This window comes from Gymnoscopelus braueri (genome assembly GCF_963280865.1).
Source record: "Gymnoscopelus braueri genome assembly, chromosome: 4".
In the NCBI taxonomy this organism is placed as follows: Eukaryota; Metazoa; Chordata; class Actinopteri; order Myctophiformes; family Myctophidae; genus Gymnoscopelus; species Gymnoscopelus braueri.
Genome location: NC_137605.1, coordinates 7,381,128 through 7,453,216, shown reverse-complemented (window position 1 = coordinate 7,453,216; position 72,089 = coordinate 7,381,128). Strand labels below are relative to the sequence as shown.

The window sequence follows — 72,089 nt, the reverse complement described above, 5'->3', positions numbered from 1 at the left end:
AATAATAATAATAATAATAATCATACTCTCTGAAGCAACATGTGAATGTGACCTACTGTCTACCACTGCCACTGTATATAATAGCCTACCATATGGATATACAGTAATAGGTATTAAATGACATCATTTGACATTTTCGTATTTTTATTGAGACAAAAAGGTATAAAACATCTCAGTAGGAAGAGTAATTCCCCATATTCCAAAAGGAGCTGAATTAAGTTTCCGGGTGAAGGTATATGGACATAAGCACCCACGTAGGCTGGATTAACATTTAGGGTGAGCAAAATGTTGGGCAAAAAGGCAAAATCTTAATCAGGGTGCTAATTAAACAAGTGTATGTGCTAGAAAGTAACAGGATAGTATAGGTAGATATCAAACGTACTGTACATCTGTGGCAAAAAAAAATATGAAAAAAAACAACAGATCAATGAATGTCTAGCACTTACAAACTACCTAATTTCTCTAAATGTGTTTGCAAATGCAGAGTTAACATTAACAAATGCAGAGCGGTAGAAGTACACAAATTCCTCACTCAAGAAAAAGTGACAACACTCAGTAATTAAGTATAAAAGTAAACATAGTCTGACACAAGAATGGTTTCTGACCCGCAAGACTAGAGAGTATTCAACTTGGACAATTCCAACTATCTAAATACAATCAATAGATACAAATAAGAATTTAACCTGAGACTGAGAGAGCAGCCAGCCAGCTTCTAGAGAACATTCACTATTTGCTTCCATTATTCTCTCACTGCACTAAATGGCAGCCTATTTAAGAGGCCAGGATGCCTTCACATTCACCTTCATTCTGTATGTCGACGTCGTGTATGCTGCCTGTGGGCTGTGGAATGGTTAACTTGACGTGAGTGAAAATAAAGTAACTACTTTCCGCCTCTAATCCCCTGAGTAATATATTGTTTCCCTCTGAATCCTAGTATATAAGAATACAAAAATCAGTATTGCTGTTCCCAAATGCAAGTTTACTTTGATGAATCCTACCCAGCATTGTGTGTAGATGCAAGCTTGTATATCTAAAATTGGAGTTAAAAGTTTTGGTTCCACTAGTACCACTTAGCAAGAGTATTCAATTAAGAAGAAAACTAAAAAGAAAGATTTCAGATATAAGACACCAAAGCTACAAAAATAGTTGGTCACATCTGATCTCAGACACCTTAAGTTGTGGCTAAATAGGACGGAAGACAAGCAGCCGTCTCAGAGTGTTCATGGAATCTGGAGTCTGTTTGAAAAGTTCCCCGTCCAGTTCTCCCTCCAATTTGCACACTTCATCAGTGACACAAGTGAGGATTCTGTGGATGTCGTACCCCCTGGAAGCAAAACACAGAAATGAATAAATGTTAATGGGGTTGAGGAAAACAGCTCAAGAACATGTGCTCACAAGAACACACCATATTAACCAGACCTCTCTATCTCAGCAGACTCATCACTACACATTTTAACTGCAGTGCATAAAACCCCAACAAATGTCCATACTCAGGCATGTCACATACTCCTTCCTCACATGTTACCCCAATTAATAAAAATAATCTGAATTGACAGTATTTAGTTATAACAAATGTATTGAGACTTTACCGGGTGCATCCATATTCCAGTTGATTGCAGAGTGTCTTTATGTACCAGGTCCCATCATCTTCCCTGGCCGCGGCATACTTGTTGATGGTGGAAAAGCCAATAAGGTAATCACAATATACTGGAAGGGAATGCGTTGGAATGGGTTGGATGTTTATTTTCTCCAAGGCTCTATCAGTGTTGACGTCACGTTTCTGACCCCCACTCCCCCGACAGGCTTGAATGAAGAACAGTTTGGGCTTGTTATGGAGAGCAGGACAGTTGCTGCTGTTGAATGGATCGATGATGTCCCTGGTGGGAATGGTCTCTCCGTCAGTTCCACAAACACCCTCAGATTTTCCATGACTCAGAATGCAGCAAACGAAGGCATCTCCATGATGTGGAAGATCGTTAAGGTCAGTGTACCAGTCTGTGCCAGACCACTTCTTAACATTGGATTTCTGCAGCTCGGGGAGGCTTTTCAAAGAAGAGAAGCTTCCCAGTATATTCAGCATTTGGTTCTTTGTTTTGTCTTTACACATCAACACCTTGAAGCCCAGCCAGGTGAAGGTATGTGCCAACTTATCTGCAGGGGAAGAAAAAAAACATTTGTTTCCATTTACAATGTATACAATACAGTACATATCGGTAAAAGCTCCAGTAGCAGCAAAAGGTACATTTACAGAATGGTGGGGGCGGGGTGCAGAGGATGCCACAACCAAGGGGCTCCTTCCATGGAGCTAGCTTTTGTTTGACTATCTGGGGCAAGTTGGTAGGGGACAGAAATCTAAGTCCAAGGTCAGCCATGTTATTAGGTTAGTTTTAAGTGTGGATAGGCAGTCGAGATCTTTAATGGCTGTTGGTAGGCCACTCCACATTTTGTTGGCATCATAGCAGAATGCATTTGTTCCCATATTTGAGCCGGATTTGGGGGGAACGAGGAAATGTTTACATTTAAGGCTGCTGTGATATTGTTTTATTAAAGCAAAAAGGTTTTTGTTAAGAAGTTCTGATTGAATACTTTATTAGTCAGAAATGTAAACAGCACGTGATACAGTCAGACATTAATAGTCTTGGGAACTTGTTTCCATTGTGGCCGTATATTTTAAAGCTCTATATTCCGATAGTAACAGGGGTCACCCCATCTCTCAAGTTCTTTAGTAAACAGAATGAAAGATTTCTGGCTTGGTTTCAACATCCAATCAGGAGAAAGAACCCATTTATCAGCTTCAATTTGCCTGAAAGGCAGAGGCATCATTTCATAAAAACTAAGGGGTAGCAAAACCTCTTAAGCCTGAATGCAAGAACACATGCGTTGTGATCTTGTAGATCAGCTATTTCTACTATTTCTGAAAAAATAAAGAAGAAAATTGCTTGTAATGACATGCCCAAAATAGGGAGCACAGTTTTAAAGTGATTAATGAATGTATGGTTGCAGAAAGAAAACAAGTGTCTATAAGTGTAATTTGCAAAAAGCTTTCAATGGTGGAGGATGCTGCCTCTGATGCTGCCTTGCCTGTAGCGACTCCAAAGGTGGGCAGTATACAGTGATGTACAAAAGGATCTAAAGAGAGAGATCTTCACAGGTACTGAGCAAATGCTAAATTTGCGACACAGCATGTTTGCATGGGCATACAGCTTACTAGCCTGACACTCAGCCTGAATTTTCATTTTGTTTCATTTCATTATTCAGTCTGAAAGCCCTCTCAGTGCAGATGTTTTCTGAGGTGGGGGCGTGGCCAAAGTTGGACTCTTTGGCGATTGGTTCATACTGGATTATCCCGATCCCGATTCGTCGTACAGATTTTCAACCGAGAAACCCCCGCCTTCGACACCGTCACCAGACCCTGAATGCGAGGCAAGCGATTCAGGGGGTGGAGCCAGGCTAACAGCTTATGCCGCTGCCTATAGATGTCCTTATCATCTGAAAGGTCACTGGAGATAATATGTCCCAAATAAGTAATCTCATTGCACACACTAAGGGCAGTGCCAGCCAGATAGAAGTCAGGAAAGGTAGATTGTCTAAGGGCATATTTAAAATTAGCATTAGTGCGTTTTTTATGCTCAAACAGAGGGCCATGTCTACTTTTGTCAGACTCAGCCCATCTTTTAAAAGCCATTATAGCCTCTGCATGAAGCTCTTGGACGTGATCATTCCACCCTGGCTTAGCATTACATGCTTTTGACCTATGTTTGAGGAGAGGCCTGCTGGAAATACAGAGTGACTCTACAATAGACTCATACAAGGTAGATAACTCATTACAGTGTTGAACATTCCTGCAGTTCATGTCGCGACACAATAGAGCATCTTTTGGCACCTTAATATTACCTAGCAAGGCATCCGAACTATTTACATATTTATCAAGATCTCTCTTGGTCAGTTTAGCTCAGTCAATTTCCCCTGCACTTACAGTAAGCTGTTATCCACAGGCAACAACATTGGTAAATTGCTTGTATTTAACACCACACAAAATGGTATGTGGTCGGAGGTAGCCATATCATAGACAATCTCCATTTTATCAATAAGTCATGTGCAGCTACTTTACAGAGGCAATGATCAAGCCAGGAAGTGGTGTGCCAAGCCTCGCTAATATAAGTATAGCTCTTCTCAGGCAGAAGTACTTTGCTAGACAAAATCAAACCACTGTCTACACAAAATTGCATTAACTCACCAAATAAGGAGTTAGCATCAGACACATCAGCAATCATGTCACCAACAACTCATATTCAGGTAGAATGATTATCCTGAATGAATTATAAATACCATTCTGCTGAGATATTCATCCTCATTATGATGGCATTCGTATGGTGTATAAACATTCAAAATGATTAACCTTTTGTCGCTACAACACAGCTCAATCCCAATGGCCCGGTCAACTCCTAATCTAATGACATTAACCAACTGGTCATATTTTTTATTCCACAGAGTGGCAACTCCCCCTGGTATCCTCCCTCTTACCACTTTAGTACACAGGTCGGTGGTGGATCCCCCCGCACCGTGAAAGTCCTTATGGATAGAGTTAAGACCTTCCAGGTCTTGTTTAGCCAGGAAGGTCTCCTGGACACACAAAATGTCACATCCCTCTAACAGACTGTCCACAACAATACGGCGTGATTTATCAGATTCACTGTGGCCAACACGCAGCCCTCGCGCATTGTAAGATACAACACAGATGTTCTTGTTCATAGAGAGATAAGTTCATGTTCCTCACAGAGACTATGCAGTCTCAGACTGGCTCACAAGCAGAGCTACAGGTGTAGCTAGGCACTTCAGCTCACCCTCCCCCCCCCGCTGCCAGTAGCCTTGGGCCCACGAGCCTCATAATAGCGGCGTACATATGTCCCAGCGGCCCACAGTGTGGGATCGAACATGTCCTCAACATTTTTACATTCAGTAGTAACGTGAAATGAGCCGAATCTGACGTGGGGCGACTCGATTTTACGACACGTCACAGATGTATTACTCAGTTTCACTGATAAATAATCCTGCAGTGTATTCGCATCCAGATTAGGGGAAAAACGAGTAGCAAACACACACACCAAGTGGAGCTTACTATGCAACCGTGCTCGGGTTGTGTGTGTGTGTGTGTGTCTGTGTCTCTGTGTGCAGCTTCTGTGTGCAGCCGCGCTCTCATTGGCTCGCGCCCCCATGTGACTCATGTGCGTGCACTGCCTGTGCGCAGCCGCCAGAGTGCGCCAGAGTGCAGGAATTTAGACAATGCTCTGATTAAAATGCACAACAGCCTGCAAAACACACACACACACACACATTCACACACAAACACACACACACACACACACAATGTCAATGTTCTCTCTCCATCACGGTGAAATAACACGGATTACAAGTCCGTAAATACACAATATTTTCGAGCTGCGTTCGCTTCCAGCGTTCGCGCGTCTTACTTGTAGTTACACCTACATCCAACTCCTCTTGTTGTGCGGAACCCGCCAGCCCCTGCACCCCCTCTCGTGAGGTACTGGCGATCCCGGAATCCAAACCCAGGCCTCGGAGCCTCCCAGCGGAAGACATTGTTAGTTCCTGTTGACAAACAGGGCCTGTTAGCCCCTGCCACGGCTCTGGCCCCCGCAGCGCCTCCCGTGCGGTGTCTGCAGTCCCAGGATCGCGGCCCGGAACACGCTGTTTCTCTACAGCTGTCACCCAGCCTTCCACGGCCGCAACAATAGCACCCAGGTTCACACTCACATCTGTCTGTGATTCCAGTGACCTCCTCAGACCAGACACTTCTTGGCTCAGCTGCTCCATTCTGCTCAGCAGCGCCGAAGCGTCCATGTTGCCGAACCCAACCGGTGGCAGTTCATCCAGATAGTGTGAGACAAATCTGGGAATATTTTCTCCGAGCTCAACTTTTACAAGCTTATGGAAAGCAGTCTTTTTGCAAACACCAAAAATCTGAGAAGTTATCAATTGCACACCCCATGAAGCCTTGAATACATGGATATATTTTGGTTTTTGTCGCAATAATTTGATGCCCGGGCGTATTACTGTCGATAGTGTGAGACAAATCTGGGAATATTTTCTCCGAGCTCATTAAAAACTTTTAAGCAGGCCTTGACGTTATTAACATCTTTCTGTGCGCCATTTGTGCGTTACATTCCGTACAGTGGTATTCGGGCATAGTTCAAACAGCAGCCGCTTTGACTCCTCAATCCATTCAGATGAAAAATTGTTTGTTGACAACATCACAATTTCATCCTGGCTTAGTGTCTTCATTTTTACCACAATAAAGTTTAAAAGCTTTCACCTTCCCATCCTCCGTTTTGTAGGTATCAGGTTTTAAGCGAGGGCAAGCAGAGCCACCACCAGCACACACCCCCGCCGCCATCCTGTCCTCCTCTGTCGCACAAAAACAGGCCGTGGACTGGAAAATGCCAGTAACAACACTCACCCGCTCGATCGCTGTAGTGACATTCCCTGTGTGCATTTGATCTATTGTCATATGAAAGCACCTGTTTAGGATTTTTAAGGCTGCTTAAATATTGTTTGGGTACTAGCAATGGTGGCTTAACCTGTACATTGCTGTTGACATAATGGTTTGAATGAGCTTTTCTGCAAACCCTTGATTATTTTAAGTGACTGCACTGCCTTATGTTTCTGATTAACTTCTTTTATTTGAAATCGAACTGTTTGTTACCACTTCCTAAACTGCCTGTTGATTGTGGTGTCTATGGGATTCTGTATTGTCGAGCCCCTCCTCTGTGACACTTACACCCCCTTTAAGTAATCGAGAGCTTATGAGTGAGAACCAAACAAACTATACAACATAGAATATTATGACAAAAAGCAGTAAAGAGTATGTGTGCATTATTTATACCTGCATCTGCGTCTGTTCCTTTTCTAGGTGGATTGTTTTGACCAAAGTCCTCGTTGTTTATGATCACACAGAGACCTGTGGTTTTGCTGGTAAACTTATACCGGGCATCTGTACCAACTGGGTGAGGAAAGACAAATGCAATAATATAGCTGCAAGCAGCGATACAGGGGCCAAGGAATAAAAGGCAATATAGAATAATAGCACAATAAGAAGTGAAACTGAATAATTAAACTTGAGACAAAGCAGCCCATTCTATCAACACATGAGCATTCTGAACAGCTGAGCAGAGGGCTGAGGATTGTGGATATTGTAATCTATCTCTGTATTGTGTTTCTTATAATGCAGATTTCAAACTCATGTCACAAATTCTGTTATCATGACAACATTTATTTTACTTCATCTTTCTAGACAACCCAGATGGATTGTAAGTATTCTAATCAGACTCATACATTTTGTCACCATAGCGACAATATGTGGTAAGTCGGCTTCATATTCCGACAGTGGATATCGGGGGTGCCCTTCTGCCACTGTAAGAAGTTAACTTTAAACCTAAAATATAAAATAAGAAGCTATGTAGCGCCGGCACTTTATATTCAAAGGTCAATATTGGAGGTCATGGTGCTATAATAATAATGATTATAATAATAATAATAATTAAAGCTGCAAGCAGCGATGACCGGGCCCTCGACGTTCTGTCTACGATACAAGCCTGTATGGCAATCAGCTGAAAAGTTAGGCTACATAGCTTAAGCGATTACAGCTTGTCCCTGTTGGCCTTGTAAGTGTACCTAGGAAGTTTTGTAGGTATTTGATGCTGGGAACCGGAGTTATGGCTGTTTAAAGCCCAGCCAATAGGAAGACAGAGGGGGTGGGGCTTAAGAATTTACAGTGGTGGTCTTAGTCCAAAAAAGTAATTTGGACTTGTGAGCATGCTCGTAGATTTTAAAGGAATACTTTTACTTTACTATTATACATTAACCACCTCAGCCCGATGTACATTCCGGCCATTTGAAAATAGCCGGAATATATATCACCAACTGCTCCGTTAAGGTGGTGATATATATTATCATATTATTAGAGTATGTGTGTTAAATTTTAACACACATACAGCAGAAGCACTTGATAAAGGTGCTATATGAATGCAGCATTTACTGTACTATTTATTTGAATTTCCGGGTAAAGTTCGCGTGTGTGGTGCATGCTATTGACATACAGTAGTGCGCCTGACTTATAGGGTGCGTTCGGAAATGGGCACCAGGAGGGCACTCACGTATTAGTTTGTATAGATGGGTTTCCGCGCGACGTCATCACAGAGCAGAGTGCGCGATCTGCGCATGCGGGAGGTAGAACGACCCGGAAGTGCCATTCACTCTATTGTTATTTTCGGGATTTAGATAGGCATAATGCTGCTATTATAGGCATAATAGGCATAATGCTGCTATTATATACCGACAGATCCAACTTCCGACAAATCATTTTTATTGAGTAAAGAAGATATTACAAACTGCATCATTTAATCTACTTTCATTAAACCCGGTGAAGACCATTTATTTTATCAATGTACATTGGCCAGAGCTGCTGCGGGTAATAGCGCCCTCTACAGGCTCTTCCCTCCACTGCGCGCGCATCATCCTCTCATGTTTACCAACGGGAAACCCATCTATTGGCCAGTGCGCTCATCAGTGATGGGGATCATCAGTTTACAGGGCAGAGCCACTGGAGTCATGGAGTGTTGATACAGCAATGCCGATAGACAATCTGCACACACACACACACACACACACACACACACACACACACACACACACACACACACACACACACACACACACACACACACACACACACACAAGAAGAGTTATAGGCTATTTTCGATATTTTTGGAAAATGTTGTAAATGTATAATTTGGGTACATTTATGGAACACCAGTGTAAAGTTATGTGAACTCACCAAAGTAGGGTGCATTGCGGTCGCCCTTCAGGCGAAAACCTTTGGCACTGTTCTCAATCAGGAAATGCCTCACCAATAAGTCAGTGATGTCAGGAACTGGAACAGGAAGCGAGGACATTAAAGCTGCTTATCAACTGATATATGTATAGTTTATTTGCTAATCACATCTTTTGATGGATCCTCTGATATTTCAACAGAATGTATATTTACTAAACTGAATTGACTGGATAAAATTGACTGAATGAATTTATTTATCTTACACATTTTTAGTCTCAGAAAGCAAGTGACATGCATGCTTTCCAAGCTACAAGAGCATCCAGAAAGATGAATCAAGTTGCACTTAAATTCCAACATCTATTATCCATGGTTGGAACATCAAACGGGTGGTATTTACCTTTCTTGTTCTGTTGGGCGGTGGGAGGAGGGCAGGCAACCTTCATAGCCAGACCGTATGCCCCGGGCAAGGAAAGACTGTCCCTGATGATGAACGCCCCGGGCTCCCTGTCTTTCAACACATTATTGGCTGAACGGGAGGAGGGGGAGAGGGAGGGAGAGGAGGAGCGGGAGGGAAGGAGACGGACGGGAGAACAATGGAAAGCAGAGGAGAGCCGTCAGACATTGAAGGGGAGAAAGGTTGGATGGAGGTGTAGATAAGAGTAGAGTGGCATATAAAGCCTGATATATATTTGGTTGCACATTGTGTTGCGCAATGAAAATAGCTCATCTACAAGCTCAATCTACTTGTGACGCGTTGTGAGCTTGTAGATCTGCTATGTGCGTGACACGAGTATAAATCAGACGGAAGATTCAGGCAAAATTATATGGTATGTTTCTGAAAATATATCAGCTACGATGGTTATTGTGTGTTGAAACCTATGAGATCATTAAAGCAGCATCCATTACTTATTACAATGACTGCAACTGTATTTTAACCAATTTGTATGGTAGAGTATGTTGATACAATGGCCCGGACTCACTAAGCTGGTCGTAAATAAGGTGTAAATAAAGTTCCTAAAGGAAGGTGTATTTTCTGTATGCTAAAACTGACGTGCAATTCACAAAGGGGTGTGTATATTCCTCGAACGTGCGGATCACAGGTGTATGTCATGATGAATCTGGACGGCTGCCAGCTGGTCGTAAAACGTCAAGCGCGTTCCCGAGAAGTTCATTCGCATTGTTCCACTCCCTTTTTCGCACCATAAAAGGCAACAGGAAATGAAATATCCAACTTCAACTTCACCGTACTGAACAGTGTTGCCATATCCGCTTATTATAAGCAAATTTTCTGTGAAGTTGCTTGTAAATATTGGTAGTTGCAGGGTGCAGTTTTTTGGGCTTGTTTCTAAAATGTAGTTGCTTATTTGGGCATTTTTTAAATTATTATAACCGGTGGTTCTCAAATACTTTCATGTCATGGACCCCCAAATTAATATGTAGGCTAATTTGTCCCTATAACCCCCATTTGAAAATGTTTTGTGCCAGCTGGAGCCCCCGTACCAGATTTGTGTTGATAGATCGGCTATTTTCAATGTAAACGGTATCTAATTTCAATGTATACAGTATATAGGTTTAATTAAAGTGCTCATAATGGCTTAGTGCCATAGTTGCTTCTTTTGGGCTTGTTCTCCTATATCTGATTGCTTATTTCTCTCACAAAATCTGGCAACACTGGTGCGGAGAAGTTCAACATCGTCTCTCGTCAAAAAAAACTAAACAGATGTCGGCGTCACATCGCCTTGACAGATAACTTGTACATCTGCTCTGTCTGGAAGCGGGGATCAGCTCCATGTAATGCTCTCATGTGTAATGAGATTTTAAATAATAATATATAAATAATATACTATAAACATGGAAAGGATATTATATAAGCCCTTTCTACTGAACATACAGAGCATACAAGTGGAACGCTGCAATCCGATTATGGACCAGAGCTTATTGATTTCTTATTGATAAAATGTGTTAATTTTGGATTAATAAATCACTGTCCTACGTCGGAATGGGGAATGGATCTATTCTATCTGGACACAGCTTTCATCCACTAGTTTCCTCATCAGATGGTAAGACTTATTAGGCGTTCATGTGATCAATATACAGTAGCCTACAGTATTACAAATTAATACTGGAGGTGCGTCTGAGCCTCCGCAGTGACATTAAGGCATCATCATAGCCTATTTTCATTATTACGTGACACTTTCGCTGAGATGGCCCGCTTGGCCGACACTGGCAAACACACTGAGGGACCTAATAATTCAGCTCTAAATGCAACTGATAGCCTAGAAAAGAAAAAAAAAGCGGTGGAACCTGCATCATGTCTATATTATGCATAGGCTACAAGCAATACATCGTTTGACATATTTTTTGTTTTTTATATATATGTGTTGACAAATGTTGGGCACATATTATATTATTTGAGGTTTGAAACTGTTGTAATTGATTTTGCATGTAAAATAAAGCATTCTAATGACATACGCAAGCTTTGCTCCCTGGTAAGACAGCCTCGGATCTGACTTGAAACGCTCACGCTCAAATCACCTACAAAAAAACATTAATGAATCTGACTACCAGTGTAGTGCCGTTACGATGAAAATATGGTCGTAAATTCCTTAGTGAATCCGGGCCAATATAACTAGCACATCTGCAGTGGTTGGAGGTGGTCGCTCATAATGTAATATCTCCCTTGGCCAAGTGGGGATTCCATCTTATATGAGCGGTAGCTGTTTGGCCACCCACGCGGGAGGCCCGGGTTCGAATCTCGGGTAGGACATAAAATGCACAGCTTTAACTTTACTTGGTGAAAGGCTGCAGGCAGGGCCGGCCGCTGCCATAAGCAATATAAGCGGTCGCTTAGGGACACAACCACTAGGGGGCCACAAAAAAAAATATATATATATATTTTTTTTTTAACTTTCATATTGTAATGATGTCATGTATCTCCTATCCAACAACTAGCGTTATTATTTTAGTATGCAATAAAAAAATGACATAATGATTTTATAATGGGGGTGTTTGGGGGGGGCAACCCAAGAAAATCTTGCCTAGGGCCACGAAATTCCTAGGGCCGGCCCTGGCTGCAGGTCTCACCTTGCTCCTTGGTGATGTCAGGCTTGTACCAGTACTTGGAAGTGTCCTGGACAAACTTGACGTTCATTTTGATGTCTGGATAGCCATCTGTTATGGAGGAAGATGAGATCAGACGAGACGAGATTTGTGTTTGCCATACATTCAGTTTAATTTTAATTTGTTTTTAAGCGGATATACATATTTTAATATAATAATATCAAATATTATGGGTTATTTTCCAGGGGTGAGATTATATAAGGTGTAATAAAAAGTCAACAAAACATCATAAAATATAATGTACATTCAGTTAAAACTGGCAAAGAAAAAAACGAATTGGTACATTTCAAAAACCATTTATTGGGCCGACATCCCAGAGTTAGGTTTTTTTTAGATGTCAAACTCCAAAAGATGGCATATCTGACGGAGTTGACATCTGACAGAGTTGACAAAATGTGGATACCAGACCAAAACATTGTATAATGTTTTGGTTTTGGTATTTAAATTTAAAATAATTAGTGTGTTAATAAATAATAATTTAAAATGCTTTGGTAGGACTAGATTTGTCCGAATTCTCAAGAATGGGTATATATATATATATATATATATATATATATATATATATATATATATATATATATATATATATATATGTGTGTGTGTGTGTGTGTGTGTGTGTGTGTGTGTGTGTGTGTGTGTGTGTGTGTTTACAATGTCATTGTAAACTGATTGATGACTGGGTCACTGTATGATTATGTCATTGTAAACTGATTGAATCATCAGATTAAGGTGTGTCTATAAGTGTCATTAGAATACAGTATGTTAATTAATTAATTAATTATGTATTTAATGAATTATAAATTCATTAATTGCCCCATACAAAACACGCTTGGTAAAACAATACATTGCATAATGGAAATTAAAACACGTATATTCTCACTGTTGGATGGAAACCTCATGTCAAAACTATGACTTTTCTACTGTAAGTATATTTTGATTCCAATACTTTTGTACGTTTACTCAAGTAAAACATTTACTGCAGGACTTTTGCTTTTAGCATCACATTAGATTGCAGTATTGCTAATATTTAATATAATTATAATTATTGTATTTGTACGATAAATGTACCCTCTGTATGATCAATAATGCTAAAAACATCCAGTTCGATAATTTCACCATTTCTCAAAAAAGGTGCACAAATTTACCAAATTCCCTGTCTGCTGATTTCCCTTTACACAATACGGATTGGGGAAAAAAACATAATCTGACCCTAGATCTATACTTGAAGGCCTTGTATTAGAGTGAGGTCCAGAAATGTGTGATGTCTCAAACAAGCAATATTTGTGAAATTACATATTGTGATTTATCTTTCTTTCTTATTTCTTCTTCATTCTTCTTTTTTTTTTAACTACGTGATCGTTTTCTTTAAAATAGGATAATTGTAACGCTTCAGTCAGATTATTTAACATTTCCTATCTGGCAACATTGAACACAATACAATGCTTGTTTGGTTTCCTGCTAATTCAATTCCATTCAATTCAATGTGATCGTGTCTACAGTCCTTACCTGCTACAAGTCCTGATGTCTGTAGAAGTGTAAATGTAATTGCAACGTTGAATGTCTTGTAGTTGCAGTCAGTCACACAGTATCAGGCTTGATACTAAAATGTGTTTCTATTACCTGCTGGGCAGAGATACATTGTTAGAGAGATACAAACAAACTAATGAAGCTCCTCCCACAGTCTGTGAGTGTGTGTATGTGTTCAGTATGCATTTTCAGTGTGCTTTATAGCACTTGCAAGTCTCAGCATGGCAGCAAAGCCAATCAAATCCAGTGATTGGATCCTTGGATCATGAGTTGTGTCATTGTCATTGTAAAATGATTGATGTGTGTGTGTGTGTGTGTGTGTGTGTGTGTGTGTGTGTGTGTGTGTGTGTGTGTGTGTGTGTGTGTGTGTGCGTGCGTGCGTGCGTGCGTGCGTGCGTGCGTGCGTGCGTGCGTGCGTGCGTGCGTGTGTGTGTGTGCACTTTTTTAAACGTTTGGTATAAGTATATTTTGATGCCAATACTTTGTTACTTTTACGGGAGTATAATTTTTAATACAGACCTAACAGAGTATTTCTACATTGTGGTATTGCTACTTTTATTTCAACATTGTGGTATTGCTACTTTTACAGAAGTAAACATAAACAATATACGAGCCTAGCAGGAATTTTAAGTTTGTATCTTTTCATAGCATTTGGCTCTTTAAAAAAAGGCGTTTGGTTACCATAATGGTATTGCTACTAAAAAAGTAGCAATACCACGATGTAGCAATACCACAATGTAGAAATATTAAATACTGGGTAAAAGTAAAAAAGTATTGGCATCAAAATGTACTTAAAGTACGAAAAGTAAAATAATTTTGTAGTTTTCACTATTGGTCAAACTTTCTCAAAAGTTGCAGATCTACAAGCTCACAATGTGTCACATCACAAGGCGTCATTGTGGCATCATTGTGAGCTTGAAGATCTGTAATAATAAATCTCAATCTAAAAAGTTACTTTTAATGAAAGTTTTCGAATAAGTGGAGTGGAGTAAAAAAGTACAATATTGCCAAAGGCATGAAACAAGAGACCCGTCTATTGTAGCAACAATGTTTAGTTCGTATTTCATAGAAAACAATCTGAAGCAAAGCCTACAGTGAATTTTTACATTTACTTACATTAAATAACTACTGAAATAAATACAAGTTAACTGAGCATGCAGCCTTTATCAGTAGGATAACGAGTTAAGGAAAAGTTGACAGAGCGGTTTAACTAGCATACCATTGCCATTCATCATTTACTACATTGTAACACAAGGTGTATTATATATGTATATATATATATATATATATATATATATATATATATATATATATATATATATATATATATATATATATATATATAACAATTCACTCAAAAGGAAAAACCCAGGACAATTCTTCTTACTTACTTGACTTATCTTGAGTAGGATATCCAACAACAGCTGGGTAGAAGAAACTAACAGCTTCTCAAAAGTAAGTTTTGTAGTAATTATAACAGCCCACCCGTTCGGTCAAGTCCTCAAGCCTCAATGTCTGAACTGAGGTTCATGATGTGCCATTTATACAGTATGTGCTGCCCTCTCTTTCTCTCTGATTCAATCCTTCACAGTTTCTTTGATATACAGCCTGATCAAAAACCTTTTCAGCTGATACTGTCATTGTCAGTTCCCTGACAATCAGCTTGATCAAAGGGTTCTCTCTCTCTCTAAAAGGGAATAAAGAAATGTGTAAACAGAGCTGTGTTACATTGCATCTTATAGAAAATTAACTTACAAAATCATACAAATTGTGCATGTGCTGTCAGAAAAAAGTTTTACATCCAGTTAGCTTTGGAAAAACTTTTGAAACAAATGTCATTTTTTTGAAACAAATCAATATTTCAATGTTTTGCATTCACTGCTCTTTGTATAAAACCTTTGGGACCAATCGCAGCAAAGTTTTCATAATGTAAAACAGTAGTTGCTCTGTTTGTATTTACAGTATTTCTATATACCGAGATCACTTGGTGCAGACAGGGCAGAAATACATTCCATTAGTGCTTGCACATTGTTGTACTTCACCCAGCTGATATGGGAGTTTTTGTTGTTGTCATCAATCATGTTTTCAAACTCTCCTTTGGTAATTGTAATCTGTGGAAAGTATTTGTCTGTCACATCTTGGTACAGCGGGCAAGTGGTTAGGAAGTGTAGCTCTGTGTCTACCTCGATCGTTTGTATGTCTACCCCCTTTTCGGTACATAGTCAAAGCTTGTCTTTGTTTTGGGTCGGTCAGTGCTTAATTCATGCCGGAGCTGACCTCCTGCGCTCCGGTACCGCTAGAAGGCGTTCCGTCACCTCAAATGCACACACAATACAATACGTTTTTATTTAAGCTATTTATTATTAATTCAGCTTTCACATTTTGTCTTATAATTTGGTCTCTCTCTTTCTCTCTCTCATGCACATGTGACGTTGAAATGTGATTCTGGTTGTTGCAGTCATATTCAGTTGGCAGGACTAGAATATTATTTGTTTCTACTTCTAAACATGAATTACCATTCATATTTTGAAATAAATAATGCTTTCAAGTTACAAACTGAGCTGGCCCTTTTTGCCTAGGACTATAAAATTGTACACCAACATAATAAGACACAGTAAAGTGATATTTTTTCTTTTCTTTTTAAAAGCTATATTCCCATAGTAATCATTGTTTGTTCAGTACGGGGTATCTCCAGCTAAACAGAAAATACTGTTTAGTTGAGGATAACAATTCTGAACAGACACTCTATATCAATGATTATCAGAATATAGATGTTTTACTTTTTAACAGAATATAGTTTAAACCTTTTAACAAACTTTTTTTTAACCTACAAATATCACCTTATTTTACATCTTTAAAATGTTCCTTTATAATATTCACCAAATGACTTCATAATGTTATTTAGATCTCAGCCAAACATTGATTTTAATTGCATGCTTAAAGCACACACATCACTTAAGAGCAGCTCTGCTACAGTCCACAGTGGCCACATACTATACTGTATATGTATTGTAGACTGTATGTGATGTATATTTATTCCGACCAGGGCCCTATTCCACGAAAGGTGAATTAAATAAGCCTGGCCTTAAGTTAAATCCAGGCTTGACAAAGTCGGGTCCGTATAGCCTGGTTTATTCCGTTCCATGAACGCCAAGCCAGGCTGAAAAGGAGCGACTTTGTCGAGCTAGGCCTTGTCAAGCCAGGCTGTGTCGAGCCAGGATAATGAAGCCAGGCTTCGCGTATTCCTGTAAAAGACCATGAAAGTCGATAGCAGAATCCTTGAACTTGACCAATCATGGAGTCCAAAACCAGAGCGGGGTTCTTCTCTGTGGCTGAACAGCAGCACTGCAGCAGCTCATGAAATCATACAAGGAAGTAAAATGTATAATTAGCAAGAAAGGAAACGCGACCGCAATAAATAGATCCAGGGAGAAAGCGTGGCAAAGTATTGCAAGCACACACAGAGTGTGTGTGTGTGTGTGTGTGTGTGTGTGTGTGTGTGTGTGTGTGTGGGCGACGGGGGCCGCGACGGGACTGGCGACGGGACGCACGGAGAGGGGGCGGAGTTGACGCGCAATAACCCCACATTTGCAAGACCACTTTGGTAGAGGTTTGGGTTGTGTAGTTACCTTGCCATCATGATGTAACTCCAAAGGCGGACAAGAAATAAAAAATGATTTCTCCATTGACTAGAAATTGATAATTTAAAATATGCTCCTCATTGACTTACATTCAGTGAAGAGGCTATTTTAAACCCGTAACTAATCATTTGTATATATATATATATATATATATATATATATATATATATATATATATATATATATATATATATATATATATATATATATATATATATATATATATATATATGTGTGTGTCAGCCATTTTTTATAATATTAAAAAAAATCTGTAATATATTATCAAACATCTAACAACAATATGAACTATAGTGTTAACAGAGTGACAATGACATATCACATGAGTCATTGTGAAACAATTATGATTCATGGTCACACACTATTTCAGTAATATAATTAATTTGATTATATCTTATTGTATTTATTTCATTTTATTTGAATGCAGGGTCATTAAAATGAGTCCATATACAAACACATGTGTTGAATTAACAGTGGAAAAACTTGAAGAACAAGGCACTGGATTAAGTAAGCGTGGCTGTTAGCCTGCTCCTGACCAGGCTAACTTCACAGCTAAATTGCCATGGTAACTAAGGTAGGCTTGCTTCAATTCTCTTTCGTGGAATCGAGTCATGGCTAAACTTAGCCAGGGTGAACTGGCTAAACTAATCTTCAAGATAATTCAGCTTTCATGGAACCGATTCATCCCTAATCCTGGCTAAATTAAGCCACGATAGGTGTTAAAGCCAGACTTTAGCTCTAATTCACCTTTCGTGGAATAGGGCCCTGGCCAGAGGTCAGTTTTTTGCCCACGTTAGTGTGTAATTCCTAATTAGACCAATCATTAGACCAACCAGTGCCAAACCTTTTGTGCACGCTTCCAATAGGCAATACCAATCAAGTTCAGTGAACTATATCAATGCAGTCCTGCCACACACACGCACATGCACACGCACACACGCACACGCACACGCACACGCAACACGCACACGCACACGCACACGCACACGCACACGCATGGTTTGTAGTTCTCACCAAAAATCTTATGGGGGTCCCTGGCACAAAATATTTTTAAATACGGGGTCTGTGTTTGAGAACCACTGCTTTATGGTACTTGTTCCCTTAAAATCTGAAAAGAGTTTGTGGCAGGGACCCCCAGAACAGAAGATTAAATGATACACAGGGTGACAGTGCTGGCACATTGGCTATTTTTTTTATTTGAATTGCTATCTACTGTATCTGTCCGTCTGTCTGTCTGTCTGTCTGTCTGTCTGTCTGTCTGTCTGTCTGTCTGTCTGTCCATCTATCTATCAATCCATCATTTGTCCGTCCGTCCGTGTGTGTGTATATATACGGACGGACGGACGGACGGACAAATGATGGATTGATAGATAGATCTAGATAGATAGATATAGACTCAAATTTTGAGTTATTTTTTACTTTACTTGAGTATTTACAATTTTCAATACTTTTACTTCTACTCTACTACATCTCAAAGGCAAATATTGCACTTTTACTCCACTACAATTATTTCAAAACTTTAGTTACTTACTTTTTAGATTTGGATTATTATTACAAAGCATACATTAGCCCTATACATTTCGGCCATTTGAAAATAGACGATCTACAAGCTCACAATGCGTTGCGACGCATTTTGAGCTGCTATTTTCAAAGGATTTCTATGAATATTATTATTATTATTTATTTGAAAACTGTTGAAATGGGACTTTCTGCGAAACGAGTACTTTTACTTTTGATACTTTAAGTACATTTTGATACCAATACTTTTGTACTTTTACTGAAGTAAATTTTGTCTTCTGAACGTTTACTTGTAACAGAGTATTTCTACATTGCAGTATTGGTACTTTTACTTAAGTAAAATACTTGAGTACTTTTTCCACCACTGGTGACATGACAACAATACCCTCTCTTTCATAGAGCACAAAGGTCTGATTCACAGTCCTTTGACAATGCAGCCTGATCAAAGGCTTTTCAGTTGATTACATCTGGCTGTTGGTAAACCTGAGCTAGACAGATAGCAGTATGCAAAAATAACAATGTCCTTAATTAACTTGAGTAATTGAATAATTATTTGATACTTATTTGTCTCACAATACACTGTTTGCGTGTGTGCGTGTGTGTGCGTGCATATATATATATATATATATATATATATATATATATATATATATATATATATATATAACTCGCTTATTTATTACTCATCAAATATACAGCAATATATATATATACAGTATATATATATATATATATATATATATATATATATATACACAGTATATATATACAGTATATATATATATATATATATATATATATATATATATATGCACGCACACACACGCACCTTTTTCCATGGCCAATAACCCCCATCTGAAGATATTTTGTAAGGTTTGTGTTGTTAAAATATTTAAAAAAAATATTCTAATAGCCTATTTTTCAATGTTTTTTCTAGATGTTTTGAAAATAGCAGATCTACAAGCTAATGTAAACTGATTTTGATACTATTTTAACAAATGTTGCTGCTGTGGTGTGGACAACCCATAAGATTCATGTATGAAAAATGAACATAAGGTTCAATCTATGTATATCAGGGGTTCCCAAACTTTTTAGTTCAAAACCTAAAAGATAAACTAGTGAAAATGGCAGATCTACAAGCTCGCGATGCAACGCGTTGTTAGCTTGTAGATTGGCTATTTTCACTACTTCTTAAACATTTTGTTTTGTACTTTATGAAATTTCTTTGATTTTTATTTGTTTTATTTAAATCCTTTTGAAGAATCATTGAATTTGTTTCTTCATGGAAAATGTTGCTTTTTTTATGTTTTGAAATAATTGGGGGGAAAAAATGTAGGAAACAACAAAATAAAGGGATATTTATTTACTTGTGACCCATAAAAATGTGTCTACGACCCACTATTGGGTCCCGACCCACTGTTTGGGAAACAGTGATCTACATCACCCTAAGCTGGTAGTGGTTGAGGGGGACTCCCCAGCCTGGGACTCCCCAGCCTGTGTCTGGAACACAGGACCAAGCACAGGATCAAGCTCCAAAGGTATTTTTCATTTAGATTACCACCCGTGTGGTAATTTGGATGTTCATTTACTTGTTTGTCTGTCACACAACCATCAATATGAAATAACATAACTCGCTTATTTATTACTCATCAAATATACAGCAATCTCATGTACTGAAAGAATTCAGGGGAGCAATTAATTCAGTCAATTTCTTATATACATGCTAGTTTCATCCCTCTTAAAAGAAAAGGAGAAAAACTAAAGTCTCCCCCTCCATTCTAGCAAACGTAGTGTAACGTTACATATATTTTCCAGTTAAAACACCTCAAAAGAGACAAACCAGGGGAGTTCTGAAGAGGCAATGTTCAGACATTTAGGATCAAGTGGTTTTCATGTCCATTCATGTAAAAGTTAAAGCAAGCAAAACCTGTCATCATATATTGATTAATATGAGCAAAATAAAGGAAAGAGAACATGTTTTAAACATAAGGATATTAAATACTGCCCTAATATGGTCTTAGTGTTTCTCCTCATGAAGCATGATGCCTCACTTCCATATCGGTGCTTACCATTATTTACCGTTATGTTAAGTGCCCTCCTGTATGCCCTCGTTTCTCCTCAGTAACAAATAAAGGCACCAAATGATGACAGAAATAGAACCGAAAACAAGTACAATTTATTTATAAAAGGCTCCAATTAAAGGATAGTTTCAAGTTGATCGGCTTAAAAATGAAATCTGCACATGCCAACATTTTTTATTATTATTAAATCATTCAGATCAGCAAATACTGTGATTAGATTTCCCCCCACTAAAAGGATGAGGCAGGACATGAATATGAGCATATAAACTTCTGGATCATACAACATACCTGCCTAATATATGCGCCATAACATTAAAACAGACCTGATCGACTGCATCCTGAGCTGTATCAGCAATGTATTTACTCATAATTAAGTATGGTAAAAGTAAATGTAACCCTCTAAAAATGGTTGGTGTCTGCACCTCAAATCATGTGTTGATTTCGTCGACTAAAACTATGACGAAAAATGTTTATCGACTACCTTTTTTCACTGACGAAAACAAAATAAAAACTAAGCTATGATGACTAAGACTAAATATATTGACAATTTCGTCAACAAATAAAAACTAGACTTACAAATAAAAACTTTGGGAGGGACTAGTGGAGAAGAGATCCAGTAGAACTAAAAGACAATTCATTTTATGTCTGGTTGCGCTCGGGTGTTGCGATCTGAAAATAGCCGATCTACAAGCTCTAAAGAGCTAAGCTTCACAAGCTCACAACGAGCTTGTAGATCGGCTATTTTCAGCATGCAACCAAGTGTAAAATCAGCCATTACAACGCCATCAAGGCACAGCCAAAATACATTTTAGTTGACTAAATCAACTGTAGATTTAGTAGACTATAACCTTATGATATTTAGTTGACTAAAACTAGACAAAAACTAAAACATTTCAGATGACTAAAATATGACAAAAACAAATGGGATTTTATTCAAAAGACTGTGACTAAAACTAAATAAGAATTTGTTGTCAAAATCAACACTGGTTTGAAGTCTATTCAGTGATGAAAATTCAATCTAGATACAAAATATGATTTACCTGAGACAACACTCTTTTACCCAAATCTCCTCTGTGCAACTTTGTTCTAGCCAGCTTCTACAGAACATCATTGCACAGCCAGGTTCACTTTGTCGCTTAAGACAGGGGTTTCCAAACCGTTCAGCTCGAGACCCAAAAGATTTCTCCACCCAATGTTTGGATGTAGGTATCCAATCATGGGTGAAAGGTAGAAATGTGCAATTACTATATCATATACAACTGCCCTTCTGTTCTGTAGTTATATCTGTTAGGGTTTACATTAATTACCAGAATTTGGTCACCTGCCTGGAAGGAAGCTGACTGATGCAGGAAAAGAAATCTCTGCATCAACTCTTTTCCCCCAATGAATTGCAATGAGTCTGTATTGAAAATGTATAAGTAGAAAATAGATTTTTCTATTGAAATGTAAAAAAAAGATTACAAAAGTATTAAAATAGAAAAAGAAAAAAATATAACTCAGCTCAACTCATAAGACCTATGGAGTAGGTTGTGTCTCAATATGACGGAAGGTAAGCAGCCGTCTCAGAGTGTTCATGGAGTCTGGAGACTGTTTGAACTGCCTTCCCCCTCCCAGCTTTCCTTCTTTTTTGCACACTTCATCAGTGACACGGGTGAGGATTCTGAGGATGTCGTACCCCCTGGAAGCAAAACACAAAACACAGAGTAAATGTCAATGGGGTTGAGGAAAACGGCTCAAGAACGTGCTCACAAGACAAGAACAGATCATTAACAAGAACTCCCCAATCTCATTAATAAGACTCATCAATAAACATTTTAACGGCAGTGCGTAAAACCCCAGCATATTATGTCCATACTCTAGGCATAATTATGTCACAGAATCTTTACCTCATATGTTAACCCATAAACGACAACATTATCTGACTTGATGTTCAGTAGATATCGCAACAGTATTTTGTTATAACAAATGTATTGAGGCTTTACCGGTCGCATCCATATTCCAGTTGTCTGCTGAGTATCTGCATGTACCAGGTCCCATCCTTCTCCCTGGCCGAGGCATACTGGTCGATGGTGGAAAAGGCAATGAGGAAATCAGCGTATTCTGGAAGATAAGAGGTTTGGTCGTCTAAATCCTCCCCATCTCCATCGGTGTTGACAGGCACAGCTTGCTGAACCCCACCCCCCCGACAGGCTTGAATGAAGAACAGCTTGGGCTTGGTATGGAGAGCAGGACAGTTGCTGCTGCTGAATGGACTGATGATGTCCCTGGTGGGAATGGTCTCGCCGTCAGTTCCACAAACACCCTCGGATTTTCCGTGAGTCAGAATGCAGCAAACGAAGGCACCTCCGTGATGTGGAAGGTCGTTAAGGTCAGTGAACTCCTGGCCAGGGTCAGACCACTCCTTAACATTGGATTCCTTCGCCTCGGTGAGGCTCTTCAAAGAAGAGAAGCTTTTCAGTGTCTTCTCCATTTGGTCCTTCTTTTGGTCTTCACACATCAACACCCTGAAGCCCAGCCGGGTGAAGGTTCGCGCCAGCTCACCTGCAGGGGAGGAAAACAAGCAGGCCTTGAATCTTTGAGCTTCATCACCAAAGAAACACTACGATTACCTTTACATTTCATGTCTACATCTTAGAAATCGAGATCCACTTATCACAAGTGCTAGAATGGTTTGTAGATAAACATTACAAAACACGCCTGGTGTTCAACCTCCCTAAGTGTCCAATGTCCACGTCTCCCGCATTTTCCGTCCACTGCCCACACCCAGTGCAAAACACAACCCCTCCCACTCACTCAGATCAGCTAACACAGGAAAGCTGTCGAGCCTTCCCAAAAAACACCCTGGACAACGCTCCACACGTCCCAGACTCTCCCTCCTGGCTCCCAAACTGTGGAACAAACTCCCCATTGCAGTCAGAACTGCAGACTCACTCACTCCCTATTTTCCATCATATTCTGAAAACTCACCTCTTCAGACTCCACCTCACTCCCTAGCACTCCTCTCTCCTTGTATCCATTCATGTCACCTTTTTTCAATAGATGCTAGTTTACTATGCTGATATATGCATCTTGGTTACTTGTTCTTATATTTTTGTCACTTATATCTTTTTTCATGACCACAAATGTTAATGTGATTTAAATATCATGTTGTTTAGAGGCACCCGCCCTACACTGTTCTCTCTGCACTCTACTTATGTGACAATTTACGATTTAAGAGGGTGAGTGCCAAGACATTTATACCTGCATCGTTCTCTGTTCCATTTCTACGCAAGAGTTTCTCAAAGTTCTTGTTGTTTATGATCAAACAGAGGCCTACAGGTGTGCTGGTCAACTGGTACTGGTCATCCTAAAAAACAGAAGATACAGGTTTTAGAACACAATGGTACTCTACGATGATATTTGCAGTGTAATACAGTATTACTATGAGCACAGAGCAGGGATAGAAGCTAAATAAGTAATATCTACTTTCTGTATGCGAGGAGAGTTTTAAAATAGCATTTTCACTTCTCGAAATATTTGTGTGGATGCTTCAATCTTTACTACTAATAGACTATCAGTATCTACTACTTACTACTAGTAGAGTATCTACTATTTACTACTAGTAGAGTATAATTACTTTATTTACTTTTATTGAAAAGTACTTCTAACTAAACGTTTTAACTCCATTGTTAAAACTGTCGTTCAAACCACCTAACTCCAACTTTGGAGATTGTTTTTTCCACCATAAATACATCTAGCATTAATGGTGAAAAACCTCCTAACTCCACCTGAGCTGTAATTGGGTAATGTGATGATAATATAAGGACACAATCAAGTATCTGACAATATATGAAGTCACCATACCGACTTTAATGAGGCAGTGTTGTGTTGTTCTAAAACTTTTTTTTTCTTCCTGAAAAGTTAATATTTTGGACATAGCTGGTTTCTGCCCAACAGCAGAAATATACTACTAACTACTAGCAGAGTATCTACTACTTACTATGTCAGTAGTATCTGTCAGGTCCTCCTTCTTACTTTTGCTGTTGACAGGACCATCTGGATGAAAAATACAAAATAGACAAAATTACATTTGATAAAACAAATGAAAAAGGGTTTTGATGTCATTTTGTATAAAAGGTCTAGACGTGTAAACTTTGTGACCAAGAATTTGCATCAGGACTAATTAGCTGGATAGCAAGCAGTCCAGTTCTGTATGCTTCTGTGTGTTCTCTTGTACCGTTATCTGTCTTACACTGTGCACTAGCATTGCCGAGGGTCTAGCAGGGGTGATGCAACTTTGATGATGGAGAGGGACACTATATTTCCACGCTCACTCTAGGGGGCCACATTGCATATTGTTGCTGTCGGGCAGAAACCTCTTATCAACGTGTTTTGAGCTTGTAGATCTGCTATTTTTGCTATTTAGGAATGGACCCTTCGCTAAACCCCACCCCAAAAGCGATTGTCCAATGCCAGCTTAGCAACCGTTGTTAGCCTGGCATAGGTCTGGCAAGCTTTCGTCACCTGCCATAGCTGTCAATGTTATTTCGCCCGCACACACACAATCATTTGCAACATAATAGCAAGAATAGGAATACCACGATAACGCGATGGTGACTATGAACCACGTACCCAAACCCGTTGGAGGCTGCTTTTCCCAAGAAATCTGCACTTAAACTGCAAGGCTGAATGGCTGTGTTGTTGAACACATACACAGCTTAACGTCAGGAAAGTTACACGACACGACTCACTCGCCCAGGTGGTGTCAATAATAGGCTACTAATCACCGTAATCGTAACAAAATTCAGAATCACAGCGCTGCCTGTTTCGGATTCCGCACGTTAAAGTATATTAATTCATTTGTTCGTCTATTTATTAACTGCTACTGCAGTCTTACCCTGCGGTACATGAAAACTCCTGTTACAGTCATGGATCAACTTTAACCTGGTGTTTGCACTTTCTCCATTTACGGTCCGTACATCTATATAAACGTTCAGATTTCAAATATAAAGTGCTTACCCCATGGCCATGGATGTTAAAATTATGAACGGGACTCTCAAAAGTACCCGTATATTCTGTATTGTTCAATAAAAAAGCATTTTAATCCGAACAGTGGCCATTTTCTCAGAGTGCAATACACCTACAAACCGATAGGGTCGCTGAGTTGAAAGCGCATGGAGAAAATGGCCACCGATCAGATTAAAATGCTTTTTATTGAACAATACGGATGATACGGGTACTTCTGAGAGCCCGTACATAAATGTAACATCCGTGGCCATGGGATAAGCACTTTATATTTGAAATATGAACGTTTATGTAGATGTACGGGCCATAAATGGAGAAAGTGCAAACACCAGGTTGAAGTTCATCCATGACGTCGTGACAGTCGACCGTCGTGTATCCATGGCTATTACTCCCTCTAACATTTCCCATGTTTTTAGTTTATTGAAATAATGTCATGCACATTTGTCCAGTGCATAGCCTACTGCAGGCCTTGTTGACTAGATTTAGAAGAGATTTTGAAGCTCTTGCTCCTGAAATGATCGATTATTTTTAATGGGAAAAGCCATCATTTAACATGCAAGTCAATGGGTGAGAAGCAAAGCTTGCCAGGCACTGCCAGGCCTGGGTGTGACTAACTTCGCACCACCAGTCACAGAGTGGAGTGGGTGGGGCTTAGCGAAGGGTCCATTGGAGTCCTGAATCATTTTTTGGGTTGTTTTTTATTTAATTTCAAATGCATTTAGTTATACTTAAGTTAACTTTATGAACTTAAATACAAATACATTGGACATAAAAAAGTAAAAACTAATAGACTGAATTAATTAAAGTGGATCATGATTGCATCTTTGGAATTGTAACAGCTGAAATCAATAATATATCAGTATTCCGCATGTGGCCCCCGGGCCGCCAGTTGCCCATTATATATATATATATATATATATATATATATATATATATATATATATGTATATATATATATATATATATATATATATATATATATATATATATATATATATATATATATATATATATATATATATATAATATTTAGTCAAGTCTAGTCAGCAGGCATATGAACTGTAAAAAAGGGATGGACCTTCCATAGGCTAAGGAAGGGACTGCACACTCCAGAGAACAGAGATGTACAACTTACTGCATTAAGTGATTTTATCAATGCAGCCTACCTAGACTGAGATCATTTAGGGCACGTTTCCTTGAAGAACACTTGTCGTTCCACTGTATATCCTCCAGTCTAGGGAAAGTATCGGTGATGTCAGAGTCAGTTTGTAGTAGCTTGATGAAGGCGTTACAGTATTTTCCTCCTTTATTGTAAATCGTGTCCTGAAGACTGCTAAGGCGACCCTCCACATTCTCCTTGTTGTTGATGTCCGTCAGAATTCTGTACTCTCGCATGGTTATGAGACCCTTCTCAAGAACTTTGTTGAAGATTAAGTTGGGGTCTGAACCCAGAATGTCCAGTAGGAGGGTTTTATTACGCTTGAGTGCTAGAAGTGCTTCTTTATCTTCCATGCTGAACCTGAAGAGAGGAACGGAGAGTAAAAATAATGAGGCACTAGGCAGAAAAATGAGAAACGTATTCTGAAAGTAAGGTTCATCAGTCAACCACCATGACTGTTGGTTGAAAACATTACATTTACTGCATTGCTCCATTCCCTTGGGGAATAGGCTCAAACATGCACTATACCAGTGGTTCTCAAAGTGGGGTCCGGTGACCCCCATGGGTCCTTGAAGGGGTTCCAGGGGGTCCCCGGCAAAATGAGGAACAGTTAAACGACTTCAACCGTATTTTATACTTTGGCTATTCAAAAATAGCCGATCTACAAGCTCACAACCCGCTTGTAGATGTGCTTGTTTTGAGATATTTTTTAAAAATCTAGAATATTTTGCTAGGCCTGTCACAATTATTACAAAATGGTCGCAATTATTTTTTCATAATCGTCATAATCGTTTCCATGTTGAATGTAAAAAAAAGCGGAAATAGCAGATCTACAAGCTTACAACGCGTGACGCGTTGTAAGCTTGTAGATCTGCTATATCTGCTGTAGCTATTTCTGCTATTTTTACATGTATAGAATTATTAAATATGTCAATAATTTCTTTGTATGTGCACAGGGCAGATATGTTCATATCTGCCCTGTGCAATGTGTGATTACGAAGCCTAAAAGGCAAACAGAAATTAAATTGTTATTCATATGTTCCAATGTTCAATGCCCCACACACACAATTAAATGATTAATCGCAATTATTTGAGTGACAATTCATCGTCAACTTAAATTTGTAATCGTGACGGCCCTAGAGTCCGTGGCCAAATACATATCAATATGTTTGAGAACCACTGGACTATACTGTAGTACCTACTGTACGAGAGTAAAAAGAGGGGATCCTCCTATTTACTAGCCTGGGTAAACCCCTCCCTCCGGAAAACTCATTTTCATTTTAACTCATTTTCATTTAAATGAAAATGAGTTTTCCGGAGGGAGGGGTGCTCATGCCCAGTCTAGAGCCCACCTACTGTACCCAGTCATTTGAATACATACATACTGTACATACGCACACAGACCATGTCTGTATCCACTGACTCAAGACCGTTTCTGCAACCAGCAAAGAGAATTGATCTCTTTCTGGCATTACATAACACCAGAAGGAGATCAACTGACCTTGTTCCCCCAAAATTCAGCTCAAAAGAATCCCTGTCCAGACTCAAAACTAACCTAAAGGAATTCCTTGAACACCTTGACAGTAGAATCCTCTGACCACATCATACTGTAGTACTGTCTATTATATGCATTACTGATGAATTGAGAACTGTATTGTTAATAAGCATGTTAGTATTATCAATGAGATCCCAGCCCAATGGAGGGGTAGGTACTAGTGTGTGCATTTAGATTTTTGTCCTTTATGAAAATAAAATTGTGTTTTATTAACTATTACATGGTGATGTTGTACTTGTTAACATTAGACACATTACACACACTACACACACACACACACACACACACACACACACACACACACACACACACACACACACACACACACACACACACTCTATTATTTTGACCAGTAGACTTGCACATTGACATTGAACTAGCGAGTCAACTCTAGGAGAAAACTTCAGTTACTTATCTAGGCTGCATAGATCAGAGTATGAGTCGATGTCTCTCTCAGTTATTGGTAAGATCCATGCAAGGACAAAGTTCCTAGCTAGGATAGCCAAATGCCTAGATAAAACCATGAGGACACTGGCCTCAGCATTAGTTCAATGCCATTTTGACTACACTTGGCATAGTGGCATCTAAAACAACAAAAAGATAAACTACAGACGGCCCAAAATAAACTAATGAGGGTAGTCCTTTACCTCTCCCCAAGAAGCCACATTGGCCATAACCGTTTTAAAGAACTAAAGTGGCTCCCCGTGGAAGGTATACAACAACTGAGACTTGTTATGGTCTATAACATTTTAAAAGACCAATGCCCCAAATACTGGTTATTTCCAGAATGTTAGTGACTACCACAGCGTGAACACAAGGGCTAGTGTAGCCGATCTTAAACCACCAAACCTAAAAAACATGGTAGGTAGAAGCTCATTCCAATACACAGGGGGGGAGGAGCGGGACAAAATCCCACATGAAATTAAATTTGCCCAGTCATTGAACTGTTTTAAAAAGCTGTTGAACAATTAGAATAGAGTCAGGGGCGCCCTGATTGGTTTGCATTGGACCTTGTTGGTATCAATGGCTGTTAATGGGCGCTTTAAATGTAATGTTCTATTTATGTATCTGTCTCTTGTGCACTGGTTTTATGACTGTCTGTGTTGTTGAACGCTATTATTACAATGATTTGTTTTAGTTATAATAGAATAACACGTGTGTTATCAGTTAGATACTATGTTGCTATTATTTATTTTGGGACCACACTTTTTGTGCCATCCTGATAACTCTACTGTACTATGCACCTCTGTGAATTGTATCATGAATTTATCAAATAAATCAAATCAAAATCTAACTAAAAGTCAAACTCGATCAATTACATCCACGATAGTCTTGATCCAAGGCTAACATTTAACCATCCTCCAACTCAAACGTATTTAGTGCAACAACGTGACCCCAAGGCGTTGGTCACTTTAAAGACACACTGATTGCCATCCATGTAAAATAAAAGGCATTTTAATTTTTGAAAAACCCCTGTTCTGATCGGATGTTTTTGAATGAAACTTTTTTTTCATTGCAGAACTTGATCCTGAAATAGACGCAACTGTATATTGGCATCAACTTGACTTCAAACTGATAATGAATGAATGAATGAATGAATGAATGAATGAATGAATGAATGAATGAACTTACTGTGATCAGTGATCCTCGTCGTAAAGATTGATGTACTGGACTACTGGTTAAAGTAAAATGGCGGATCCAGTTGTTTACCAGATCAAAGAGATCTCTTTGACCAGATTGTTGAATTACTTTCTCCTTTGAAAGGTAAACTCGGCACCAGATCAGAAGAATCTACTTTCAAGTCACACTCTCGACGATTCTATATTCACGAAACATTGGTATATACTTGATACATTAACACAGTTTCAAATATAAACGTGTTGTTGCCACTGATCTAGAATAGAGATCACTGATCTCTATTCTAATCTCTAGTCTACATGCAGCTTGAGAGAGTCGTGGTTTAAATTCCCCGCCGATATGCAAAGTAGTCAGAATTGCCAGATTCTGCGAGAGAAATAAGCAACCAGGACTATGAAAACAAGACCAAAAGAAGAAACTGCTAGGGCACTAGGCCATTATGAGCACTTTAAACCATTGAAAATAGCCGACCTACAAGCTCACAGCGCGTTGCGATGCGAAGCATTGTGAGCTTGTAGATCTGCTACTTTCAAAAAAATCTTGAAATAAAATGTGGAATATTTGGAACATTTTTCTTTTAACATTATAACAACACAAATCTAGTACGGGGTTCCCTGGCAGGAAACATTTTCAGTTGGGGGGTTATAGGGACAAATACATGTTAATTTGGGGGTCCATGACACCATGAAAATATTTGAGGCCCACTGGTTAAAATCCTTGAAAAAATGTGAAGCAAGGCCAAACAAGCGCCCCCCAACAAACGCAGATTCGCTTATAATAAGCGGACATGGCAACACTGAAAGTAGTCTCATAGAACATGGGGGGGGGGGGGGGGGGTTACCAGGCTAGGGTCCGGGACCCCCAGGGGTCCTGAAGGGAGTCCCAGGGTAGTCCCCAGGCAGCTAAATGATAGATAGTTAGGGAACCAAAAAAAAAAGGTCTGTTACTCTGAGAGTGTACAACTCATGGGTACACTCTCAGCGTTACATTAACATTGATTTCACAATATAAATTGGGGTCCCAGAGATAGAAATGCCATTAAATGGGGGTCCGTAGCCTAATGCATGTCAAACTGGGGGTCCTTCAATTAAAATGGTTGGGAATCACTGCTAGAGCAGTACAAAATCTTCTCTTATGGGGGACCCCTGGCATATCTTTTCAAATGGGGGTCTGCGGGCTAATAAGTGTGAAGTTGGGGGTCCTTGACATGAAAAAGTTTGAGAACCACAGACAACACTGTTAAGAGCTCATCTAAAGCTAATGACACACATAATACAAACCAATATGGTTTAAATGTCATCTTTCTGAGTTATCTATTGATCCAAACCACATGAGAGTTTTATTGTGAATTTAACCCAGTGATAGAGAGAAAGAAGATGAGCTCTAAAGTATATTATGCTACTTGTGGTGGAAAGTAACTAAGTAAATTTACTGAAGTACTGTACTTAAGTACGATCTGCTATTTTTATACATTTGAAAACTATCTGCATAATGAGTACTGTCTACTTTTGGTATGTTAAGTACATTTTTATACTAATACTTTTGTACTTTTACTAAAAAAAATCTACATTGCAGTATTGATACTTTTACTTTTTTTTGTGTACTTGTGTTTGAGTACTTTTTCCACCACTGGCTACTAGCACTTGACCACCAGTCACCACACGGTGTCGCCAGACTATCAAACAAAACCCTACAGAGTGTGACTTCCTATGCTGCTTTAACATTATAGACAGAGAAGTTATTGTACTTATATTGTACTTCCTCAGAGTGGATAAATAATACACATAGTATAAGATAGTAAAGGCAAAATAATAGTTATGGGAAAAAGGAATAAACCAAAATAGTCTATATAATACGCACATAGCTTTGTATATAAATAGCCCTGTCGGTAACAGGATAGGTGGGCACCTCAGTGTTAAATTGGCTATTTTTTCCAAAATGTTAGAAATAAAACATTTTGGAAAATGTTGCAGTGAAGTATACATGATTAGAACGTGCATTCGACAATTACAATAGCTACAAAACCTTTATATCCACATTATCCAGTCATTTTGGGGCATAAACAAGAAGTTTAAGGATAAAATTAAGTCTGATAATGTCACCTGTCTGTAAATAGGACTACAGTCCTATTTACTGTAATTAACATCCTGTAATTAACATTCTAAAATGCTATACAATACTGAAAAATAGCAGTACATATCGAAGGTGGTGCCTTCTACGGTATGTGTCGGTTATTGTGCTTATCATTTAGTTAGTTATAACTAAAACCCATCGGTCATTAGAGTACATACAGGTAGGTTACATAACATATTCCATAAAGAAGACTCACATCATTATTAAATAACATAACTCATTTATTTATTACTCATAAAATATACAGCAATCTCATGTACTGAAAGAATTCAGGGAGCAATGAATTCACAGTCAATTTCTTATGTACATGCTAGTTTCATCCCTCTTAAAAGAAAAGGAGAAAAACTAAAAGTCTCCCCCTCCATTCTAGCAAACGTATTGTAACGTTACATATATTTTCCAGTTAAAACGTGTCAAAAGAGACAAACCAGGGGAGTTCTGAAGAGGCAATGTTCAGACATATAGGATCAAGTGGTTTTCATGTCCATTCATGTAAAAGCTAAAGCAAGCAAAACCTGTCATCATATATTGATTAATATGAGCAAAATAAAGGAACGAGAACATGTTTCAAACATAAGGAAATCAAATGCTGCCCTATTGGTCTTACAGTGTTTCTCCTCATGAAGCATGAAGCCTCACTTCCATTTCAGTGCTTACCATAAAACCATTTGTTTTTTTTACCGTTATGTTAAGTGCCCTCCTGTATGCCCTCGTCTCTCCTCAGTAACAAATGAAGGCACCAAACGATGACAGAAATAGAACCGAAAACAAGTACAATTTATTTATGAAAGCCTAAACCTCAAAAGGATAGTTCCAAGTTGATCGGCTTAAAAATAAAATCTGCAGATAACAAATAGTTTTTTTTTTCTTAAATCATTCAGGTCAGCAATTACTGTGATTTGATTTTTTTCCCCCCACTAAAAGGATGAGGCGTTTAAGACATTATGAGCATATTAAAATTTCCGGATCATAAAAAATAAATGATTTCCCCTCCCTGCCTCCCATATGGATTACAGACTTGGGAGGATAATGCCTAATTTATGCTTCGTCTTACGGTGGTGTGGCACGGCGGAAATAGCTGATCTGCAGGCGCACGACACATTGCCGCCGCAGCGCTTGTAAATCGGCCATTTCTGGCACGCGACACCGCCGTAAAACGAAGCATAAATCGTGCGTAAGTGCGTTTCTGACCGTTGTGTGTGTAGTGTGCGATTATCAGCCGGACTCCACTTGAGACTTGAGGTGCGTTCGGATATATAGGCTCTGAGAGCACCAGTGCGCACCCCGGGTGCTCTCGGTTTGTTCGGAAATTCTGAGCGGCCGGAGTGTTGCCGCTTCGCAGTGGTGTAAAGTAAGTACATTTACTCAAGTACTGTCCTTAAGTGCAATTTTGAGGAACTTTTACTTTACTGGAGTATTTCACATTTTCAGTACTTTTACTTCTACACCACAACATCTCATCGAGGCAAATATTGTACTTTTACTCCACTACAATTATTTGAAAACTTTAGTTACTAGTTACTTTGTAGATTTGATTATTATTACAAAACATATTAACCCCTTCAGCGCTAAATACATTTGGGCCATTTGAAAATAGCCGATCTACAAGCTCATTGTGAGCTTGTAGATCTGCTATTTTCAAAGGACTTTCATACATTTCTAAACTTGTGAAATGGGTCATTCTGGAAAATGAGAACTTTCTACTTTTGTTCTTTGATACCGACACTTTTGCACTTTTACTCAAGTACATTTTGATTACCAGACTTTTACTTGTAACAGAGTATTGTATTATATATATACTACATTGCAGTATTGATACTTTTACTTGAGTAAAAAATTTGAGTACTTTTTCCACCACTGCCGTTTAGAAAACTCAAAGTGTTGCTCTCTGGGAGCAGTCAGAGTGGGAAAAGCCGGGTTTGTCCCAAGTGCCTGAACATTGGAGGAGGAAGTAATTGCAAAATGCAATGTTTGCAGCTTGTTTGGTGCTCTAGATTTCTGATACTTCTCAAACCGTTTTAACGTCAAGGACCCCATAACTCTGAGTTCCGGGTCCATTTGGTTCCATTTGCACACTCTCAGAGTTACTGACCTGTAAGGGTCCATTTGGAACCTCCTCAAAAAAACCCTCAGGGTCCTTGAACCACACTTGGAGAACCACTGCTCTAGACAGTACTCAACACGCGGCCGTGTACCAAAACAGGTAATAATCACAATCATAAAAATGGGATGAGTTTTAAAAGATGAAACTGGCAACGTTAGTTAATGAGTATCTACTCTGACCGTTTGTAAATTGACCGATATCGGAGCGCTCTATGACGTCAACACCAGAGCCCTCTGAAATCAGAGCAGATCCTCAGAGCGTATTTCCGAACGCACCCATTATGACACAATTGCTCCACTCCGCAAATCAATTAACAATCAATTACACCTCCGTTAAAAAAAAAAAAGGTAAAAGAAAGAGCTAAATTCAATCCACTTCTACAGTTTTAAAACAGGCTGAAAATGTCTCGGCCTCCTTCGTTTTGGTCCCTGTCTGCTTTGCTCTGAGTGAAGTGCTACTCCCTCGCCGATCGTGTTTTATTGCCGTAAAAGAAAGGAACGGGATCCCCGACTGCCCGGTACAGTTTCTACCGCAGCCAGAGGACCGCTGGGCTCGGTAGCAGTGTTGATTTTGACAGCAAATTCTTATTTAGTTTTAGTCACAGTCTTTTGGATAAAATTCCATTTATTTGAGTCATTTGAAATGTTTTAGTTTTTGTCTAGTTTTAGTCGACTGAATATCACAAGATTATAGTCGACTAAATCTACAGTTGATTTAGTCGACTAAAATGTATGTTGGCGGTGCCTTGATGGCGTCGTAATGGCTGATTTTACACTTGGTTGCATGCTGAAAATAGCTAATCTACAAGCTCACAACGCGTCGCAGCGCAACGCGTTGTGAGCTTGTAGATCGGCTATTTTCAGAGCGCAACACCCGAGCACAACCAAACATAAAATGAATCGTCTTTTAGTTCTACTGGATCTCTTCTCCACTCGTCCCTCCATAACATTTTTGTCTAGTTTTTATTTGTTGACGAAATTGTCAATATATTTAGTTTTAGTTTTAGTCATCATAGCTTAGTTTTGATTTAGTTTTCGTCAGTGAAAAAAGGTAGTCGACGAACATTTTTCGTCATAGCTGTAGTCGACGAAAATCAACACTGCTCGGTAGGGATGATGTACCGGTAGGGTTTCTACCGTAGCCAGAGGACCTCTGGGTTGGGTAGGGGTGATGCAGCAGCAGCAGCGGGCGGCGGGGGGCCCAGGGGGGGTCCAGTAGCTGCTGGAAGAAGGACAACATGGTGATGATGAGGTTCTCCTCGACTCTCCTACGTCTCAAGTTGTTTGGGGGGGGGGGGATTCTTTAAGGCTCCTTTTGTGGGCTCGTCTCCTATCCTGCCCCCTTCCCAAGCTGGCGGCGGTGATTTTTAAGACACTGTGCGTGTGTGTGTGTGTGTGTGTGTGTGTGTGTGTGTGTGTGTGTGTGTGTGTGTGTGTGCGTGTGTACTTGTATTGCTATACTTCTGAGGGCCAAATGTCTCCACTAATGTAGTAGAATGTGCTAAATGTTCCCAGTCCTCACAAGGAAAAAAACAACATTTTTACAGTTAGGTTTACAATTAGGAAAAGATTCAGATTGGGTTAGGGTTAGGACTAGACATTTAGGGGTTAGGTAGAGTTATGCCCCATTTATACTTTGTGTAATAAGGGAGGTTCACTTCAAGAACTATAACTATAATGAAAATAACGTCACCACTGTTTTTGTTGTAGTTGTGGTGTGGCCATTCACAGAGTTAGAACGTTTTTTTAAACTACATCTTTATAGTTAAGAGTGCTTGTTGTGAACGGCCCTCAACCACTTGAACTCCAACATGCCTATTCTGGGGGGGAACGTTCGCCCCCAAAAAAATGCAGATCTACCAGCTCAAAACGTGTTGCGTTGTGACACATTTTGAGCTTGTAGATCTGCTGTTTTTGGCAATGAGATTTGGCGTAGACGGACAAAAAAAGTGGTCCAAGGACAGTTGTAACTGTTAATAGGCTCTATGCACAGCAGCCATATTGGAAATAAATTGGGCCTCTTCCTTATAGCCTTCACAGGTGTTACCAATGAAGGCTTTGTTCCATTTCATGCACAGTGGTTCTCAAACCCTTTCATTTTCAAGGACGCCCATAACTCTGAGAGTGTACAAATGGAACCGTAAGGGTCCATTTGATTCCATTTGTCCACTCTCAAGAGTTACACACCTTTTAAGGGGCCATTTGGAACCTCCTCAAGGAACCATGAGGGGTCCCTGGTCCACACTTTGAGACCCACTGGTGTAGCAGAGTGTTTCCAGTGAGTCAACATGACACAATATCAGCACCATGACTTCTGTTTAGACCAGAATGGAACAGAGCCTTCATTAGTATCATTGGTAACAACCTGTGAAGGAGGTAAGAAGAGGCTCAATTTCTTTCCAATATGGCTGCTTAGTGCACAGAGCCTGTTCAGGCTTTGAGGTTAGGGTTACAAATGTGCATGTCCCCACAAGTGTAGTAATACAAACACGTGCGCGCGCATGTGTGTGTGTGTGTGTGTGTGTGTGTGTGTGTGTGTGTGTGGAGGGCCCCCCGGGGGTCCCTCCTCAGTAGGTCTCTGAGTCGGAGTCGTTGAGCTCCTCGTCCTTGTAGTAGGTGTGGTGCTGGTGGCTGATGTTGTTGAAGCTGCAGTAGGAGGTGTGGTGGCTGCGCAGGGCGGGCAGGCCCTTGGAGGGGCTGCTGCCGCTGCTGCTGCTGGTGGTGGTGGTGGTGGTGCTGGTGGTGGTGTTGGTGGTGTAGTGGTTGATGGCACTGAAGGAGGAGGGGGGACAGGGGGACACGGGCATCATGGTGGCCAGGATGAGGGCCAGGCAGTCGGCCACGTCCTTGTTGGGCGCGCACGCCAATGCCGGTGTGTAGCCTGAGAGGGGACAGTGGTGGCCGTAATGCAAGGTTAGTATTTTGTTTTGACTTTTTTAATAGTTTACCTTTTTTTTTTATATGGAGGTTTTAGTCAGGTGAGACTCAAAAGGTCAGAAATACCATACAAAATATTATAATTTAAAAGGGACAGTTCACCCCCAAAATGACTTTTTTTCTATCGATTAGTCACCCCATGGAGACTTGAATTCATTTTTTTGTTTTTGTCTCATTCCTAAGACAATAATTTGATGACCGGCAGCGGTTCCGGTAGGAGACACAAAGAGTCTCCTTTGTGTCGCCTATCGGTCCGCGACACAAAGGAGGTCAAAGGTCAATTGGCTTAGGAATGCGACAAAAACATATATATTTTTTTGGTGAATTATCCCTTTAAAGGAGACATCCGGACATTTTAAGTGTTATCTTTGATGTGTCGCAGAACCTGGCAACTCGGTGTTGCCAGGGAGAGAAACAAGCAACCAGCGTTAGCTCGTTCTGCATTAGCGTTAGCTCGTCGGGGACTTTCAGTGCCTGTTAGGGTATCATGAGACTCCACAATGAGTACTAGGAGAAAAAAAACAGACTTTGCATTTGTTAAAATAGGCGAATTTCAGCTTTCCACGGGCTCCCATTATGCCAACGGAGGGGGTCGTTAGACGGGACGAAGGGGACTCTCTGGGAATAACTCAACGACCCTTTCAATGTTGGTGAGTGATTAGCGACACATCAAAGATAACACTTAAAATGTCCGGATGTCTCCTTTAAGTTTAATTCTACTTCTTGTTATTTTTACTAGTTTTAGTTAAAGGACGACTTCACCCATTTTCAATCTATCTACCTACTCGGTCTGTGTCTCAGAGGAGGGCTGTGGACAGTTCAGAAACCCGCCTACCAATGACGTCATTGTTGGGCTATTATTCTATTCTATTAGCTTAGATTCCCCATCAGTGATGTCACTGGTAGGTGGGTTTCTGAACGGTCCACAGCCCTCCTCTGAGACAGAGTAGAAAAAAACGGTACCATATCATAATGAGCATTAGTGAGGACCAATTATATGAACATAGGTTGAAAATGGGCAAAGTCGTCCTTTAACTATAATAACGTTGTTAAAAAGCCGGAGTTACACTTAGTTGCCGCTAGTTGTGCTCTACAAGCTCACAACACGTCGCACTGCAACATGTTGTGGGCTTGTAGATCGGCTAATTTCCAAACAATTGAACAGAAAGGTGTGGTTATGTGGTTAACCTCACCGTTCTCATCAACAGCTAATACACTGGCTCCCTTTGCCAGCAGTTCTTGTACAACCACAGTGAGGCCATTTCTGGCAGCAACATGGAGAGGCCTGGAGGGAAGAGAACAAACACCATTATGTCTCACAGGACGTCCTACATTCCTCTGTGCCTGTTACTTACTAGCAGGCCCTAGAGGTTGTGCTGCTTTTTATACAAGCTCACAACCTGCCGCAGTGCAACGTGTCGTGTGAACTTGTAGATCGACTATATTGTCACCATTTGAAGTACGTATGTATGGGCTTAACTCATTCACTGCCAAGGTCGACTTCTGGCGAGACGTCGTCCAAACGCCCACGCTGCCAAGGTCGACGTATGACAACTTTTAGATGTTTTGGGGGGTGGGGGGGGGGGGGCGCTGTGAATGATCCAAGCACCACCGAAGAAGAGTACAATCAGAGATCACGTCTTGATCACAACAAAAAAAATCTAGGCATCTTCCATGTTAACACTCTCACCGCCGGGCCCGTAGCCTACGGGCCGATAAATCCAACTGTACAGCGCCGATCCCGTAGCCTACGGGCTGTGGTGCTTTTTCCTTTTTTTCGAAAAAAAAAAAAACGTTTTTCAATTTTCTAGTACGGCACATTTCATCGTAACACCACCGGAAATGGAATTATTCCGGATCACGTTTTGCAGATCCCGTAGGCCTCCATTCTAAAGCGCACACTGAAACGCCATTTTCTTCGATTGTAGTTTTTCTCCTTCGCTGATCACTGTTTAACATAAACCGTTCTAACTACAACATGGCGGCTCCGTTTGACACGTGGTTTGGACTGGTACACGCAGGGAGATCTCCGCGATGTTTACAAACAGTGCACAGCTCAATCCTAAGGATTTTAACGAGGTCTATGGCGACGTGAAAAAAACAAAAAACAACAATAAAACGTTGGCACTGGTGAGTACATTATGAGATTAACCTCTGGCGGTCAATGTGTTAAAGGATTTATAAAAGTCAAATTTTCTCTGATTTCTGTTGTTTTCTAAGTGTTTTTCAAAAAACAAGCCACATTCAAACGGCCATCCCCCCCCCCCCCCCCCCCATTCTGCCGGACCCCCGTGCGTGTAATGAGCCGATCTCCGTGAGGACGGCGGTCACGGAGAATATTCCACGATTTTTTGAAAGGTATCAGTAAAATCTATGACGTTTTCGCTGGCAAGGGGACGGTAGGCGATGTTTTAACTCTGGCAGTGCATGAGTTAAGTGGTTAATTGTGTAGTGGGTCCCGTCAATAACGGTAAACCATTGGTTCTCAAAGTGAGGCCCAGGGACCCTCAGGGTTCCCTTGAGGGGGTTCCCAAATGGACCCTTAGAGGACTAACTCTGAGAGTGTACAAATGGAACCAAATGGACCCTCACGGGTCCATTTGGTTCCATTTGTACACTCTCAGAGCCATGGGGGTCCTTGAAATCAAATAAAAACCACTGATGAAACAGGAAACCCAGCGTTGACGTGGTCCATACGTACGTTTGTAAGGCTGCGTTAGTAGCGTTGATGAGGTTCCTGTCTGTGATCTTCTCTAAGATCAACAAGGCACTGGTTTCATGTCCCTGTGAACAATAACAAAAACAAAAGAAAACAGTCAGCAGCACATACTGTAGACTGTAGACCTACCAAACAGGTTAATGCATTACATCATAAATCAGACAGCAGAAAACAACCCCCCCCCCCCCCCCCCCCCGCCCAAAGAATAAAGCTAAATCAAATGCAGCATTATGTTACTGGATTACGAGGTAAATTAATTTAACTTCATTCCAATTAATGGTAATTACTGTATTATTTGCCATGGACTGTAACCTTGCAAATACAACTGCAAATGAGTCGACGTATTGTAACAGAAATCCTCCGTGTTGTTACAGAAGGACCCTGGCAAACAGCCTATTGTAAAGCATTCCTCCATGTCTACCGAATTCATGTTCATAGTTTTTAAGTTTCAATTTAAAAAATCCCGCTCAACCCTGTCCTAAAATCATACTGTAGACCCATACTGTATCACCCGATGGATACAGGTGGAAATATCAGATGCTGTAGAGCAGTGGTTCCCCACGCGTTGTGAGCTTGTAGATCTGCTATTTTCTCTGGAAAACTTTTCCAGAGAAATGTCTATTTAATTTCTGAACATGTTAGATGTTTCTTATTTTGGAAAAAATGCTATTATTTGTTTTAAATGTTTTGAAATAACATTTTTTTTGTCGTAAAAGATAATGAAAAAGGATATTTACTGGGTCCCAAACCCACTGTTTGGGAGACAGTGCTGTAGAGTGTGTAGACAGAGCAAACAGCGCCACCATAATGTAAATCCATACCTTACTGCAGGCCAGGTGAAGTGCAGTGTTCTTGGCTGCATCCTGCAGTGTGAGATCTGCTTTCGCACTGCTGACCAACAGCTCTGAGACACAGACAGACAGACAGAGATGGTGATTCATTTACCAACATACCAAAAACACAAGAGCCACAGGCTCTGCCAGAGAATCAACCAGGTTGATGTGTAACATTGTGTATAGTCTAAGTGCTGATTGGCTGCAGGGTCTGAAATCAACATCCGCCACCCGCCGGCCAAGGTCGGGGGAAGGTTTTGGTAAGGATAAGGATAATTCCTTTTAACAGGTCGTTCATGAAAGTCCTTGCGGGCTTGTTTCCAATGAGAACCTGTGAGCAATTGGGGTTAAGAGTCTTGCTCAGGGACAAATTTCATATCATCGGCACATATGCTGGGAGAGCCTGGAATCGAACCTGGGGCAACCAGGGCCTCTGGTTCCCTAGGCGGGCTCACTAACCACTCAGCTATGGCCGCCCCCTAATGTTTGAAAGAATTATATACTATATGCAAACGTTAACCAGATCATATATCTCTGCAAAAACCAAACAAAAAATGGAGTTAGGAGGTTTTGTTCATCATTGATAAGACCAGCTGAATGGACCTCCAAGCTCACAATGAGGTTGGAGGTCAAAAGGGGGTGGAGCCTGGAGTCAGCAAAACCAGCTAACTCCACCCCCCTTTGGTGGAGTTGGCTGTTTTAGCAGAAAGTTTGAGCATCCAATGGAAGTTAGCTTGTTTTGTCAGAAGCGCTTTTTAATACTTTATTGGTTCAACTTTGTTTTACCAACACACAGACCAATAGCACTGATTTATGGGAAAAAATGCAAAAGGGTCAAAATGGAGTTAGCTGGTTTCTGCCCGACAGAAACGATATATGGAAGGCCATGAGGGGCAAGAGGAAAAAAGAAACCTTGTTCAATATGTATCGACATAAAACTCACTCAAAACCTAAAACTTCATTCTGTGCTTGATCATGGCAGAGCTATACATTGACAGCACATAAACGGTAAAACAGGGTGGTGTGTGGAGTATTTAACCCATTAAAACCGGGAAAGCATTTGCGTAGCGTGGCACCGAGTGAGCTTGTAGATCTGCATTTTAAAAAAATCGTTAAATTGGTGCAAATCTTTGAATATATATATATTTTTAACATCTTGTAAGTATAACTAAAGACAAATTCGACCCCTGTCAGTTTGCTTATAAGAAAGGTTGCGGTACAGAGGATGCGGTCGTCACACTGGTCCACTTCATTACAAAACACCTAGATAAGTCTAATAAGAATCATGCAAGGGTGCTGTTCTTAGACTTCTCTTCAGCTTTCAATACAATACAGTCTGTTATTCTGCTGTCAAAGATGGTACGGTTGGAACTGAATCCATACTTAATTCACTGGTATGCTTCCTTCCTTACTAACAGAGTACAGAGGGTGAAAGTGAACAGAACCCTCTCCGCAGCATTAACTACTAATGTTGGTGCTCCCCAGGGTTGTGTAAGCTCAGCTGTACTTTTCACCCTTTATACTGACAGCTGTCGTACTGAGGAATGTCTGTCTGAATGTCGCACTGACAAACCAGACCAATACATTCTAAAGTACTCTGATGATACAGTTTTGATTTCTCTTTTGGATAGTTCCAGTGATCCTGGACTGCACCAACACAGAGTAAATAAGGTGGTGGAGTGGAGTGATAACAACGCTCTTATCATTAACACAAAAAAGACAGAGGAGATTGTTTTTGGTGCCCCACTAGAGATACACAGATCCCCCATTACTATTCATAGTGAACAGATCAACCAGGTATGTACGTATACATACCTAGGAGTAGTAATTGACCACCTTCTGTCATGGAAAGACCAGATTGAATCAGTGGGTAAGAAGGCAAAGCAAAGAGTCTATTTCCTTCGCCGCCTGAGATCTTTTGGTGCTAGTAGACAGATTCTTCTTTTGTTTTTCACTTCTGTTATTATGAGTGTTCTTTAGTACTGTAGTACCACCTGGTATGGATGTCTGTCTGTAGCCTTAAAGTCACAACTGCTGCAGCAACTGAACATTTGTTCAAAGATTGTTGGACAACCACTTCAGAGGCTCTATACATCTACGTATAATGACAGTATGATAAGGTTGGCAAGGAATATCACTTCAAACACAAGCCATGCTTTGTATGGAGAATATAGGTTGCTGCCTTCAGGAAGGAGATACAGTGTTCCTACATACAATAAGGTCAAACTGAAGAGGTCCTTTGTCCATCAGACGACACTGAGGCTTAATCAGGAGTTATAGGCCAGGGGTAGGCTGAGAGGTAGACATTGCTCTTGTCTTTGTATGTCTTTATGTATGTATTTTGTTTTGTTTTCTTGTGTCATGTCAAATGTGTGTACTGTTTATTGTTGCATACATGGCTGCTGGGTCGCAAGACAAATTTCAGTGTGAACTGACAATAAAGTATTATCGTATCGTATCGTATTAAAGCGAACATTTTTTACTCAAATCTTTGCTTCTGGGGGGTCCCTGGAAGTAAATATTTTCAGATGGGGGGGGGGGTCCGAGGACAAATACATAATTTTGGGGGTCGTTCACATGAAAAATGTAAGAACCACTGATATATAGCAACATGAAAAAGTTAGGATTTAGAAGACATTTGTATAATCCCCAGAAGCAAAGATTTGAGTTACAAATGTTATATTATATATATATATTCAAGGATTTGCAAAAATGTTCATGCTTTTTCAAAAATAACAGATCTACAAGCTCATAGCGCGGAGCTTGTATATCTGCTATTTTTGACTAGCCAAAGACATCTAAAAAAAAAACACAGATGCGTTCCCGGATTGAATGGGTTAAGTTGATGTGCCCTCATCCTCAATGCCTTCAATATAATTTTCACGAGTCAAAACATGTGGTAGAAAATAGTTTCTTGGTTCTCACCGACGGCGTTGGTCTGTCCGTTCTCGGCTGCCATCATCAGAGGGGTTTTCCCCGTGGCGTCCACGCTGTTGACCTGGGCGTTGTGACCGAGCAGCAGCTGCAGACATTCCACGTGGTCGGTGAAGGCGGCCGCGTGCAGCGGCGTCCTGCAAGGGACACAATCAGATAAAACACTCATTTTATGGCACTGTAGGGCAGTAGCTCTCAAAACGTCTTTCGTGCCCAGGACCCTCAAATTGATATGTATTTGGCTGCGGACCCCCACCCCCCCCCCCCCCAACTGTAAATGTTGTGCTAGGGACCCCTTCCCCCACCCCCAGAAGAGAAGATTTTTGTTAAAAAAAAGCAAAATTATTAAAAAGTCTCCAAACATTTTTGATATTTAAATTTTTTTAATCATAAATAGCAGATGTACAAGCTCGCGGCATGGCACAAAGTGACGCGCTGCGACCTTGCAGCAGAGGTCACGTTAGTCCGATTATTGCCGTTTTTGACCAATTTTCCATGACAAAGACCGGAAAAAATAAATCTCTCCGGACATCCTGACCGGTTGATAATGACACGTAGGGATGGGCAATATTATCGATATCACGATATATCGCGATATTTTATTTCGCGATACTGTATCGATACTCCAGTATCAATATCGCGATCAAAAAAAATAAAAAAATACAGGCTTTATGAAAAACATTCAAAGAACCTATCACAGATCTGCAGCTACTCAATATGTAGTGTATATATAAACAATATGTAGTTGTGATATATGTATATATCGCAATATATCACAATATATCGCAATATATCGCAATATATCGCAATATATCCCAATATCGTGATACGACCCAAGTATCGTGATGCGTATCGCAATATAATCGTATCGTGACCCAATTGCCAATACCCATCCCTAATGACACGGCAGTTCATTAATTATCACCGCAAATCAAGCACATTTCAAATCCTCTGCTTCTCTCTCTCTCTCTCTCTCCTAGCGCGACCCCTGGCTTGTAGATCTGCTATTTTTGAAAGTGGGGTCCTTGCGGGACCCTCAGGGGTTCTTGGGGGAGTACCAGGGGGTCCCCCGCAAAACGTGTTAATATGGCGTCACAATCATTTTAACCACTAACCATATTTGATACTTTGGCTATTCAAAAAATAGCAGATTTATACAAGCTCAGACCACCTCCTGTTAATAGTCACAGAGCCACCGGAAACGCTGCTTTCAATATACGCTGCGTTTACTGAAGTTTGCTTTTTTTGAAAGTTAGATGTATAAGGTTTCTTTACGTACTGTAGATCACAGACATGAGCCATCGTGTGAGCAACATGTCTGGTGTCATGCATGCTGTAGTGCTTGGTTTTGTAATGTGTAACGTTACTGACCTGTTTTTACTATCTGTGGTGTTGACGATAGCTGGTCCCAGCGTGTCGATCAGCATCTCTGCAGCACCTTCATTGTCATGGATTCTACAGCAACACACAACATTACATTTACAGTATATAGTAATTACAACTTTAAATATAATCCTAAATATGCTTTTCACCGCGGTCATGGTGATAGATGTGGTGTGGTGTGGACTGCCATTGGCAGCGATTTCTATCACTCCGTCTTATTGCAAAAACATTGTATCGCTCCGTCTTATTGCAAAAAGGTACGAGCGACACCCTGCTAAATACGTGATTTGTGGTCCAGCGAGAGAGCTCCGCTGGTCCGACCGGTTCGAACCTCCCTGCGTATAGGGAGGAGAGGTACGGGCACTCAATGCTCGTCTCGAGCAGCTCGCTTGTAAACAGCCTATTCATTTTTGGTATGAAATAGGCCACGTAGTGGCTCAATCTTGATACATTTCATAACTGCTGAATGTTGTTATCAATATTCGGTACTTCCATGCAGTAGTCAGTTTCTGTCCATCTCAAGTGGTGTCAAGTGTATATGTTACAGTATGATTGGAGAACCAGTACGATTGAAGAAAGCGCGCTCGTTTTTACCACCCACCCAGCACTAGAGGGAGCCACAAGCCAGGCTTGTGCACAAACATATATGGCCACACACACTCATGCTTTTTTTGGTTTATTGAAAGCAGGACTGTTTAGATACTTTTATTGTGTTCTGGCTTTTGTTTTACTTTCTCCCTGACACACACACACACACACACACACACACACACACACACACACACACACACACACACACACACACACACACACACACACACACACACACACACACACACACACACACACACAGTGATCCATGAAAAGAACTATTCTGTCCCTATCGGTTTACAAATCAAACGGCGCTGAGTCGACTAGTGGAGCATCGGCCGGTCAGCGCGGGCACTCGCGCCTGGAGGCGCGAGGGCGCGCTTCCTCGGCCTCAAGCTCCACTAAGTCGGCGCGCCGTGCGTGTGAACGCGTGTTCAGCGTTCCCCTCATAGATATTATGGTTCCCCTAGCGTAGCTTCCTGGTTGCTATGTGGGGGGGAACAACAAAAGACAGGTCTCCGTCGGCGCATCAAAGCCCCGCCTCTCCGCGCTCTCCTTCTCCTCCTCGGAGGAGGAGGAGAAGGAGAGGACGGGACGGTTTATTACGCGAGGAGGAGGAGGAGGAGGAGGCTCCTCTTCCTCGCGAGCCTCGCGTAATAAACCCCCGCCTCGCAGCGCCGTCCTCCTTCTCCTCCTCGCGAGCCTCGCTAATAAACCCTGTCTCGAAAAGCCCCGCCTCGCCCCGAAGGAGCCCCGTGCCTAAAAACGAGCGCTCTGTCTTCAATCGTACTGGTTCTCCAAACGTACTGTGACATATATACGTCTAAGTCCACGCCTACTGCAGAGCACAGCACGCTTCTGGTTAGCTGGCGCTCTGTCTCGCCACAGCAGCAGCAGCGGCAAAGTTGAACTTTTCGCAACTCTGACGCTCTGCTTTTTTTTATGGCAATGAAACACAGCTGGCTGGTGTGAATTCTGCATCAAGATGTGATTATTGCGGTATAACAGTGTGGCTCTTACACAGCACAGTGCAGCGGGCTGAAGGCGTTCCCCTCGCTCTTGTGAAAGACTTCCTGTTCCAGCAGGACCTCCACACACGTATCATGACCTGGAAGACAGAGAGCAGTACATCATAGAGAGCCATGGTGTTAACGCATTTCACTGCCATTGACGGAGATCTCCGTCATTTAAAATCCACCCGTTTACCGCCATTGACGGAAATCTCTGTAAAAAAAAAAATGGCTTCCCGTTTTTCACACAGAACCAGGAGATAACGCAATCTAAAGATTTACTGCGCCATTCACTTCCTGGTTAACTCTATAACTGCCAAAGACGTTTATAAACGTCTTTGAGAAATTAGCTGTTGCCTGCCAAAGACGTTTAAAAACGTCCTGAAAAAAAAAAAAAAAAAATACTTTTTTCAAAAAAAAAAAAATTCTAAAAAGATTTTCTAATTATTTAGTATTGACACCTTTTCGATATTCCAAACGAATAAGGAGATAACAATTTCCAAAGATTTGCTGCTCCATCCACTTCAATGTTAAAATTGAAACGGACAAACAATTCACAATGTTTTTTGGTTTGAAACCACTGGTTTTGAGCTATTTTCAAACATCAAACAACACATGACAACAAGGTCAAATTGACCTCGTTGACATTTGTGAAACCACACCTGAATCTCATCTGTGATTAGAAATTTTCTGGGGATCAATCATACTTGAGAAAAATATTTTGTGGCTATGCGAAAAGGTACCAAAATCGGTCAAAACCCTGGCAGAGGCTACAGACTGTTCTGAAAAAACTCTGGCAGGGTAAGAGTTAAAGTATTTGGGAAATATTCTGTATCTCGGTTCCTGTGTTTTGTAACTATGTACTTTTGGCAAAACATGCTATTTTCAACTGGGTAAAACAAGAGAACTGGAGGTCACGATGACATTTTTTTCTCACTTAATATTAATGTTATTATAATTAAAATCTTAGTGTTTCGCCAATTATTTGGGGGCCCACGTGCGATAATATCCTCACGGGGTCGGGGGAATAGCTGCTCTAAGCTGTGTACTAGAGATGCGCGGATGGGTTTTTTTGTCACCCAAATCCGCGTTTACAAGTTCATTATCCATCCGCCATCCACCCGCGGTAATTATATCATCCTATTTATAGATCCGCACCAACCGCACCAAATAATTGTTAATTTCCTGACGTTAGTTTTCTTATAAACAATGTTACTCACCACTGTCGCGATGCAGTGACTGTATACAATCCACAACCATGGTAACAACAAGCGCACGTCTTCATTAAGTTACTTTCGCTTTCGACCACTTTGTTGCCATGTCGGCTTTTTATAAGCTTTTTACAAGCGACTTTTGGGCTTGTTGTTTGGCACTTGTTTTGGGCTTGTCTTCATAGACCTGGCTACTTATTTCTCTCGCAACCTGGCAACACTGGCTGCCTGCACAGCAACATGTAGTGAGCGGCTAATTTGTGCCTGGTGTAAAATGACGTAATATTAAAATACTACAAACGCACACGCGGTGAAATTTCGTGCTTTTTAAAAGCTATTATAGGCCTATAGATTGATATCATTAATTTAATTCCTGCATCATTTCACCCGCGGTTTATCCAATATTAATTCATAATTATATTTGATTGACCCAAATCCACCCAAACTGCGGTTAACTGCGGCAACCGCGGCTAGAACCGCGATCCGCGCATCTCTACTGTGTACAGTATGTCAATGCGTTGCTGTGTGTGTGTGTGTGTGTGTGTGTGTGTGCGTGTGTTACCGTTGTAGCAGGCCCAGTGCAGGGGGGTGTAGCCGTGGTTGTCCGTCAGCACGGGCAGCGTGTCCACAGACTGGGCGGCGTGCAGCAGGCCCCCCAGCACCCCGATGTGACCGCACGCCGCCGCCAGGTGGACCGGAGTCCTGCCTTTACAGTCCCGGACCAGGAAGCTGGCGCTGTGCTGCAGCAGGGCGTCCACGCACTCCTCGTGGCCCGTCACCGACTGACACACACACACACACACACTTTAGCATTTTAGGACGCCGAGTTTATTAACTCTATAACTGCCAAAGACGTTTATAAACGTCTTTGAGAAATTAGCTGTTGCCTGCCAAAGACGTTTATAAACGTCCTGAAAAAAAAAAAAAAAAAATTCTAAAAAGATTCTCTAATTATTTAGTATTGACACCTTTTCGATATTCCAAACGAATAAGGAGATAACAATTTCCAAAGATTTGCTGCTCCATCCACTTCAATGTTAAAATTGAAACGGACAAACAATTCACAATGTTTTTTGGTTTGAAACCACTGGTTTTGAGCTATTTTCAAACATCACATGACAACAAGGTCAAATTGACCTCGTTGACATTTGTGAAACCACACCTGAATCTCATCTGTGATTAGAAATTTTCTGGGGATCAATCATACTTGAGAAAAGTATTTTGTGGCTATGCGAAAAGGTACCAAAATCGGTCAAAACCCTGGCAGAGGCTACAGACTGTTCTGAAAAAACTCTGGCAGGGTAAGAGTTAATGGCATTTTTGCATTTTTTTTGGGGTGTTTTGACTGTAAGCCTAGAGCCGAAAAATTGCAGATCTACAAGCTCACTCGCTTGTAGATCGGCCATTCTCCGGTACATGACACTGGCACGCAACTATGTATATAAATCATGTTTTACTCTAAATCCCAACCCCAACCTTTAATCTTTGTAAAATGTAAATGTATCTCTAAAAATCTATTTTCCAACCATAAAAAATCCCTCACAATGTCTAGTTCTCCTATTCTACTATATTTGTGGGGATATTTGGTCCTTATATTAAAGGGATAGTTCACCCCCACCTCATGGAGACTTGAATTCATGGATATTTTTTAGTTTTTGTCTCATTCCTAAGCCAATAATTTGATGACCGGCAGCGGCACCGGTAGGAGACACAAAGGGTCTCCTTTGTATCTCCTACCGGAAGCATATTATCAAATTATTGGCTCAGGAATGCGACAAAAAACAAAAACAAATCCATGGGGTGACTTATCGATAGAAAAAAATATTTTTCTTTTGGGTGAACTGGCCCTTTAACACATTGATTGCCAAGAACGAGTTAACTTGTTTTTACTCGTTTTAAAAATCCATCACTTGATTGCCAAGATCGAGTTCACTCGTTTTTTTTTTTTTTATTTGACCCAAAGACCAAGGAGATATGATTTGTTGAAGATCTAGCCTCCTATCCACTTCCTTGTTAACTTAAAACTTAAACATTTTGTATCTCAGCTCCTGAGTACTTTTTTTTTTTCAATGTAAAAACCCTGGCATGAAAATGCAAAAAATCTGAAATAATTCTGGCAATCAATGTGTTAAGTATAGTAATACAAACACACACGCATGATGAATTTCACACAGTAAAATCATCAGCGTTAATGTTAACCCATTCAATCCGGAAACGCATGTCTGTCCTTTTAGATTTCTTTGGCTCTTCAAAAATAGCAGATATACTATGAGCTTGTAGATCTGCCATTTTAGAAAAAATCGTGAAAATGTGTGCAAATCTTTGAATACATTTTTTTTTAAGAGAACGTTTGTAACTCAAATCTTTGCTTCTGGGGGTCCCTGGAACAAATAGATTTTACAAATGTTAAAATAATATATATTCAAAGATTTGCACAAATGTTCACGATTTTTCAAAAATAGCAGATCTACAAGGTTGAGCTTGTATATCTGCTATTTTTGAATAGCCAAGAGAAATCTAAAATGACAGAGACACGTTCCTGGATTCAATGGATTTAAGAGAGAACGATGAAGAGGTGCTCCTTACTCCTCTGTGCAGAGCGGTCCTTCCCCATCGGTCTTTGGCTTCGACGTTGGCTCCCTTGTTGAGCAGAGAATACACACAGTCTGTGTGTCCACTCAGCACCGACAGCATGAGAGGGGTTCTGAACACAAACACACAGCATTAGAGGGGTTCTGAACACAAACACACAGTATTAGAGGGGTTCTGAACACAAACACACAGCATGAGAGGGGTTCTGAACACAAACACACAGTATTAGAGGGGTTCTGAACACAAAACACACAGTATTAGAGGGGTTCTGAACACAAAACACACAGTATTAGAGGGGTTCTGAACACAAACACACAGCATTAGAGAGGTTCTGAACACAAACACACAGTATTAGAGGGGTTCTGAACACAAACACACAGTATTAGAGGGGTTCTTAACACAAACACACAGCATTAGAGGGGTTCTGAACACAAACACACAGTATTAGAGGGGTTCTGAACACAAACACACAGCATTAGAGAGGTTCTGAACACAAACACACAGTATTAGAGGGGTTCTGAACACAAACACAGTATTAGAGGGGTTCTGAACACAAACACACAGTATTAGAGGGGTTCTGAACACAAAACAGACACAGTATAGAGGGGTTCTGAACACAAACACACAGCATTAGAGGAGTTCTGAACCACAAGCGCGCGCACACACACACACACTCTAAATGTCCAGCTAGGGCCCTGTTTTCGCCAGTGCCTTACCCATTATCCCTAAACTTCTTTGCCATTTTGTACTATTTTTGAAAACATTTTCAGTTGAACTATTTGAAAATGTTTTTTTAAAATAGTAAAAAAATGGCAAAGAAGTCCGTGGATATTGGGTAAGGCACCGGCATAAATAGGGCCCTTAGTATTTTACTGTATCCTTACTGTCCATTCCCGTCTTGAATGTCCACGGCACACTGAAGGTCAGCGTTTCCGATCAGCAGTCGTAAACATTCTGAATGGCCGTTTGTGGCTGTTGGGGGGGGGGGGAATAAATGTAAAATTCTCAAGCAGCACTTTCTTAGTCATTTAACACATTAATTCATTACAATTAATTAAGATGTTTGGTCTCCCACGCGGAGGACCCAGGTTTGAACCCCGGATAGGACATGAAACTTTACAGATTTTCTTTAAATGAGCAAGGTAATACAAGAGCAATAGAGCGTCGCAGTTCCCGCCCACTTCCTGTTTTTTTTTGGTGCCGGAAGAAAAAACTCAATGCATTTTTCCATTGACATTTCCAAAAATATTTATATCTATTAATTTAATCCTCGAATCAAGCCATCATGAGATGACATGAATCATGACCATAAAACGTTTTTTTCTGTGATTTTTTTTTATTTTATATTTAATTATATGGTATACTATATTTAATAAATACCCTTTGTTTTGCCGTTTTCCAAAAAAAAAAAATAATCACAGAATCAAACGTTTTATGGTCATGATTCATGTCATGTCATGATGGCTTGATTCGAGGCTTAAATTAATAGATATAAATATTTTTGGAAATGTTTTTTCTTCCGGCACCAAAAAAAACAGGAAGTGGGCGGGAACTGCGACGCTCTACACACAAAGTCAGAGCATTGACATTATGAGTGTTGATTTAGGTCTGGATCACCGACACATCACTGGCTGCTATTTATACATTATTATATCACTACATAATGTTATATCATTGACCGAAATGGCGTTATATCAACAAGGATAGGGTGATTAAAAAAAGGTTATGTCTGTATCAGATATGATTTTTGGACAGGTGGAAAACTTTAGTTAAACATGCAGAGTGACACATTACTGTTATGAAACAGGAAGTAGCATGGATGAATCCTTGGTATCTTCATGTGACCGACTCAACTTTTTTCTCCGCTCTTTGGAAAATCCTGGCGACGCAAGGTTATAGATTCACGGCCGGGAAAAACTTTGGTTGCGAACCCCTGCTCTAACCACAAGGCCACTGAGCTGGTAAAAATGGACCCTAACTCTGAGAGTGTACAAACAGAACCAAATGGACCCGTGTAAGGGCCCTTTCGTACACTCTCAGAATGAAATGGACACTCAGGACTTTACCGTGTCCGACTGTGGATTGGATTGAGAGGTACCTGCAGCGTGGATCGGCGTGCGTTTCAGGGTGTAGTCTTTGACCAGGATGGACGCTCCCTGGTTGATGAGGACGTCCACACACTCCACGTGGCCCTTGAAGGCAGCCAGGTCCAGAGGCGTTCGCCCCTGGCTGTTCCTCACGTCCAGGTCCAGCAGAGACTGGACCAGCACCTCCATGGCGTGGTGGTGTCCGTGGTACGCCTGAACAACGACGACATCGACATCAAATACGGTCACGTTTAGTAAAACGCAGATACCAAGTCAAATACTATTTATTTATGAAGCACATTTGACCCATTTAGACCTGAGGCCGATGCTACAAATGTCTTCAAAAATCTGTGGTTCTCACACTTTCAATATTTTTTTTAAATAGCAGATGTACAAGCTTGCAGTGAGCTTGTAGATCTGCTATTTTTTAATCAGCCAAAGCAAAAATCTAAAATGACACAGATGCTTTCCCGGTTTGATTGAGTTAAAAACAACTCCCTTCGGCCAAAGAGCTGTACAGAACAATAACGAGACATATTAACTCAAGAGGCACAAATAGACAATCAGTAATTAAATGCTAATAAACCATTAAATCATTAAAAACAAAATAAACTAAATGAACCATATCAGGGGGATTCAAATGCTTGGGAATAAAAGGAGAGTCTTGAGCGTGGACTGACAGACTTAATGGAGGGAGCTAGGGGTGGGACGATATGGGTACCTCACGATACGATATGTATCACGATATTAGGCCCACGATAACAATATATATCACGATATCTGAAAATGCCGATATATTGCGATATCACGATATATTGCATGAAATTTCACCAACGATATATCACGATATCTGAAAATATCGATATATTGCGATATCACGACAGTCCTTGTATTCAATTCATAAACACATAAAATAGCACCAAACAGTTCAAAATCATCATTACACAAATACAGAGTAGGAAAAACAACGTATCACAAACTAAAACAAAAACTTTTTTTTTTTTTTTCTTTTTTTTTAATATCGATATTTTTCGGGAGGATATCGATTATTTATCGCGGGAGAAAGTATCGCGATATATCGATATATCGATATATCGTCCCACCCCTAGAGGGAGCAGATCTGACAGGGAGGGGAATGCTGTTCCACAGTCTAGGGAAGTGGTTCGCAAGCTTTTATTTATTTATTTCAGGGCCCCCTATAATTCTGAGTGTGTACAAATGGAACCAAATGGACCCGTAAGGGACCTGGAGGTAGTATGTGAGGTTAAAATGTAAGCAGTGTTTATTTACTTATTTTGATCGGTCCTCCCGTTAAACTTTATTTGTATGGCCGAATACTGTTAGTTCCTTCTTTTTCTAAGCTCTGTACTTCATAATGTTGACGTTGTTGTGGCAGTGATGTAAAGTGAATATGTATACTATTTAAACAATGCATAACTATTTGTATCTTTATTTTACTTTAAGTTATTTCTGTTATATGGTGTTTTGTCTTACGTTTAAGCTTTTTTGCTTGTTTTTTGTTGTACGTATTGTCTGAGTGGTTGTATGTTATAAAAACTTGAATTTAATTTGAATTTAATTTGAATTAAAAAAAAGTGTCGGCAACCCCTTTAAGAGCTTTATAATCGAATAGGAGAATCTACCAGTGGTGGATCGTATAACTAAGTGCATTTACCAAGTACTGTACTTTGAACACTTAAGGCTTTTATACTTCGGCGTACCAACGGTGTTGTACAAAATAGGGACACCTGGTAAGTGGTTAAGTAAAACTTAGAGGTATTTCCTTTTTCCATTTAATGTTATTTTGACACTTATTTTGACACTCTCCGGTGACATGCTAGAAGACTTATCTAGGTCCTGTTGTAAAATTGCAGACAGGTGCTATTTTATATACTAAATATAACTCTACATATAAACTCCCCTTGCTTGGTGCACGAGCAGCGTGTACAGGAAGTGGTGTTATTCACAGCTAAGTGCAGAGAGAGAGTTACAAAGATGGTTCATTTGGAAATGCAGATGGACTCTTCAGATATCTTCCCAAATCTCGCGAGAGTGTGTTGCTGGGATAGAGAAAGGTCGATAACAAAGTAGATTTTCTCCTGATTTGTTTATCTAAAACAAGCCATTTTAGTATGAACATCTTGCAAATATTGTGTGTCTTGTGACGATCGGGTCCAATATTTAGTTCATTGACCATGGAGCTACAGAATGGTTCAGAAGCTGTGTTCACGTTCACGCTTCCATTGAAATCAATAAGACTCCAACCTGCTTCCTGTCTCCTAAAAAGGCGTCCACCTACGTCACGCAGATACGGGAAGTAAACCGGAGATGGTGAGTCTCGCTATTTCCGTCTTGGCTCACAGCTAAGTGCAGGGGGCTGATACAGGAAGTGGCGTTACTCACAGCTAAGTGCAGGGGGTTGATACAGGAAGTGGTGTTACTCACCATAGATATAGAAACCTAGATACCTCATTGGCCTCTGCAGTTCATTGTAACGACTGGTATCTCAATACAGGGCTCTTCCGCAGGGCTGTTTGACTACTGACCAATCACATCACGTTAACTACTGGCCAATCACAGCGCGTCTAACTGACTAGTTGCTGCGCGGCTGCCTCTTAAGAAAAGACCCGCCCCACCTGCCTCTGATTGGCCTACCGAACGCCCCCTTCTGTGACGCACACGGAAGTTTCCAGCTTGCCCTGCTGAAGCGGAAGGAAGTGGAAGGCTAGCCCAAGCCTTATATGGGCTAGCCCTGCGGAACAAGGAAGCGCGCCCGAGATACGAACGCTTCAGAGCCGAAGGAGGCGTCTACCTTTATATGTCTATGTTACTCACAGCTAAGTGCAGGGGGTTGATACAGGAAGTGGTGTTACTCACAGCTAAGTGCAGGGGGTTGATACAGGAAGTGGTGTTACTCACAGCTAAGTGCAGGGGGCTGATGGGAGCTCTGACATCAGAGTCGTTCAGGAGGTCCGTTCCTGAGGTCTCCATTAGCTGAAGGAAGCAGCATTGCACCACCGTTACTATGACAACCCTGACAGCAAGCACTCAGCATCTCACGTGTACATCGAAGTGTGAATTTTACATATCGTCGCCGTCAGGCAGAAACCTTGTATCTCCATGTTTTATCGTAAATTAAGGCTCTAACTTCATCATACAAGAGTGTCGCACTAAAGTAGTGAAAATAGCAGATCTACAAGCTTCGCGACGCGTTGTGAGCTTGTAGATCTGCTATTTTCCCTATTTTAAAATTCCTTTAAAATAATAATACAAAAAGGAACAGTTTTGGACATACAAGGTTTCCACCCGACAGCAACCATAATAAGTACTAATACAAATGACAGAAATGACACTCACCACATCTAGAGGCGTTTCACTGGCAATCTGTAAAAGCAACATAGAAAGTACAACACATTCAAGCATTGTATCACACAATATGGTATAGAGACTGTCGATTACTTTTTCAATTAATCAAATAATTGAGAAACTTTTTAAAAACATTGTTTTAATAATATTATATATAAACAAATTGATTAACCACTTATTATTAGTTATTTTATCCTTTGATGCACGGTGTCATGCAAAAGTAGCAAAAAAGATCTACAAGCTCAATCAATGCGTGAGTTCGTAAATCGTCTATTTTCACTATTGTTGAAAATGTTACATTTTTCAAACACATTTAGTACTTTTGGCTTATATCAATCATATGCCCAAAATAGGGACTAATTATTAATTGATTATCTTATAAAATTATCGATAATTATTTTAACAATTGAATAAATTGATTAGTTTGATTGAACTGTCGCATCCCTAACATGGCATTGTCTATCTGTAGCAGCACATGAGCTTGTGTCGTGCGGAACATTTTAAAAGCCATCGAAATAGACACGTGAAAATGTCTTGTGTTGTATAGCTTGTTTCCTGGGTAGCATCCATTTAATTTCAGCACCATGCTAATTCAATGACAGCACTCTGGGACCCTTTGAAGCTCAAAGGTGGGGGTCTCATTCAATGACACAGCTGTGATAGGAGGAGGATGCTTCTGTGGTTTCAAACTGGTACTCAGGGTCGATTGCGACAGCACATTTTTATATAGTTAGTCGTAGTCTTTTGAATGAAATTCAATGTCGTTTTTTTAAAACTAATTTAAACTTAACTGCATGCCGAAAATAGCCGAACTACAAGCTCACAACGCGCTTGTAGATCGGCTATTTTCGGAGCGCAACACCCGTGCGCAACCAAGCATAAAATGACTCGTCTTAGTTCTACTGGATCTCTTGTCCACTAGTCCCTCACTAACATTTTCATCTAGTTTTTATTTGTTGACGAAATTAACAATATATTTAGTCATAATTTCAGTCATAATAACTTAGTTTTTATTTACTTTTTGTCAGTGAAAAAAGGCAGTCGACGTACATTTTTCGTCATACTTTTAGTGAATGAAATTAACACTGGTACTACTCATCCTAAATATCAGGGGCATTCATTCACATCAGGCTCTCTGTATCGGTGAAGACGTCCCGTGTGTTTTCTATTTGATACTTTGTCGTACGATGGTGTCACGCGGCACCAAAATAGCCGATCCACAAGCTCACAACACGTCACACCAGACACACTGTGAGCTTGTAGGTCTGCTAATTTTGTTGGCCTATAATAATGACATGGCCCAAAATAGGGAAAACCAGGTTGAAAGTGGTTAAACCGGTACTTGACCTAAATAACAAGGACAGTCACATCATTCTCTGTGCTATCGGTGAATGTACTGTGTGTGTGTGTGTGTGTGTGTGTGTGTGTGTGTGTGTGTGTGTGTGTGTGTGTGTGTGTGTGTGTGTGTGTGTGTGTCTTATACGTACAGTTGGTGTCGTGCAATTGAAAATAGCAGATCTACAAGCTCGAGCTTGTAGATCTGCTATTTTTAGGCTTACGGTAAAAAATGCTCATATTTTATTTTTAAATGCCATTAATAAAAACGCCATCCTAAAATGCTGATGTCCTCACAAGTATAGTAATACAAATCCTGTGTGTGTGTGTGTGTGTGTGTGTGTGTCTGTGTGTGTGTGTGTGTGTGTGTGTGTGTGTGTGTGTGTGTCTGTGTCTGTGTCTGTGTGTGTGTGTGTGTGTGTGTGGGGTTGTGTCTGTGTGTCTGTGTGTCTGTGTGTGTGTGTGTGTGTGTGTGTGTGTGTGTGTGTGTGTGTGTGTGTGTGTGTTTCTGACCAGCTCTAGGCAGAGGCGATGTCCATAGGCAGAGGCGTAGTGCACGGCGTTGTAACCCTGATTGTCCCGAATGCCTGGTTTAGCATCGTTCCGCAGCAAGTATTCCAGGCACCTGCTTACAACACAATATGGCCATTTAGCTTTATCCAGGGCAACTTACAGTAAAGTAAAGCAAGCTAAGAATGTGTGTATCAATCTAGCATCATAGTTTAAAGTGTTGAAGTTACAAGTCAAGAGACCCCATAGGTCAGTGGTTCTCAACCTTTTCAGGCCGTGACCCCCTCCCCCCCACCCCCCCAAAAAGAAAAAAATCATCTTTGAACTGGGGACCCCCCAGATAAATATTGTGACAATAGCAGATCTACAAGTTCACATCTGAGCTTGTAGATCTGCTATTCTCAAATGTTTTGCCTCTCTCTTATATTATTTGACAATTTGGCCAATGTTTGTCCAGTTTTTATTGTATAGTTGGCTGATTACTTTTGATGCTGTAATGGCAATTTTTTTTAGGTATTTAAAAGGTCTTAAAAAGTCCTTAAATTGTCACTTCACTGTCATCTGGACCCCCCCCCCCCCCAAAAAAAGAAAAGAAAAAAAGAATGGGTCGGAGAACCACTGCCATAGGTGAATGTTTAGGGTGAAACACAACATGGGCGCAATGCTCTGATCAGTGAGTCCCCGGTTTGCTGACTGTTATCTCCCTACTTTCTCCCCCGTCACTGTCAATAAAGACTACAAATGGCGCCCAAGAAATATATTTAAAAAAAAAGGTTACAAGCCAAAGAGCCAAGAGGAAGACATGCAGGCCTCTATGTAATCCAAATAACTGAAATCAGTCGTAGCGACTGAGAACTTTAACCCACGTTTTCTTTGTTGTCCCATTTTTTTTCTTTTTTGACTTTTTTTCTTTTCTTCTAGTCGTTATGCCAATTCCTGATTTGCAAAGTATTCTAGTCCCTTGTCACTGCCAACTCCTACAGTTGGTCCTAGGGAGAGCACAGACAAAGTCTACCCGCGATACATGCCACATCGAGTCTGTTCCTTTTCGCCTGACAGTGATGAGTTTCAACACCGAGCGGCCGGGCACCCTGACCAACCTGCAGGATTCTCTAGTCCAGTGGTTCTCAAACTTTTTCATGTCAAGGACCCCCAAAATTTACACTTATTAGCCCGCGGGAAAAGATATGCCAGGGACCCCCCATAAGAGACGATTTTTACGGCTCTAGCAGTGATTTTCTCAACCATTTTAATTTCAAGGACCCCCAGTTTGACATGCATTAGGGCTACGGACCCCCATTTAATGGCATTTATTTCTCTGGGACCCCAATTCATATTGTAAAATCAATGTTAACTCATTCACTGCCAGAATTATTGCTGGCCGCGTTTGCACACTGCCAGAGATTTTTCATTGAAAAAAAAAAAGTACTCAGGAGCCGAGATACAGAATTTTTAAGTTTTAAGTTAACAAGGAAGTGGATGGGAGTCTAGATCTTCGAAAAATCATATCTCCTTGGTCTTAGGGTCAAATTATTATTATTATTATTTTTTTAAATTAAAATTACGTTTTTTACGTCAGTGGCAGTATTGGTTAATTACGTCAATTACGTCAGAGGCAGTGATAGAATGAGTTAATTTAACTCTGAGAGTGTCCAAACGGAACCAAATGGACCCGTTTGGACACTCTCAGAGTTACACACCCATAAGGGTCCATTTGGTTCCTATCCATCATTTAGCTGGGGACCCCCTGGAACCCCCTCAAGTACCCCCGGGGGTCCCCGGACCCCACTTTGAGAACCAATGCTCTAGTCTAGTGCAGCAACAAAGATCATCCTTCCCTGCCCGGCTTCCCGCCCTCAAACACGGCCAATTGTGTTCGTTTGAACGTCCAGCCAAGGCGGAGGCACCCTGGAGGGATTCAAAGGCTTTACTCTCCCCTGTGGTGGGCAGGAACTTTAACCCTGTGCCTCCCAAGCACGCTTATAAATTATTTTTAAAAAGCAACATCTAAGCGCTCAGGTGGCGCAGTTGGCAGTGGTGGAAAAAGTACTCACATTTTTTTACTTAAGTAAAAGTATCAATACTGCAATGTTGAAGTACTCTGTTACAAGTAAAAGTTCGGAATTCAAAATGTACTTTAGTAAAAGTATAAAAGTATTGGTATCAAAATGTACCAAAAGTAGAAATTACTCATTACGCAGAATGTCCCATTTCAGAAGTTTTCAAATGAGTAAAATGTCAAAAAATCGTTTGAAAATAGCCAATCTACAAGGCGTCGAGCTTGTAGATCGGCTATTTTCAAATGGCCGAAATGTATATAGGACTGAAGTGGTTAATGTAAGTTTTCAAATAATTGTAGTGGAGTAAAAGTACAATATTTACCTCCGAGATGTAATGGAGTCGAAGTAAAAAGTACTGAAAACTGGAAATACTCCAGTACAGTAAAAAATCACACCCTGTGTGAAGTGGGCGGTGTCTTGCTAGCTAATCACAATACTGAATGGAGTCAACCAATCATGTACAAAAGATAAATACATTTATTGAAACACTCTTTATGATGGACGAAACCATAACTTAAAAAAAACCAATTTATGTTTTTTTTAAAGTTATGGTTTCTTATATAGGGCTATGCACATGTGTCATGTGACACTGGCCAATCACAGTCCTGAATAGACTGTGATTGGCCAATCACGGTGCAGGGTTAGGCGGGGTACATTTTTGGCCAATCACAGCGCAGGATTTGTTGTACAAATATCCAAACCTCACTTATAGGGGCGGTTTCACCACCCAAAAATACAAAAAAAAATTGTACTTAAGTACAGTACTTGAGTTAAATGTACTTAGTTACTTTCCACCACTGCGCACTAACTGGTAAAGTAGCTGCCCTAACCACCACAGAGTCTGGGGGTTCGAGGGTGATATTTGTCACCACACGTAATCCTAGACCTACGGGGCTGGGGGGGGGGCGGGACCTGTTAGCAGGGAGTGTTGGGCGGGAGGAGTAAGACGGAGGGCTCTATAGGTCCTCTCGGTGGGGGCTCCTCACCGGCAGGTGAGCCAGTACGATACCACAGCCGGTGGCAACACACAGAAACGTGTGTGGGGAGGAATGAACAGGCTCTATGACGCACTAAGCAGCCATATTGGAAAGAAATTGGGCCTCTTCTTACTTCCTTCACAGGTTGTTACCAATGATACTAATGAAGGCTCCGTTCCACTCTGGTCAAACAGAGTCAGGGTGCTGATATTGTGTCATGTCGGCTCACTGGAAACACTCTGCTACACCAGTGGGTCTCAAAGTGTGGTCCAGGGACCCTCACTGGTTCCTTGAGGGGGGGTTCCGGATGGCCCCTTACGGGTGTGTAACTCTGAGAGTGTACAAACGGAACCAAATGGACCCGTAAGGGTCCATTTGGTTCCGTTTGTACACTCTCAGAGTTATGGGCGTCCTTGAAATTAAAAAGGTTTGAGAACCACTGTGCTACATTATATGGAACAGAGCCTTCATTAGAATCATTGGTAACAACCTGTGAAGGAAGTAAAGGAAGAGGCCCAATATCTTTCCAATATGGCTGCTGTGCATAGAGCCTATCGGCCTAAATGACTAAATAGGGGAGAAAAAAAAAAAGCAAACGGGGGGGAAAAAAAGGAAACATCTATGAAGCAGTTTGTGTAGAGGCGTGACTGACTTTCCGTCCGTGTCGGAGGCGGCGGCGTAGTGGAGCGGCGAGCAGCCCCTCTCGTCCAGGTCGTTGACGCTGGCCCCGGAGCCCACCAGGGCAAACAGGCATTGGTAATTACAGTTGGCTGCGGCGTAGTGCAGGGGGGTCCTGAGGGGGAAAACAAACACACCTTCAACCTTGACCGTTCTCATAGAAACCCACCGTTCACACTCCCAAGCCTCTGAAGTCCATGATCGTTTTGAAATTGCGCCACAGTGTTGTCAGTGGTTTTCTCAAACGTTGTCATATCAAGGACTCCCATATTACCCCCCCCCCCCCCCCCCAACCCCCCAAATGAAAAAAGTTATCTAACAAACACGGCCCCCTCACGTATTAGGAGGGCAGGATGAGTCACCAGAACCAAGGACGGGTATTTTTGATGAATCTAACATGTTAACTCACTGAGTTGTCCCAGTGCCAGAGATTTTTTCAAAGTAAAAAAAAAAGTGCTTAACACATTGAATGCCAGTCGCGTAGATCTACGCGAACCTATTTAAAGCCGCAGCGTGCCAGTCGCGTAGATCTACGCGAACCTATTTAAAGCCGCAGCGTGCCAGTCGCGTAGATCTACGCGAACCTATTTAAAGCCGCAGCGTGCCAGTCGCGTAGATCTACGCGAACCTATTTAAAGCCGCAGCGTGCCAGTCGCGTAGATCTACGCGAACCGCCGATTCCCATTGAAATTGTCCCAGGTGCACTTTCCGAATTTTTTTGATCCATTTCCGTTTCCGGTTTCCGGTCGGAAACGGAATTATTCGGGTTCCGTTTTTTTCGATCGTATCCGCTTCCTGTCTGGGATCCTGTTTAAAACTCGATTTTCTCGGTTGTTGTTTTTCTCCTCGCTGATCACTGTTTAGCGTTGATCGGCTGTATCTTCAAGATGGCGGCTCGCATTTGGAAACTGTTTTCGCTGGCCGTTTCTCACAGATCCGCTGTGTGTTTAGAACCAAATGAACGCGCACTTTTAACTTATTTAGCGAGGTCTGTGGCGACATGAAAAAAACAAAAAAACAACAATAAAACGCTGGCACTGGTGAGTACATTATGAGATTAAACTCTGGCATGGAATGTGTTAAGAAGCAAGATCCAGCCTTTTTCAGTTATAAGTTAAACAAGGAGTGGATGGAGCTGCAAATCTTCAGATAATGATATCTTGGATTCTGATTTTTTTTTTCCAAAACTTTTTTTTTCTCTTTTTTTTCAAAAACACGTCAAACACATCATTGGCACGTTGCGCCATAGCGGTAAGACACGTGAAACACGTCAATGGCACTCAATGAGTTAAAATAGAGTTTGAAGTTACAATGGGTTTGTATAGGAAGGGGGCGTATCTGATAAAATGTATTTCAAATATCTAAATACTGAATCAAGCAACTTAAAAACTGTCTGGGGGGCTCACAAAGGCCTGAGTAGACGATAAAACGACCCAAAATTGTTTTGAAAGTGAAATATCCCTTTAAACGGATTTGGACGCTATATGAGCTAATTTTGCTGGGACCCCCTGGAACCTCCTCAAGGACCACTGGGGGTCCTCGGAGAACGACCGCTGTATGACGACAAATCTATGACAGGATAGGTTAATGGACCACCACACGGATTAGGTCCCAATGCTTACAGACCTGCCAAAGCTGTCCTTTCTGTTGAAGTCTGCCCCCGTGTTTAGGAGAAGATTCAGACACTCCAGGTTCCTGGGAGAGTGACACAAGATCAAATAAAACGTGAAAAATGTTAAGTGTAGAATATGCCACTTCACTTGAATAATTGTTGTACACAGTGTGGGAAAATTATGAAAGACTACAGTAGCCAAATAGTAGCCAAATAATCAATCGGTTTGGTCTTATTTGACTTCTGTTTATACCTTGCAATAGTCATTGTGAAATCCACATTAGAATGTTCACTTCTCACGATTGTACGCAACACTATTTCACACAACATTTGTTGATTAAATTAACTAATCGATTACTCAACAAATTACTATGATGATTAATCGAAGAATTCCTTTAGTCAAGGACAACCCTAATACACAACGAACCACTAGTAAAATACATGTACAAATACATGTCAACTGAACAAACATACAGCATGATTAGGCCCGTCACAAAATCTTTTGAAAATAGCCGATCTACAAGCTCACAATGCGTCGCATATAGCGACGCATTGTGAGCTTGTAGATCGGCTATTTTCAAATGGACGAAATGTATATAGGAGTTTTCAAATAATTGTAGTGGAGTAAAAGTACAATATTTGCCTCGGAGATGTCGTGGAGTAGAAGTAAAAGTACTGAAAACTGGAAATACTCCAGTAAAGTAAAAATACCTCAAAATTGGACATAATTACAATACTTGAGTAAATGTACTTAGTTACTTTAGCAATTATTACATAATTGTCTAATCGTAATTATTTGAGATAGTCGCAATTATTTTTGCATAATAGTCATAATTTCAATGTTGAAAAATTTTCAAACATTAGAAGAAAAAAAAACACAGAAAAAGCAGATCTACAAGCTTACAACGCGTCACAAAGTGACGCGTTGTAAGCTTGTAGATCTGCTATTTCAGCTATTTTCAAATGGCTAACATTTTTTAAATATGTCAATAATTTCTTTGTATATTTAAGTTATTTGTCATATCTGGCCTGTGCAATGTTTTATTACGAAGACTAAAAAGGCAAACAGAAATTTATTTTGTATTCATATCTTCCAATGTTCAATGCCAAATCGCAATTATTTGAGTGGCAATTAATCATCAACTTAAATGTGTAATCGTGACAGCCCCAAGTATGATTAGAGCCCCAAGTATGATTAGTGGGCGTACGAAATGGAAACATTTGCGTTAAGTGGCACGCTGGCCTTCTGAGCAGTGGTGGAAAAAGTACTCAACTTCTTTACTTAAGTAAAAGTACCAATACTGCAATATTAAAATACTCTGTTACAAGTAAAAGTCCAGAATTCAAAATTTACTTGAGTAAAAGTACAAAAGTATTGGCATCAAAATGTACTTAAAGTATCAAAAGTAAAAGTACTAAATATTTGAAAATAGCAGATCTACAAGCTCACAACGCGTCGCATCGCGACGCGTTGTGAGCTTGTAGATCGGCTATTTTCAAATAGCCTATGTATATAAAATAGGGCTGAAGTGGTTAATGTATGTTTTATAATGTAATCATTTATATCTGCAAAGTAACTAGTAAGTTAGTAAGTTTTCAAATAATTGTAGTGGAGTAAAAGTACAATATTTGCCTCTGAGATGTAGTGGAGTAGAAGTAAAAGTACTGAAAATTGGAAATACTCCAGTAAAGTAAAAATACCTCAAAATTGTACTTGAGTAAATCTACTTAGTTACTTTACACCACTGCTTCTGAGCCATGAAAGACGATCCCCACACGTGTAGAGAGAGAGTAGAGTCGCTCACTCACCCTCCAGCTGCGGCCGCGTGTAAACACGTCCTCCCAAAGTCATCTGGGGTGTCGATGTCAAAGCCTGCGTCGAGAGGAGAAGCGACATGAGTGGCGTGTGACCCCCAACCTCGCGTACAGATCACACCGCGCGCTATAGGTTGTAAAGCACTACCATGTTTTGCTGTCTGTGCATGGAACGTGCATTATACGACTTCGCTCGCTGAAAATAGCCAGCCTTTCCACAAGCTCACGACGTGTTTGTGAGCTTGTAGATTGACTGTTTTCGGCGAGCGATACCATCGTATGATTAATGCGGCCCACAGGTTAATATAGGAATACTGATATATTATTGATTTCAGCTGTTACAATTCCAAACATGCAATCATGACCCGCTTTAATTACTTCAGTCTGTATTAGTAGCTTAATGACTAGTATTAAAATTCTATTGTCTTTTTTATGTCCAATGTATTTGTATTTAAGTTCATAAAGTTAACATAAGTATAACTGAATGCATTTGAAATAAAAGTTAGAATGAAAAAATGATACTTTTCAGGATTCCAATAAAAAAATAGCAGACACGTTTTGAGCTTGTAGATCGGCTATTTTTGCTACTTTTGTGTGACATAGAATGGCGAAGTACGGCATTTATTTACTATAAATACGGAGATAAGAGGTGTCTGTCCGACAGTGTATGCAATGTGGCCCTCTGGAGTGAGTGTGTAAATGTATAGTGGCCCTCTCCATCTTCGAAGTTGCCCACCCCTGCTCTAAATGCACACCGTGCCTGCACATAAATGTGGGGCTATGTACGAAGCTGACTTGAGGACCAGCACAACATCCTCACATTGCGGGGTTTTACTGCGTGAAAAGAGCTCTCAGAGCTTGCTGCGTCGCTTCCCCTTCTGATGAGTCAGTCTGTTGTGGAATTGCTGTTGGTCTGTTGCCGTGGAAACAGCCCCCCCCCCCCCCCCCCCCCCCTCCAAAAAAAAAAAAAAACATCTTGAGGAGTCGCACACAGCCAGTATATCTGCCTGAAGCTCATAAGCATAAGGGGGAGGGGGTGGGGAGGGATTCCCCTTTGGGTTAGCGGTGGATTTTTGGTTCCCACATGTGGGCTGCCCGGGTTTGAATCCAGGTGGTTACACACGCACAGAAACGTCTCCGTCTATTCGTCCTCTAAAAGGTCTCGGTATCAATTCCCATTGTGTCCTGTCTAAAGTGTCCTTGAGCAAGACGCCACACTCCCCTGTGTGCTGACTTGTAGGGGGGTGTGTGTGGGGGTGTGTGTGTGTGTGTGTGTGTGTCTGTGTGTGGTGATCAGAAATAGGAAGACATGTAGTGTGAGTCACTCTCCGGAGGGCTGCGTTAAGTTCTGCTCCTTTTTTAGTTTCAGTCAACTGGTGTTTCCCCTAATGAGCCGTTAAACTATTTTAGTTTGTTTTTGAACTCTCTTTATGAACTGATATATAAACGGCATTCAACAAAAAGAAAAATGATTCACACTGTGGCAGCACGTCGACGCTTTTATTCCGGTTTCTGTTCTGTCCCTTGTGTTATTTATTTAGTATCAAATAAGTTGTCTCATGACATTTTACATGTAGAACAGGTTAAGACCGTACTCTTAAGCTCTGCACCACAAGTGTGGAACGACACCTGACCAAACTGACATTGAAACAACAAAAAATGTGTTTCATAGGATCTTGGCAGAGGGTAACTCGCGTACCTCTGGTAAAATGAATGCTTGGCAGAAGCCTTCCTCAAATGTAATCTAAGCTCACAACGGTGCACAAGTACATTCACTTCATCGTTTACTTTTTGTGTCGATGCTGGCTGCGGGTCGCTGCCGGTATAATGCTCCAAACTCAGAACGTTGTGACACAAGTAGTGCCATGTGGTGTTCAATACTTGTCATGCAAAGCATAAATTGACCTTTCCAGACATTTCACCCATGAGCAAGCACTTGGCCACGGCGGCAGTTAGAGAGTCCAGTTGAAGGGCCTTAGCTTTCTGATGTGAACATTGATTTGTGGTTCTCTGCAGCGGAAAGACTACAGCCTCTTGTTGCACGTTTGCTTTTAATTGAGCAGCCCTACTGTTGGCACAAGATGCAAACACTATCTCTCTCTTGCGCGTGCACACTGATTTAACACACACTGTATGTGGAGCTGTTTGCCAATGACGTCACTGCAGTCACAGATTTTGAAGTCCACCTACCATAGAAATATGCCTTATAATTAATAATAATTATTTAAGTGATTTTAAATGCTGAACAAATTCCAACCATTGGTTGGAATGGCTGGGGTCAGTGCTACTAATTAGAGGAGAGTTTGTGTCCAGAGTTGTGTTTATGTGACGGACTGTCCCTAAATGTCCCCAGCTGAACCTCTCACTGCATGGACTGCGGTCAGAGATGTCACTGTGAGTGAGCCACTTCTGCCTTCTAACCCAGCTTTTATTGGACGGCAGTGTAGTGGAATCGGTCCATTTTCTGATTTTAGAAAGGAGATGTTGTTCATTACGCCTTGCTACATCACCATACAGGTGCTGTACATTAACCACATGAACCCCAGTGTCCCTATTCTGGTCATGTCGTCATGGGAGAATATTCTGCCAAAATAGCCAAAAATGAGCAGGGGAAAAAAAACAGATCTACAAGCTTACAACATGTCACAGTGTGGTGTTGTGAGCTTATAGATCTGCTATTTTGATGTACAGTACAGCAATCAATCACAGAGTGTTTCAGGTTAATTCCTTAAACCCTAAATATTTTGACAGATCTGCCCATCAGTCATATTGTTGTATTAGATTCACATATCATACGGCCTATCGGTAGAGTAGACGGCAACGAGGTGGGCCTGCAGAGTGCTTTAAAGGGGTAGAAGGACCGCTAACAAAAATAGAATGGGAGGGTTGACTCTAAAATGTTGGGACAGGAATTAAGGGAACACCAGTGAATTCAGGACACCTAAAAATATGAAGCTAGTTTTGGGTGGTTGCCTGAGGCAAATGTGTTTGTTGTTTAATAATGTGTTGGTTATTTATAAGTTGTAGTTTTTAAGTCTTCATTTGATAGACAGTAGAGAGACAGGAATTGTGGAGTGGGAGTAAGGGGAATGACATGCAGCAAATGGTAACAGGGAATCGAACTGGAAACTTGGTGATCGGGGCATCTTGTGCCCCCTGTGGTATCAGTGGATCTAGCCATTTGGCTATCGGGTCGGCCCATAACGCTGCCGGAATGTGCTTGTCATTCATACCAAGTTCTGGGAAATGCTCCAATTGACAGAAGCACAGTCCCTATACTTTGCTGGTAAACAACGCAAACGGTTCGAGCAAAGGCGTGTGTCAGGCTGTTTCCAGTCAGTGTCCTGAACGCTGCTGGAGGTAAGAAACAAGGCCAAGGAGATGCTGCTGCCAAGGTGACGCTCGGCAGTTAAAAATAGACTCGTCCTCTTCTAGTCCAACCTCGCCGTATTCCCACAGCTCACATACCTGCACACTCAGGCTGCACTGGATACATGCGTACACTTGGAGCACGCTCGGTTTCATCCAGCGACCAACAAAGTATTAATGAGGCAGTGACTTATTAAGACTAATGTGTCGCATGAAGAGGTTGTTTATTTGTGCGTTTTTCTCTGCCAAACATATGGTGATTAACTGATTCACTGCCAATCACGTAGATCTACGCGAACCTATTTAAAGCCGCCACGTGCCAATCGCGTAGATCTACGTGAACTGATTATTTTATTTTATTTTTATTTTTTTATTTGACCCAAAGACCAAGGAGATTTTTTTTTTTTAAACTTAAATATTCTGTATCTCGGCTCCTGAGTACTTTTTTTTTTTCAATGAAAAACTCTGGCACTGGCTAAAAAAATATGAAAATACCTCTGTCAGTTAATGGGTTAAAAGTGCTCTGTGAGTGACACGGGCAGCGTGACAAATAAACTATGATAAATGTGACTGTCAAATATTTATATCAGTTGATGACTCATTCATATAGGCTTTTATTCATGCTGAAAGATTGACCTGTTGAAAAAATACATCAAAAACCAAAGAAATCAAAAAAAAAAAAAAAAAAAAACCAAAACTTAAGTTTTATCTCTGTGCAGGGGTTGACACTAAGGTCTCAGAGGCACTTGTCTGTCGGGCAAGTACAGGTCAAGTTTTACTTGCCCCAAGGTCATGCCCACTTGCCCGAAAAGTAAATCAAATTAATGTGAAATTCAATTAATAACTGCAGAGTGGTGGTGAGCATTATTTGTTCTTTCATGAATAACCAATAATATTTAACCCATTTTGGGCGGGAACCCCGATTTGTAACTATACCTTTCAGGACGGGAATCCCTTTTGGGGTTCTTGTTGCTTTGTACAGTATATAGCAACATGCATTTGTTGTAATTTTTTAATAAATATTTGAAGTTTTTCAGAAAACTTCAAAGTAACCTGAAAGCAAATTGCACTTGCCCGAACGTTTAATTACTTGCCACGGGCAGTTGGGCAACCGTTAGTGTCAACCCCTGTGTGTTCTGTGTGGATGTACTCATGACGACATTACCATGTGGATTTTCTCTTTCTGGGTGACTTAATCGCATGAAAAGACACACACGGCGTGCGAGGAACTTTTCAGCCCGGTTTTATGCTTTGTCGTATGACTGTGTCGCTCGCCGAAAACAGCTGTGAGCTTCTAGATGAGCCTTTTTTTCGGCATGCAACACCCTCACACGACGGGAGCATGAATGTAGCATCAATCACTAAATGGCGTTTCTTGTCCTCCGCAGATTCCCTGGAGTCGGCCAAGGAAGCCAACGTGAAGCTCAACGCCACACTCAACCAGACCCTGGAGGAGCTCAACTCCTGCTGAGCTGCTTGCTCCTGCCACCACCTCCTACCCCGGCACCTCCTGTCCTCTCTCTATCCATGTACCCTTATTCTCCCCCTACCCTCCGCCTCCACCCGAGTCTCTCTCTCTCTCTGAGATCTTATGGGGGTCGGGATGAGATGTCATTTGAGTCGTTTTGTTTTTGTTTTGGTGGAGGTAGCAATCTGTCACCATGGCATTCCTTCTTTCCTCATTAGAACCCTCCCTTATCCTCCTCCACCCATGTATGTCCTCTGTCCTTGTTTGTTTGGGTGAAGGGAGCTCTCTTGGCCATGCCATACCTAGCCAAAATGTTAGCTCCTTTTACGCACTAGGCCACTATCTCCTCTCCTCTGTTCTACAAGAGGACTTGTCCATCTCCATATTCCCTGATTTAGCCAAGTTCAAACCTTTTCTCCATTGCTTTCTATACATTCCTGCTTTGAGCGTGCAATTGTTGTTGTTTTTCTAAGAGGATTCCATGCTTTACCTTCCTCCTGTCTTGTCTGGCCTTAAATGTCCCACGTCTGGCCTGTTAACAGGGCTACTAGTGCTCTTCTGTATGCACACATCTCTGGAGGAGCCTGAATGTCACACCTCTTTTCTTTTCTTTTTTTTTGAACACAGGAGACATGTTTTGGTGACGAGAACTAATGTGTTTTTTGTTCACGTCCCTTGCCAAGCTGAATCATCTTTCTCTTTTCCCACAAAAACACACAAGTTGTCCTAAATCCTCACCCCATCCTAGCCTCCCTCTCAGAGACGCCACCAAAACCGCACTCTTCTCTTCCTGTCAGCTGACTGTGCCAACCCCCTGCCCCTCCCTTTTCTCCTCATAACTCTGAGAGTGTACAAATGGACCCTTTAGTATCAACCAAATGGACCCTTACGGGTCCATTTGGTTGATACTAATGAAGACCCACTGGTGTAGCAGAGTGTTTCCAGTGAGCCAACATGCACAATATCGGCACTCTGACTCTGTTTGACCAGAATGGAACAGAGCCTTCATTAGTATCATTGGTAACACCTGTGAAGGAAGTAAGAAGAGGCCCATTTCTCTCCAAAATGGCTGCTGTGCATAGAGCCGGGCAAGCTCTTGCGAGCTTGCCCGTCGGCTTTTTTCGCCCGCACGATGATGTATAAAATATGGTGCAAGTGGTTAAGGCTCACCATCGCATGACTGTACGTAGAACGGTTTGTTTGTTCTTCTCAACTCTTAACACGGGGGAATCGAATTTAGTCGTCTGATGTGTTTAGATGAGACTGAATGTCATATCTGCAACTGGAAGTTAACCACAGATGTATTGACCAATCACCATCATTGTAGTCATGTTTTGTTTTTGTTTTTTTTCTTGGTTTGCCAGTGATTTTATTCAGTCTTTTTTTATGAGGTGATGTGGGATCAGGGTGTAGGGGAGAGGGGAGTGATCAGCCAATCACATCAACACATTCCACTGCCAAAACGGACAGGCCGTGGGGCCAATGACGGGCAAATATGGAGAAGGGAGACCCGCCTCTTTATCAGGATGGATGATTTAACTTTTTTTTTTGTCCGCATAATGAACCCTATGAAATAAAGTAAAAATGTATGGCATGGAAAACATGTTTTTAACTGGAAGCTTGCCCTCAATATGGCCGAGTTAAAGCCTTTTGTTACCAGTTATTTTCTCATTGTAAGAATCATGACAAAAGAAATTGACACAGGATTTTCTTTTTTAAAAATAAAGCACCATGATTGGTATTTACATTCCAGACTGTTGTTTTTATTTGGTTTAAAGAAACCCTCTGGTTAATGGTGAGTTATTTCAATTGTTTTCAGGGAGATATAGCTGTGAAACTTGTTATGAATTCACTATGAGATGTAGTATACGCTCTTTAAAAATTAATTTAAAGTTAATGGTAAACGCCATCACTAAATGGAATCCCAACAAGAGACTTGTGTTCAGACACATTTTATACACTCCTAGTATTAGTCACTTGCCAAATCTAACTGATGAAGATTTATTAAAAACATTGAAAAATGTTATATAATTTCAGCATTACAGATTACTTTACTGATTTCTGACAGTATAATGTGAATTGCCATGGTTGATACTCGAGTGTAGCACAATACATTTAGACCAGATTGTGGTCTATCATAATATAAATAATGTTCCGGACACAACAATGATCATAGCACTTGAAGGGATATTTCACTTTCAAACATGTTTGGGGGTCATTTTGACGTCTCAGGCTTTTGTGAACACCCCAGACAAGT

The 72,089-nt window shown here is 40.8% G+C and overlaps 1 protein-coding gene across 1 annotated transcript; it reads right to left on the bottom strand.

Moving 5' to 3' along the window:
- Positions 1-36,689: 36,689 nt before the first annotated feature.
- On the bottom strand, positions 36,690-68,491 carry LOC308083392 (serine/threonine-protein phosphatase 6 regulatory ankyrin repeat subunit A-like; the record flags this gene model as incomplete). Its single annotated transcript, XM_080425709.1, has 18 exons — positions 36,690-37,226; positions 38,476-38,567; positions 39,984-40,066; positions 40,823-40,905; positions 43,760-43,905; positions 45,140-45,223; positions 46,763-46,850; positions 48,526-48,745; positions 50,550-50,667; positions 51,440-51,527; positions 52,654-52,855; positions 55,562-55,636; positions 56,000-56,026; positions 57,857-57,968; positions 61,543-61,683; positions 63,195-63,263; positions 64,990-65,098; positions 68,464-68,491. 18 exons carry the CDS (start codon positions 68,489-68,491, stop codon positions 36,913-36,915), a joined length of 2,079 nt encoding a protein of 692 aa, XP_080281835.1. The 3' UTR covers positions 36,690-36,912.
- Positions 68,492-72,089: the final 3,598 nt, after the last annotated feature.